This window comes from Lemur catta, chromosome 5 (assembly GCF_020740605.2).
Source record: "Lemur catta isolate mLemCat1 chromosome 5, mLemCat1.pri, whole genome shotgun sequence".
Classification (NCBI taxonomy): domain Eukaryota; kingdom Metazoa; phylum Chordata; class Mammalia; order Primates; family Lemuridae; genus Lemur; species Lemur catta.
Window position 1 is genome coordinate 64143758 of NC_059132.1, and position 72089 is coordinate 64215846.

Genomic DNA, 72089 nt, shown 5'->3' on the forward strand with positions numbered 1-72089 from the left:
CTTCAGCCTAGGCAACAAAGTGAGACTTTGTCTCAAAAAAGAAAAAAGAAAACAAAAACCACAAACATTTTTTGCCTTTAATGGTATAAAAATGTTTTCGATAATGTCATAATATTTTGTGTTGCTGTCATTTTTGGAGTTTCAGAGTAATGTAGGTAAAGCCATTTCATACAATCTTATAATAGATTCTTCTGTATGTGTGGAAGATCAGTGAATTTCTCAGTAATTCTCTCCCAAGAAAAAGCCCAAGCCCCCAACAGTGGATGTTCCCTTAAATAAGACTCTTTGCTTGCGGTCAACTCTTTCTCATTAGTGTTAGTACAATTTTAAATCAGTAGTCCTCTTATCTTTGGGGAATACATTCTAAGCCCCCCAGTGGATGCCTGAGACCAAAGATATTACCAAATTCTATATATACTGTTTTTTTTCTAAACATCCATACCTATGATAAAGTTTCACTTATAAAATAGGCACAGGAAGTGATTAATGACAATCACTAATAATGAACTAGAACAATTATAACAATATACTATAATAAAAGTTATGTGAATATCTCCCCAAATATCTTATTATTATTTTCAGACCACAGTTCACCATGGGCAACTGAAACCATACAAAGGGAAAATGCAGATAAGAGGAGAATACTGTATCCTTTGTCTTCTGGGCGACTTGGGTTGGAGTACCTGACATGGGTGTAGAAGAGTCATATTTGTCTTAGGCTTATAGCAATCTAGGTTGATCCAAGAAAGAGAGCTTTTTTTGTTTGTATTGTGTGATCTTTCAATCCAGTTCATAGATATTGGTCTGTTGTTGGGTTATATGCAAGTGATGGCCTTCTGATGAAAATTCAACATTCCAGCATCACAAGAATTCCTTGCTGCTCATTCTTCTACAGTCTTCATGGACTGCCTGGTTTTGCTTCATAGTTGTAGCAGGGAATCTAGTATTGTGGAATTGTGATATTGACTGTGGCCAAAATCCTGTTCAATTGTGCTCAACACAAAGAAATAAACTGCTCAGTCCTTACAGAAGGCAATTCGGCAGGACCTATCAACATTGCAAATGCATATATCCCTTGATGTGGATTTCCATAAGAATGCAAAGCATGCCTGCACATGTAACAAATAATGATATTCAAATTATTAACTGCAGCATTATTTGTAATAGAAAGATTAGGAAAAGGTTGTTTATTCTCACAATACAATTTTGTTAAATTATGGCACATCTACAAAATGAAATTGTATAATATAGTTAAAAGAACATAACAAGGATTTTTATGTACTTATTTGTGCAGATCTATAAAGATATTGTTAGGTAAAAAAAGCAAGATGCAGAACAAATTGTCTAGAATGCTACTGGGGGGGGGATGGGATGGGAGAGAATATATATTTGTATTAGATTGTATGTGCACTTAAAAAAATCTCCGGAAAGAAAGCAGAAAATTCACGACAATAGAGACCTGTTCACAGCCTGATTCTGGCCCTTTGGGGATCAGCCTAAATTAGCTGCAGGGCTTCTTAAGGGATGTGAAAGAAATTTCTCACCCTGGCACCTTCTCTGTGGATTATATGGGCCAAATCCACAGAAGTGAAACAACAGAAACTTCCTCCTTCAAGTCTAAGAATTCAATTTTCAATATTGGTGATTTTTTCAGTCAGGGAGCTTGTCTCTTTTCATAGGTACAAGGTGGGAAAGGACTTTTTCCCTTATTTTTCAAAAACATGTAAGAATGAGCTCAGGCATTCTCTATACCAAGTTTTCTCTGCTCATGCAAAGTTTTTGTTTTTGCTCTTTAGTTTCATTGTTAAAGCAAGTAACTTACAAACATTTGGTTGGAGAGTTTATTGAAAAAACAAGTGAGATGTGACAGGTGGATTATGGAAGCAGGTATAGAAAGAGAAAACTGCTTTGTTACAGTGAAACTTTGACAATGCTGGTTTAGCACACATAAGTTTAAAACAGAAAAGAAATGATTAATAGTTTCTTAGTTACTAATCAGTTCAGTAGATTAGTGCATCATACTAATAATGCAGATATTAAGGCCAGGATCTAATTTTTTTAAAACCCTTGACAGCCTCTAATTATTGGTCCACGTATTCACATGAGATTGCCACTTACCTGTTTCGTGAAAATTTCTCTCTGTGCTTAGGGGTAAAGGTCAGACAATAGAATGTCCAATTCCCCAGGAGGCTCAAAGCGGAGCCCTGTTTCCCTCTTAGAAATCCCTGAAGAAACTTTTTCTGTGGAAAACCCACACATCTGGCTCTCAACATTTCAAGGAAGCCAATCTTACCTACGCGGCACAGGTGGGATCCTGCACCATGGGCTCCTATCGGCTTGACACCATCCAGGCCCCAGAGAATGGAGGACAGGGCAGAGCTTTAGTGGAGGGAGAGGGGACTACAGTATGCTAGAGTGCAGCAAGGTGGCTCAAGACAAAGGAGGGAGGACGTGACTCCCTTCACCTTAGGTGCCTGAGGACATACAGATTGTATCTGGCTCAAATGGAGATTCTCTGAAATGACGTTAAAAGACAGCACCATGTTTCCGCCTGGTTTCGAACCAGGGACTTTTCGCGTGTTAGGCGAACGTGATAACCACTACACTACGGAAACAGCTGATGCCTACTCCCCAGGGGCAGCTATACCTGGGACACTTTCTACTTTTTTTGTTGTTGTTAGTAGTCCTTTTTATCTTTCCGACTTTCCACTTATTAACATATAAAGTACCACATCTGATAGTTGGTATTTGCCTAACACAAATTAGTACCAAATTTATATTTACCAAATATATTTACCAGAATGCCCAAACTATTTAAATAGTAAAAGAAAAAACTGGAAACTTCCCAAGTACCCATCAACACGGCCGTTCCCAAGCCCCGGGCGGCGGCCTGATACCGGTCCGTGGCCTGTTATGAACCAGGCCGCGAGTTATCTCCAGAGCTCCCTACCCCACCCCATTCCCTCCATTCGTGGAAAAATTATCTTCCATGAAACTTTAGGAACCCAGTGGCACAGCAAGAGGTGAGCTGCGGGCGAGCTCGCGTCACCGCCTGAGCTCCTACTCCCAACCCCACCCCACCCGCACCCTCACCCCCGGTGGAAAAATTGTCTTCCATGAAACCGGCCAAAAAGGTTGGGGACCACTGACAACAGATTCATTAATAAATTCACATGAAATAATTTATTTCATGTGAATTTATGGATGAAACTTACAGACATGTTGATGTTTGCCAAAAAAAAAAACCACGCACAAAAAAGGATATACTCTGTGGCTCCATCGATTTAAATTTGATTTAAATTACAAATTCCCCTCTGTTGTTAGAAGTCACAATAGTTGTTCCCTCTGGGGAGAGTGGGTAGGGACTGGAAAAGAAATGGGGATGCTCTCTGGTTTTCTGGGTGTGTGTATTTTGCATAGAATGATCAGGATAAATATTTGTGTGTGTGTGAGAGAGACAGAGAGAAAGGGAGGGAGGCAGTGAAGGCGGGAAAGAAAGACTAATTTGTTGAAGAAGGATTTGGCTTATGCAATTGTGGGCTTGGCTAGTGAGTGTCAAGGTAATCCACAGGACAGGCTGTCTGAAAAGGCGGGCAATATATTAATAGAATCAATATATTAATAGAAAATCAAGAAAGCCAAAAGTTTGTTCTTTGAAAAGTCCAGCAACATTGACAAACATTTAGCTAGGCTGACTAAGGAAAAGAAAAGAAAGAAAACTCCAATTACTAAAATTAGAAATGAGTGGGGACATTACTACCAATTTTACAGAAATATAAAGGATTATAAGAGAATACTAACAACAATTATATGCCAGCAAATTGGCTGATTTAGATGAAATGGAAAAACTCCTAGAACCACAATCTACTAAGACTGAATCATGAAGAATTAGAAATCTGAATAAACCTGTTAGTAGTAAGGATATTGAAGCAGCAATCAAAAACTTGTCAAGAAAAGAAGCCCTGAACCAAATGGCCTCACTGGTGAATTCCACCAAACTTTTAATGAATAATTATGCAATAAGGATTAAGTACACACTCTTCCACAAAACTGAACAGGAGGGAACAATTTCTAACTCATTCTATGAGGCCAGCGTTACTCTGATACCAAAACCAGACAAAGCTATTACAAGAAAAGAAAGCTACAAACCAATATCTCTTATGAATATTGGCACAAAATTCCTCAACAAAATACCAGCAAACTGAATTTAGCAACATATTAAAAGGATGATACACATATGATTCAGCACATAAAAAATCAGTTAATGTAATATACACCACATTAACAGAATGAAAGAAAAAAACCACATAATCATTTGAATTGATGTAAAAATGCATTTGACAACCTTCAACATTCTTTCATGATAAAAACACTTAATAAACTAGAAATAGAAGGAAACTTCCTCAACCTGATGAAGGCCATTTATGAAAATAGTCAATAGTGAAAGACTGAAAGTTTTTTTCTCTAAGACTAGGAACAAGACATGGATGCCTACTTTCACCATTCTACTTAGCATAATATTGGCAGTTCTACTAATAGCAACATCAAAAAAGCAAGGAAAAAAAGTTAAAAGGCATCCAAATTGGAAAGGAAGAGGTAAAATTATCTCTGTCACAGATGACATGATCTTATGTGAGGAAAATACTGAAGATTCTATAAAAGAAAAGTTACAGCTAATAAGCAAATTCACCCAAATTGAAAGATACAAAACTCATTTGTGTCTCTATACCCTATCAATAAACAACCTGAAAAGAAAATTTAAAAAAAAATCCATATACAATAGCATCAATAAGAAAAAAATTCTTAGGAATAAACTTAATCAGGGAGAAAGAATACTTATAGATTAAAAACTATAAAATGTAACTGAAAGAAATTAAAGATGACACCAATAAATGAAAAGACATCAGTGTTCAGGTACATATATTTAATACTACCCAAAGCTATCTACAGATTCAGTGAAAACCCTATCAAAAAATCTCAATGATTTTTTTTACAGAAATAGAAAAATCTATCTTAAAATTCATATTGAATCTCAAGGGATCCTAAATAGCCAAATTATTCTTGAAAAAGAACAAACTTAGAGGCTACATACTGCCTGATCTCAAAATTTACTATAATGCTATAGTAATCAAAACATTATGGTACTGGCATAAGGACAGACATATAGACCAATGGAATAGAACAGAGAGCCCAGAAGTAAACTCTTCCATATGCAGTCAATTGGCAAGGGTGTCAAGATCATTCAAATGGAGAAAGGACAGACTTTTCAATAAATGGTGCTGAGAAAACTGGATTCATGCAAAACAATGAACTTGGATTCTCACCTTATAACACATATAAAAAATAACTCAAAGTGGATCAAAGACCTAACTATAAGAGCTAAAACTATAAAACTCCTAGAGGAAAATATTGAGGGAAATCTTTATGACGTTGAATTTACCAATGATTTCTTGGATATCACACCAAAAGCACAGACAACAACAACAAAAATAGATGAATCAGACTTAAATTAAAAACTTTTGTATGTCTGAGGCACTGTCAAGGGAATGAAAAGACAACTCGTGGGATGGAAAAAAATATTTATAAAGCATATATCTGATAAAGGATTAATATTCAGAATATATAAAGAACTTCTACAACTCAAAAATAAAAACCCAATTCAAACTGGACAAAGCACTTGAATAGACATTATTTCATAGAAGATATACAAATAACCAATAAGCACATGAGAAAATGTGCAACTATTAGAAAAATGCAAATCAAAGCCACAATGAGATACCATTTCAGATTCCTTAGGATGGCTATTAGAAAAAAGAAAGAAAGAAAATGAAAAGCCAAACAAATATCAAGGAGCATATGAAAAATTAACATCCTTGTGCATTGTTGGTGGGAATATAAAATGGTATAGCCACCGTGGAAAATAGTATGGCAGTTCCTCAAAAAATTAAACATATTGCCATATGATCTAGCAATTCCATTTCTAAGTGTTTACCCAAAAGAATTGAAAGCAGGGGCTCAAATAGATACTTGTCTGCCAGTATCCATGGGAGCATTATTCACAATAGTCAAAAGATGGATTCAACATACAATGGAATATTTTTCAGCCTTAGAAAGGAATGAAATTCTGATACATGCTACAACATGAATGAACCTGGAGAATATTATGGTAAGTGAAATAAGCCAAACAGGACAAATATTGTATGATCCACTTGTATTAGATACACAGAAAAGTAAAATTCATGGAGACAGAGAGTGATTAACAATGGCTGAAGGGTCAGGGAGGGAGTGTTGTTTATTGGGTACAGAGTTTCGGTTTGGAATGTCAAAAGGTTCTGCAAGTAGATAATGGTGATGATTCCACAATGTGAATGTACTTAATTTTATTGAAATTTATGCTTAAAAATTATTGAAATGGAAAATTTTATATTATGTATATTTTACTACTATAAAAAATGCCATGGGGAAAATATACATAAGGATCTAAAGTATATGGTCTAGAAAAGTAAAAGGTATAGAAAAATATGAAACACAAAGGCTAACCATAAAAAAAGTTGGTGTGGCTAGATTAACCTAAAATTATATAGAATTTAATAAATGGGGTATTAACATAGAAACATTTTATAACAATAAAAGAGAGGCATTCAGAGTGATGAGACATTTTATAAAAGATACAAAACAATTCTAAATGTGTATGCATCTAATAACATAGTTTCCAAATATATAAATCAAAAATGACATGCAAATTTATGTTCACACAAAAATATGTACACAATTGTTCATAGTAACATTATCTATGATGTCAAAACATTGTAAACTACAAAAATGTCTTTCAATAGGTAAATGGCTAAATAAACTGTGGTATATCCATACCATGGAATACTACTCAGCAGTAAAAAGGCAGGCAGTATTAATACTACCAATTGTGGGAATGTCAAGAGCACTAGGCTATGAAAAAGGCCCATTTTAAAAGGTCAACTACTGTATGATTCTATCTGTATAACATCCCCAAAATGAAAAAAGTCGTAAGAGATTAAGAACACATTAGTAGTTGTCAAAGAGAGAGGGGAGTGGGTATGAAGATGGAAGAAGAAGCAACCAAAGGGAGATTTTTGTGGTGATGGAATTGTTCTGTATCTAGTCTCTAGCAACAGTTACACAAATCTACACATGTAATGAAAATGACCTAGAACTATACATATTCATTGTAGCAATGTCAAATTCCTGGGTTTGATAGTATACTTTAGTTATATAAGATGTAACCATTGGGGAAACTGGGTTAAGGGTACAGGGGACTTCTCTCGACTTTCTTTGTAACTTCTTGTAAATTTATGATTATTTCAAAATTAAAAATTAATAAAATCTGATGGAACTAAAAATAGAGAAATCCACACTTGTGGCTGGAGGTTTTAACATACTCCCTTCAGTAATAGAACAAGCAGGTAAATAATACAATCAGTAAGGATATAAAAGATTTTAACTATATTCTTAACTAAACAACTTGACCTCTTAGATTTGTATAAGACACAATACCAAACAACTGCCAAATACACTTTTAAGTGCACATAGAAAATTCAAAAGAAGTGGACAATTAAGAAAACCTCTCTAAATATTAAAGGACCAAAGTGATAAAATGTTATCTAATCAATATACAATTAAAGTAGAAATCAGTAACAAAAAGAAATGAGAATATCTCCAAATGTTGAGAGATTAACATCACATTCCTAAATAACTCATGGGTCAAAGACAAATTACAAGGAAAATTAGAACTAGTTTGAACTAAAAAATAATGAAGTACAACATATCTAAATTTGTGGATAGCTGCTAAAACAGTTTTTAGAAAGACAATTGTAGATTTAAATGCATATATTATATGATTCAGCATGTAAGAAGCTAGAAATGGCCTCTCTATCTTAAAAACAAGTAAAAAGCTCAACCAAAAAATCAACAACTCCTCTTAGATCTGTCAGAGAAGTGAAGTCACAGGGCAAACCACTTCTCCCAAAAGTGGAGAGACAGGCAAATTCAGAGAATCACAACTTAGCAGAGCAGAAACCCAGAGAGAAGCCTCCTTATGAACCAGTTTTGGAGTAGGGAAACCTGAATTGTAATTAATTAATTGCTAGAGGCTTTCTGGGGACCAGTATGAGAGAAAAAAATCTCCAGGATCCACTTATCTGGGCCCCTCGATTTTGTGAATTTGAACTCAGGAGCTCAACCTGGTTCTCAAAGTGAATATGAGAGAAAAACCCCTCTGTTTCTGGTAGCGGAGAGGAAAAAGAATGTTTTTGAAATATGCCAGCGCATTCTGTTTTTCTTGACAAGGTCTTCCCTCAGGAGAAACTATTTAACCAGAGCCTAATCTGCTGGAGTTTTATCAGAGCCTGAATGACTTGAGGAAAGGGAAATAACCAACTCCAGCCTACTCTATCTGTCCAGTCCCACCTAAAAGGGGGAAAAAACCTGAGAAGTATGTTTCAAGTTCACAATCTAGAAGCATAGGGTCACTAAAATACTGAGACATACTCATAGGACTATAGAACACTTTTCTTTTCCGTACACCTTACCACCACATTACTAAAGGCCTATTGGCAGTAGTCCTTTTTATCCAGTACAGCATGTTCGGCCATGAAGAAGAAGAAAAAAAAATAACAAGACATACTAAAAGGCAAAATACACAGTTTGAAGAGAGAGAACCAGACTCAGATATAGCAAGTACGTTGGAATTATCAGACCAGGATTTTGAAACAGCTATGCTTAATAAGCTAAGGGCTCTAATGGGTAAAGGAGACAGCATTCAAGAAGAAATGGGCAATGTAAGCAGAGAGATGGACTTTCTAAGAAGAACTAAAAAGAAATACTAGAGATTAAAAAAAAAATCAAGGGGATGAAAAGGCAAGCCACAGACTGAGAAGATACTTGCAAGGGACATATAAGATAAAGTACTGCTATTCAAAATATACAAAGAACTCTTAAAACTCAGCAGTAAGAACACAACCCAATAAAAAAATGGGGCAAAGACTTTAACAGTCACCTCATCAAAGAAGTTATGCAGATGGCAAATAAGCATTTGGAATGATGTTCCACATCATATGCTCAGGGAAATGCAAATTAAAAACAGTGAGATACCACTGCACACCCATTAGAATGCCCAAAATCGAGAACACTGACAACACCAAATGCTGGAAAAGATGTGGAGCAACAGTAACTCTCATTCATTGCTTGTGGGAATGCAAAATGGTACAGCCTCTTTAGAAGACAATTTGGCAGTTTCTTTAAAAGTTAAACATATTTTTATCATGTGATTCAACAATTGCACTCCTTGATATTTACCCAATGAATCTGAAACTTTATGTCCACAAAAGACCTGCATATCAATGTTTATCACAGCTTTATTGATAAGTTTCAAAACTTGGAAGCAACTAAGATGTTTTTAAATAGGTGAATGGATAAACAAACTGTGGTATATCCATACAATGAAATATTATTCAGTAATAAAAAGAAATGAGCTATAAAGCCATGAAAAGACATGGAAAAACCTTACATGCATATTGTTAAGTGAAAGAAGATAATCTGAAGGCCTATATACTGTATGATTCCAACTATTTGACATTCTGGAAAAGGTTATACAGACATTAAAAAAGATGGATGGTTGACAGGGGGTTGGGAAAGATGAAGTATGAATAGGTAGGGCAGTGAAATTATTTTATGCGATGCATGAGGCTGTAGTGGTGAATATGTGACATTATGCATTTGTGAAAATCCATAGACCTGTACAACATGGAGTGAACCCTAATGTAAACTACTGACTTTAGCTAGCATCAGTATTGTATTACTATTGTATAAATATTGGTTCACTCATTGTAACAAACATACCACATTAATGCAAGATGTTAATAATGTTAATAAGAATATCTTGTGCACTAATGCAAGAGAGGGAAGGGGTTATATGGGAATTCCATACTTTATGCACAATTTTCATGTAAATGTAAAAATGCTCTAAAAATAAAGTTTATTTAAAAAGGCAAACATGGGGGTAACATAATTGTACATAATCTTTGCTGTTTAAAAGTGGAAAGACTTTGTTATCTTAAATATTCAAAGAATTAGAAAAAGAGATAGTCCTAGTAGTTAAATTCTGCCATTTTGGGAGATAATGAACTGAATTATTACCACAATGGCACAGCATGGGGGCTTTTTTAAGGGGTTGAAGGTTGGATTTAGAGTTACCCATAATACCAAGGTTAAACAAAAGCCGGCAACAAAACCAAATCAAAGGATCACTCAAACAGAATCAAAATTGAATCTTTAGTGTGCTACCACAGATAAATGTCTAGAACTCAGAGATCGGGAGCTGGACTTGCTGTGGGATCCAGAAGTTGCCAGTCAGGGAAGGACCACAACAAGCTTGAAAGGATTCAGTGCCTGGGTGGGAAAGACAAGTGTCTGAAGTGGGCTTTTACTCCTAAGTGACTCATGACACCAAAACGTCAAAGACAAAACGGGGTAAGTGAGGAGGTTGATTTTATTCAGGCTATTGCCATCAGGAAAGCACTCCAGATCTGAAGATCAGAGTGTCTCTTGTGGGGTGGTTTGCCTTAGAATTTTATAATAGAGAGGGGTAGACAAGTTACAGGTGAGGTTATTTACATTTGGAATTACTTGCAATCAGGAGACAGATGACAATTTGACAGATGAATAAGAAATGCTTATCTCTGTATCTTGCTAATTTTAAGGACATTGCAGAAAACAGTTAACATAGCTGGCCTGAGACTGCTACCCTTAGAAAAACCTGCTTGCAAGATTGGCCCTTGGCTGACATCTGGGAACTTATCTGAGGAGGGTTCCCACCATTTCCCAAATGATATGAGCAGCTCTCTGTGCCCAAACTGTTTGTGTAAATGATAGTTTATGCTCTGGACACCTGCTTTCTTTTTGAAAGTCTGGAGTTCTGGTACATGCTAGGCAGAATGTGCCTGTGTGATCAGTCCCCAGTAAATATCTTGGGCGCTGAGTTTAATCAACTCTCCTGATGAATTTTTCACGTGTTGTCACAATTTATGGCTGGGAATTAAGCACATTCTATGTGATTTGCCTGTGGTTTGCTGTGCACTTTGGCCCATGTTCAGTTTCCCTTTGCTGAATTTGCTTTGTATCCTTTTGCTTTAACAAATCATAGTTGTGAGGATGACTATATGCTGAATCCTGTGTGTCCTTCTAGCCAACCATTGAACCTAGGAGTAGTCTTTGAGACCCACAAAACAGGGACACACAGTTTTACTTTTAGCTAATCATTCATGAAACAAAGAATGGGAAGTTGCCTAGGAGCTAAAGGGGAAAGATTTGTGTGTGGCCTTATCAGCAGGTTCAGGCAAAAGAGAAAAGGTTTGTATTGGGCTTTGTTAATAACTAAGTAGTACAAAGTTTTACCTTATGTAGGAGGTAAGATTTGTTGACTTCAAATATGTCGTGCATTTTTTGATATGGGATATGCTAAATTATTATTCTTTCAATTACCCAAATAATGGATACCTTCTTAATATAAATATTTTATACAATACAAAGAAAACACCAAAAATATCTCCCCCTCCCCCACAATGTCACACTTTTTCTCAGAAATAATCACTATTCCTAGACTGGAGTCTTTAGTTTGTATCATAGAGAATTTGATAAAACCAAATTTATAGTCTTCAGTAAATATTACACATGTGCCTAATTCTTAATTTTTTAAATATTTATGCAAGCCTTCATAGACTCTCTAGATTTTTTAAAAGCCATCTTCTTGAAATTAAATTAATATTTTGTATCATTCCAAATGGTTTTGAGTCCCCTTTCAGACCTTAATTATTAGACACTATTTAGATTAAATTAAATCAATCCCACTATATATGTATTTTCCTACTAACTTGCTTTCTCAAAATTTCTGTGACCAGGAATGAGAGAACCAGAATTTATGGGTGAAATTTTAAACTCCAACCAGGAGCATGTAGCAGATGTCGAATTTTAAAAAAAATGTTTAGTTTATTGTACTGTACTTAAGCATAATTAATTGAGCACCATGAGTAATGAGAAATCCCAGAGTCAGTTCCTATTCCACCATTTTACAACATTCTAATCTATGAACAGGAAGCATTCATTTTATATATAATAGCAAAGAGGTTAGTTCATTGCATTTTAGTTTTCAAATACCACATTTTTTTCTGTGTAAAACAGTGTAGGAAATTATTTTGTTAGGATCAGTGGGTTCCAGAAATATCCTTATCAAGTGTCTGAACTCTTTGTTAACAAAAACAAAGACTTTTGTGGTTAATGTGGGTAGCATACCGAGTTCTGCCTAATTCTTTTAAGATGAGGTCCTAAATTCCAGCTCTTCACATCTTTATCATCTCTAGTTTGTCCTTGTTTCTTGAATTTTCCTAAGCTTAACTTCTGCCTCTGAATAAAATTATGTAGGACATAGAATCCCAGTACTCCCCCCACAAAAAAGAAAGTTACGTGAATTAGAATTACAAAAATCCTATTTGTAAAGACATTGGAGTGTTATCGAAATAATGATGAGTATATGAATTGGAATTCCAGAGAATGGGGAATCCTGTGGTGAGCTGATAATCATTGGATTTTTGGTTTTATTTTGTAATATACTGAGATTGGCTTGGCTCATGTAGAAGGATTACTGGAAGAAAGAGCAAACCAGTAAGGACTTGGGTAAAGGGGCTGACATGACAGATTAGAAACTAGAGGAGCCCCAAGTAAGATTACTTTTCCTGATGAGACAGTTGGTAGATTTGGGGAGTATACATGGGACCTGGGGAGTTTGGCCCAAGGGTTCTAAAGATAGAATAAAATCTTACTTTTACTGTGTTGAAACACAAATTCCCAGTAGAGAAAGGTAGCTACCACATGTACACAGCTGGTCTCCCTTTCAAGTCATTTGCCTGATTTGAAGCGTGGGAGACTGGAGACTAAAAAGCTCAAAATATTTGAGGGACAGAACTGCGTTCCCTACATACTTCCAGAGCTGAAGAGACAGACATCTGGTAGGCTCTCAAAAAATAAAGTGCTCAGGAAAATTCAAGAAACAGGAACAAACTAAAGGTGATAAAGATGTGAAGATTTAAGCAGCATGATTAGCGAACCTGACCTAATTATCTAAAACAATACATAAAACAATGGCAGAATGTATGCTATTTACAAATGCACATGAAACATGTATCAAGATAGACCATATGTTGAGCCATAAATCAAATTTCAACAGATTTCCAAAGGTTTAAATTATGTAGACTATAATCTCATATCATAATGAAATTAAATTATAAAGCAATGAAAATAACTATCCAGAAAATCTCCAAATGTTTGGAAATTAGGCAGCAAACAGATTTCTAAGTAACGCTTAGTAAACAAATAAGTAATCAAATGGGAAATGAAAATATGTAGAACTGAATGATAATGAAATTATGACATTAAAAGTGGTGGGTGGGATGTTGTTAAAATAATGATGAGAGGAAAATTTATGTCTCTAAATGTGTATGTTAGAAAGAAAATCTTGAAAATCAAATATTTAACCTTCCATGTCAAGAAGCTAGATAAAGAAGAGCAAATTAATCCCAAGAAAGTAAAAGAAAGGAACTCCTAAAAATAAGAGCAGAAATCCATTAAAATGAAAGCAAATGTAAAATAGAAAAAATCAATAAAACAAAAAAGTTCTTTGAAAGATGAATAGAATTAATAAATTATGAGCAAACAATAAAAATGGAGAAAACATAAATTACCAATATTAGAACAAAAAAGATAAGATTATATTATTCACACCTTTATGGCAATGAAGTTAACAATTTAGATAAAATTTAGATGAAAAACACAATTTGTCATAGCTGACACAAGAAGAAATAGAAAATCTGATCTGTCTTATATTCATTCATTAAAGATATCGAATCTCTAATTTGACATTTTCCCACAAAGAAACTTTAGGTTCATATAGATTCACTAGTGAATTCTTCCAAATATTTAAGAAAGAGATAGTATAAATTGTATACGAAGTCTTCCAGATAATATGAAAAGAGAGAAAAATTCACAGCAGATTTGATGAAGTTAGTATGATACTGATATTAAAACCCGAGTAGGTCCATGCAAAGCTGGAAGCCTAAAACAAAAACAAAAATAAAAACAAACAAACAAAACCTGAGTATGACATTACAAAATAAGAAAACTACAGGTCAATATATTTCAGGAAAGTAGATGAAAAATCCTAAATAAGATATTAGCAAATGAAATCCAGTCACATATTTTAAGAATAACCTATTATGATGACATGGAGCTTATTCTATATATATAAGATTGGTTTAATACATACAAATTAGTATAGTTTACCACACTAAACACTAGAAAAGAAAAATTACATGTACATCTCAATAGATGCAGAAAATAATTTATTAAAGTTCAAACCCCATTTATAATGACAGTTCATGCAAACTAGGGAAAAAAAACATCTTCTTCAATTTAATAGAGGTTATCCAGAAAAAACCCTACATTAACCTTATACTCAATAGTGGAATATTGAAATCTTTTTTGTTGAGATTACGAACAAGACAGGGGTGTCCACTATCACAACCTCTATTTAACATTGTGCTGGAGGGTCTAAACAGCGGAATGAGGCAAGAAAAGAAAGAGTATAAAAACTAGAAAGAAAGAAGTAAAATCACCATTAACTACATATGACATGATTGTATACATAAAAATCCAAATTATCAAAAAGCAATTAGCATTAATAAGTATATTTAATAAATGTACAGTATATAAAGTAGATATACAGAAATAAATAGCATATCTCTACACTAGCAATAACAATTAGAAAATGAGATTTAAAAAGAAATACCATTTACAAAAATCAAATACAGAGAAGTTAATCTTTTCAGTTAATGCTTTTACACTGACAACTACCAAACATTGTTGAAAGAAATTAAAGAAGACCTAAAGGAATGAATAAATGATCCTGGCAAGAAGATTCAATCTTACTAATATATCAATTCTCCCCAAATTGACCTATAGATTCCATGCAACTACAAACAAAATACTAGCAGGGATTTTTTGAGGGGTGGCTAGAGATTGACAGTTAGTTCTAAAATTTATATTGAAACAGTAATTTTTAAAATTCCAGAATAGCCAAAGCAATCTGGAGTAAGAAAAATAATACTGAGGCCCATACATATATTCAAAAGGGAACATAGACTTAAATGTTAAAGTAAAACAATAAAACTTCTAGAGAAAAACAGAAGAGAATAGCTTTATGATCTTGGTTTAGGCAAATATTTCTGAAACAGTATACAGAAAGCACTAACCATAAAGATTGATAAATTATAAGCTGGAATTCATTAAAATTTAAAACTTCAAAGGATCTGAATAGACATTTCTCAAAAGAAGACATACAAATGGGTGACAGATACATGAAAAACTGCTCAACATTATTCATCAGAGAAATGCAGATCAAAACTACAATGAGATATCATCTCACCTCAGTTAAATGGCTTTTATCAAAAAGACAGGCAATAACAAATGCTGGCAAGGATGTGGAGAAAGAGGAACCCTTGTACACCGTTGGTGTGAATGTAAATTAGTGCAACCACTATGGAGAACAGTATGGAGGATCCTCAAAAAACTAAAAATAGAACTATCATATGATCCAGCAATCCTGGTTCTAGGCATATATCCAAAAGAAAGGAAATCAGTATATTAAAAAGATATCTGCACTCCCATGTTTATTGCAGCACTATTAACAATAGCCAATACAGAAAGACTAGAGAGCTTGAAAAAAAAACAAAACAATAGCCAAGATTCAGAATCAACCTAAGTGTCTATCAGTGGATGAATGGATAAAAAAAATTGTGGTACATACACACAATGCAATATTATATATCCACAAACAAAAATGAAATCCTACCATTTGAAACAACATGGATGGGACTGTAGGAAATTATGTTAAGTCAAATGAGCCAAGCACAGAAAGGCAAATCTAGCATGTTCTCATTCAGATGTGGAAGTTAAATATTAAAACAATTGGAGACAGAGAGTAGAATGATGATTACCAGAGGCTGGGAAGGGGGGGGTGGCGGATAAAGTGGGGATGATTAATGTGTGCAAAAATATAGTTAGACGGTTTGATCAAATGAACAATATTTGATAACACAACAAAGTGACTATAATCAACAGGTTAGGGTATACTTTAAAATAACTAAAAGTGGAATTGGAATGTTCCTAACACAAAGAAATAATAAATGCCAGAGGTGATGAAAAAAATTTTAAACTTCCAAGTACAAAATTAGGAGAGCTAAAGGCATTCCATAAACTGGAAGAAGATATTTGCAATACATATATCTGACAAAGGACTGTCTTCATAATATATAATGAACTCCTACAAATCAATAAAGAGAGACTGGCAACCAACCCAATTTATTTATTTATTTATTTTTAATTTTTTTGAAACAGAGTTTCACTCTATTGCCCAAGGTAGAGTCAGTGGTTAGATCATCACTAACTGCAGCTTCAACTCCTGGGCTCAAGTGATCCTCCTGCCTCAGCCTCCCAAGTAGCTGAAACTACAGGAACATGCCACCAACCTGGCTAATTTTTAAATTTTTTGTTGAGACAGGATCTCACTGTGTTGCCCAGACTGGCCTCAAATTCCTGGCCTCAAACAATCCTCCCTCCTCGCCCTGACAAACTGCTGGGATTACAGGCGTTGAGCCACAGCACCTTGCCCAATCCAATTTTTTAAATGAGAAAAAAAAAAAACATATGGAAAGGTATAAAATATCATTAATCATCAAAAATGCAAGTTAAAATCACAAAGAGCTATCACTACATCCTAGACCAAATGGCTAAAATGAAAATGACTGACAATATCAAATTCTGGCTAGACTGTGAAGCAACCAGAAGCCCATACATTGTTGTCAGTTCTATAAACTGGCATATTCATTTTGGAAAACTGTTTAGCAGTGTAAAATAAAGTTAAACATACATATTCCATGACCCAGCAATTCCATCTATCCATCTGTCTATGTATCTATCTATCTATCCATCCATCTATCTGATAAATGAATGATTATGTTCACCTAAATCCATGTACAAGAAGGTTCAGGGCAGTGCTTTTTATATTAACCCCAAACTGGAAACAGTTTAAATACATACCGATACTAGAATCAATAAGTAAATTGTGGTATATCTGTAAAATATAAGTCGATGAAAAGGAACAAAGTGCTTTTCCAGGTAAAAACATAGATGAATTTCAAAGACAATATTGAGCAAAAGAAGCCAGACATTAAAGTGAGATTCCATTTGAATCAATGTATATGAAGTAAAAAAAAAAAAAAAAGGCAATACTTACCTGAAAGAGTTCGGGACAGTGGTTAACTTTGGAAGGGTGCAAAATGAAAGGAGCATGAAAGAGCTAAAGATGTGTTACCAAACAGGAATGTAAACTTGTAAAGTTCATCAAGCTGTACACGTAAAATTTATGTACTTTATATAACTTACAGTACTTTAATAGAATAAAGCAGAAATGTCGAAAGAATAAAAGATAGTTGAGCGCCAAGTTAGAAATCATGCCAGATGGTGTCTTGAATTCTAGGAAGTCTCCCATTTCAGCAGGAAGCTTTGAACCACCAAAGCCTTATGCCTACCCAATTCATATCCTTAGGAATCACGTTTTCTTACTTTCTCTGAAATGCAACATCCGAAAAGGAAACGAGTAGGGTTAAGAGTATTTGAAAGGAACTAACAAAAGAGCAGAAGCAGACATTGGCTGAAATAGCTCAGTTGGGAGAGCGTTAGACTGAAGATCTAAAGGTCCCTGGTCCAATCCCGGGTTTCGGCAGGTGTTTCCTTACTATTTTGAACGAGTTGTTCATTTCTTGGCTGTGTAAACCGAAATATAGATCTAGTACCAAATGTCTGTCATTTGCAAATATTTAAGTACACAGTGCCATTTATATGGTAAAAGGCTACATATACTTACCCTTACCATGAAATAGGGTTTTGTAAATCTTTTCACAAAATACAATTCCACATCTACACACGTAAGTTCCTCTACAGCTTCCAGTAATTCCTTGAGGAAAAGAAATAAAATTTATTCACTGTCTTTTTTAGTGTGCACTTAGATGTTATTAAATGCATATATAAGAATTGGGGCAAAAGCACTTTCAACTCTCCATTTAACTTCCTCTGTTTCTGAATTCACTTAGAATTTGGTCTGATAAATCCTTACATTATTGTCATCACTTTGAATCTTATAAGAAGTTTTGCTTATTTCATACAGCATTTTAGTTGTTTTCTGTCAGTTCAGGGACAGTTCTTGTGTCTGGCTAGTCATTTTGCCGTGCAGAGAAGCAAGAGATGGCATCTTAAACATAAATCAAATTTAGTAGTATTAAGATTATATGTGATCACACACACACACACACACACACACACACACACACACACATCAAACACATATTTATTGTAAAATAAAATAAACCGAGCAAAGTTTCACCCGCCTGTAAATTTCGGCTGCTTGAGAAACAGATGCCCGAGGATCACTTGAGCTAAGGAGCTGGAGGCCAGCCGGGCCAATTTTGTGAGATCACGTCTGAAAAGAAGAAAGAAAGAAAGAAAGAAGAGAGAGAGAGAGAGAGAGAGAGAGAGAGAGAGAAAGAGAGAGAGAGAGAGAGAAAGAAAGAGAGAGAGAGAAAGAAAGAGAGAGAGAGAAAGAAAGAAAGAAGGAAGGAAGGAAGGAAGGAAGGAAGGAAGGAAGGAAGGAAGGAAGGAAGGAAGGAAGGGAAAGATCATTGTTAGTTAATATTGATATGATATTTGATATTTTTTTCCTTAGGCAGTTAGATAATTAAAATAATCTAGTCTGGAATATAACAAATATTTTGAAATTATCTTATAAGATACTTGTGGCAGATGTTCTGTTGTGCATTGGCAACAATGTAGGTGGCTATATTGAAAATATACTTGATTATGCATAGAATATTTTGGGGAAGATAAGAAAGTGAGAGCTTCGGTAGTCTCTAAGGAGGATATGGGGGTAGTTGGGATCTGAGATCAATAGAGATTTGTTTATTCTATACCATTGTGTACTGTTAAGGAAGGACGAAAGAGTTTTTACTGAGCTCTTCTTTTGGTCTGGAATTACTGCTAATAACGTAAACACGCAATATTTCATTTAAGGCAGGGTAAAGAATAATACGGTTTGGGGATCTGGGTCCTTCACTCTACCAGAAAACACAATTGAAAGTGGGAGTGGCTTGAGGAGAATAAATCTAAATCTTAGGCTTTACTAGCAGGAAATGTGCTGATTTTTCTAGTCTGGTGGAAGATTCCCCTCCACAGTGCTTGGTTTTGTTCACAAAAGGAAGAGTCAGTGCTCAGGCGTGTCCTGTTGAAGAGGACATAAACCTCAGGGCAGAGTTCAGGAAAGTCAGGGAGATTAGTCACCCTTCTGTCCGAAGGAGGAAAAAAGGTAATCCTTTCGGTATGGAAGTCACATAAAACAAGTTCATTCTCTCGCGATGGCTTGATATGTGGACATTAGGGGTCTATAAACACCTGTCGGAAAGTGCAAGAGGATCCTCAAAAGCTAGAATGCAGTTCTGTGAAGAGGACATGTGTCTGCAGAAGCCGTAGTAGATAATTTCCATTTATGTGTTTTGAACAATTAGAAGCCTTAGCTCTTGAAATCTAGGATAAGAGTTCTTTAAGACCAGAAGAATAAAACATCGAAGCACCTGTTGGTACCGCAGTTCGGCAATCGTTGAATACTTTTAGCGTACACTAGAATCCCAACACTTCTTCCTCGCGCCAGCGTCAGATTTAGAATCAACAAAATCATTACTTGTTGATTCATTTAACTGTTAAGTTTATTAGGTGTCAGTCAGCATGCAAATTCGCAAAACACAAAAGAAATAATATAACCCCAGGTACACGTAAACGGAGATTTCCCGAGGCTGCAGGAGATTCCTTTCAAGTTGCCTCCACGTGATAAAACCAATAGCCTGACCAAGGACCAAGAAGCACGTCTCACATCCTGGCCTCCCCAACCTGGTGTTTGAATGCTGCGATTCGCAAGATGGAATTTGAGAGACACAGCACGTGCTATTAAATGAGAATGTTAATAAGTAGCCGAGCGGCACCGTAATTTTGCCCTTCTGCAAACCACTGTATCTCTGTTCTACCACCCTCAAAAAACATACCATATTTACTGTGTAACTCCAGTATTGCTGGGCTGCCCCATTTCCAACCCTGGATATCATCGCCTTACATGTCAATGCTTATGTTTTCAACTCCAGAGACGCTGAGAAGACGCGGCTCCTTTTCTCAACGCCACTTGCCTTCCTTTCGGCTCCGTTGTCCTGAACGAATTTGAAAATAATAAGTCATTAAGCTACAAGTCATTAAAGAGAAGTTTGCAATTTGCCATCCAGTACATGGACATACCTCTAAAAATGGGAGGCTCCCTTCACTCACAATTGAAAATCCTATTACAGTGCTTTCTCTATAGATAAGCTAGATTTAGCCTCTGTCAAAAGTTCTTCGTGGATTTTCTAGTCTAAATTCAGAGTTAAAATAGTTTAGATTCCTTCGTTAAAGTCTGTGAATATGGCTTAAAGGTCTCTTTTGAGGGCGATAAAGGGGGAAAATAGAAATTTCCTTTATTTTTATATAGACAAATACCAAATTGTTAGTGAACTTACTCAGTATTTTCTTTAAAAGCCCCATTTTCCCATGTGGCTGGCTAGTTCAGTTGGTTAGAGCATGGTGCTAATAACTCCAAGGTTGCGGGTTCGATCCCTGTACGGGCCATTGTGTGTCCCATTTTGGCAACTGTTACTTAAATGGATACTTCTAATTTGAGAAATGGAAGTTTCCAACTCAAACCGCCCTCAGTCCCAAAGTTCGTACTTTCTCTGCCTCCTTATCAGGTGGAAAGGCTTTTTTACTTTCATTTCTCTTTGTCTTTTCAAAATAAAAAGTAATACGCAAGTGTTAAAACAATTTATTGAAGACAATAGTGTGGGAGCAAGGTTAATGCATTTTAGGAAAGATGGAATTAAGAGGAGGTAGGAAATTTGACTGCTAACTTTTTAGTGAAACTTCAGGAGACATAATTTTGGCACTTTAAACCAGTTTCAGTAGAGAAAGTGAAGCAGACTCGGCGTGGCCAGTGACTTAGCTGGTGAGCGCGAGGTGCTAATGGCAGCAAGACACGGGGTTTGTTTCCCGTAACGTTTGTGCTTCGTTCTTTTTTGTTATCCCAGGTAATTTCGAAGGCAAATAAATGTCTGCTCCATGTGAGGTTGCCACTTGTCTTTCACATAAAATCTCTCCCCTTACATGTAAAGAAAGAGCAGGGAAGTGAATGTAAGGATCGCCAGTTCTTTGTCTCTTAACAGCCCTATAGACCCGGCCTGCCAGGCGTGTGGTTTCATTCGTTTGACCACAGCGCCCCTGACAGCGCACACTGGTAACTTCAGTAAACTTATCTGCGATGCAGAGCGAGGATCCAGGTTACACATTCGGAAGTCGATTCGCATACTAAGATGCTCTTTTGATTTAGTCTGAAGAATTTTTCCCCACTTGGCAATAATTGCCTCTCCGCCTCTCTCTCTCTCCACGATGCCTCGTGGCTGAGAAAGGAGGCCGGTCTGTTCAAAGAGACATCGACAAAGCTGCCAATTCCCACGTCTTCTTTACATACTCAATTTCTAGGATGTTTACATTTTTTTTTTTCTTTTCAAGGGATCCCTGTCCGTTCTCCTGTTTCCTGAGAGCGGGTTTCTCAGCTCCTGTCACTCTCTCGAAGATGGCGGGGCCGAGGGATAAGGATAGGGACCCGGAGGTGGAGAAGAGGGCGGAGCAAGAGTGCGGGATGGAATAGAGGTCTCCCAGCTTCAGGTTTGGGCTGTCTAGGGGGCCCAACTGAGGCAAAGAGCTGCTTGCATCCTGCATTTCCACAGCTGTGCTTGTCTTGGCCCAACATTTCTTCAGGAGATGTCCCTTTTCTTTTGACAGTAGCCATGCCCAGGGAAAGAGTTGTGAGAGAGAGAGACGCCATGAGTGAGAACTACTGATGAAGATACGGGTTGAAAAAAATATTCTGTTTATTTTTCTTTAAAGCTTCTTTGATTTTACAGCCTTCCTTCTAATGAACTTTTTCAGCCAGCTCCCTCCTCAAGTTGAGGGGGAGATGAAGGGTAGAACGAAGAAAATTTTATGCGACGGCCCCTTTTATGCTTCTGAAGTCTTTCTCAGTCTCAAATCTCTGCGCCAGAGAAGGCGAACAATCAATTCTAGGAAAATATATACGAAGGCTTATTTCAGCACGACTTTGAGAAGGTACTCAGAAAGAAAAAACAGAGAGTAGAGCGAGCCAGCCAGGAGTCGAACCTAGAATCTTCTGATCCGTAGTCAGACGCGTTATCCATTGCGCCACTGGCCCACCCATGGGCAAGTAACCTAGGTATTAATATTTTCATTACTGTGCTTATTACACTGTTGTGGCCAGAAAAAATGATTATTTATGCAGGGAATAGAACAAAAAACCACACTGATTCTAGGAAAGCATTATTTATATTGTGGTTTGCATCATATACATTCGGATAAAATATCTTTATTGCAAACAATGACCAATTTTTATCTCGAGACATTATTTACGTGATTAAGATGAATGTTCTTCCTTCAAAGCAATAGTTGCGTGTATATCTTCTCTTTTGTACCTAGTTTTGAGCTCTTCATTACTTTTTTCAGGCCAATCATCTTCCCTCACCTGAATTTCATTTTTTATATACTTACATTGGGCACTGATGATGTATGTGGATCAGTAATAAACAATCCATATTATTTTAAATTTAGATAGTGCAAAAAATAAAGTGTTTTGAAATGCATTTCTGGAGGCATTAATCATAGTCTTTCCCTCTTCTCGTCCAAAAAGGAAAACAAAGAGTGATTACTCACTATGGAGAAATTTATTGTAAAATGGTACTATATAAGTCAGCAAAGCAGATAAAGGCATGCAACACAAAAAAACGTAATAATGAGTCAAGAATTCAATAGATGTATACATTTTTACGAATAGCATTTGACGTACAAAATTAGAGACTAGGAACTTTATTAACAAACAAACTGGCTTCAAATATGGTTAGCTGTTTAAAGTAGGCAAAATAGCTGAAAATGCAGAACTGTTTTATAAGAGAGGGACTTTTCTGTTAAGGAGATGAAATTTCGTACGGCTTTGAAAAGGCAATTTGAAGCCAAAATGTATCTTTTTGCGCCTACATTTCCTCGTTTGTGTAAAGCGCTTTGAAGAGCAACTAACACATATGATGGGTTATTATCATCCTAAATTTTTTGGTTCCCACCTGCCTGTGATGCCAGGACAAACACTAAAGATTGCTGCCTGAGAAAGCTTCAAGCTGTCTGCCATTCAGTCTGAAAGAGAACTTGTATTCCCAATATTTGTAGTTCCTCCTGTCTCTCCTTACAGTTGTGATTAGAGGTTCTCACAGATTTAACAACCAGTATTTTTACCCAGTGTTCCGTGTGGACAGTTGGTATGCGGGGGACTCGACTGAATTTGGAATTGACTATCTGCGGTTCACGGATGCCCACGCAATTAAAGCAACTTGCCAGGACACTCATGAAAAATTCAAGATATATGTTGAAGTTGCTGTTCAGTAGGTTTCTTTCTGTTCTGGCACAGCGATTCGCGAAACCTGCAAACCGGACAGAAAACCTCAGACGCTGTGAGCAGGACTTGAACCTGCGCGGGGAGTCCCCATTGGATTTCGGGTCCAACGCCTTAACCACTCGGCCATCACAGCCGCTGGTTGAACTCCGTGCTTTAGACTAAAGGCAAACATAGATTGTTTGCTATGCAGTATAGAAGAGAGAGGACCATGTTTCACCCCATAGGACGCTTCGGAGAAAGGATCTCTTCAACAGTCGATGCTCAACCTCATGTACCTCACGTAATGTGTTTGGTCTTCCTGCTGTACGCCAGGCGCTGTACTAGACACTGTGGATACAATGGTGGCCAAAAAAACAAAAAACAAAAAACAAACAACCAAAAAAGGCATGGTTCCTTCTACAATTAAAGTCAGAATGTGGTGGAAGATAAATCCATTGTTTCCATCTGGAGGTGTTAAAAGTATTAGCTAAATATAATAACCATAGCATCGTGGACAATCACTTGAGAGAGTGTCCCTGTTTGGTAAGCTTCCTCTGCAGCAGGCTAGTTCCAGCTTACCAGCTGCTTGGAGTCCCTTCTTCCCAGGTAGACAAGTGAAGATGTGAATGACAAGTGGTCTCCAGTCAAGTGAATGTTATAGCACCTTCCTTCATCTCCAAGAGTCTTTTCTTCAATTCCCTCTTTAATCCTGAGCCATATGGTGGCTCTTTGAGATTCTGCCGTTCTGTTCATAAGTGGCCTCGTTAGGGCCTTTCTGCCTCTCTCCTTAAGATTCCCAGAGCAGGTTATTGCCTCCATCTTTGTCACTTTTTGTATACTTGTTTCTCCATTTCAACCAGGAGCTCCTGGGAAACATGATAATGTCTTCATTTTTACTTACTCTCTGGCTTTCTATACATTGGAAACTTGTTTGGTGCTTAGTAGCTGCTTTTGTTGCTTGCATAATTAACTCTTGCTTAGACAAATCTCTGTGGACTCAATTATCTGTTCCCTGTTCCTCATTCACTTTTACATCTTTTCTTCCCTCTTACCCAGCATATATTAGAAGCACACCATTGCTGCGCTCTTAACTCCCCTGCCTCTCTCACTTCGTACTCCTTCGGGAAAGCTACAACCGGGGCAGCTGAACATGGGTAGAGAAAAACACACAATCAGTTGACAGCTCTTACCTTAAATTCATGACAGTGAGTCTCAAGTAGGTCCTCCAGGCTGCCAGGCAATTGAACCATAAGGCATGAGATTAGTCCACCCGGACTCCTACTGTTCTAAATCACTATTTCACACCTTCTCTCATCCCAAAACTCCAACACTTCCTCTCCAGTCCTCATATTCAACTGATGGCTTTGCTTCCTACTTCACTGAGAAAATTAAAGCAATCAAAAGAGACCTTCCACAAACATCTACCATCACATCTATTCACCTACCAGCCTCTATAGGACTGTCAGTGATTCTATATTCTCTTGACTAGGTCACCAATGATCTCCACATGGCTAAAATCCTTTCCCAGTCCTCATCTTACTTTGTATAGCAGCAGATTTTAATACATTCTCCTTCTTACAACACTTTCTTCAATTGACATTAAGGTAAAAATTCTCCTGGTTGTCTTCCACTTAGTGATATGCATTTAAGTTTTTTCCATGTCTTTTCATGTTTTCATAGCTCATTTCTTTTTAAGCACTGAATAATATTCCACTGTCCAGATGAACCATAACTTATTTATCCATTCGGCTACTGAAGGACATATTGGTTGCTTCCAACTTTTGACAATTATAAATAAAGCTATGTGCAGGTTTTTGTGTAGACATGTTTTCAGCTCCTTTGGATAGATGTCAAGGCATGCAGTTGCTGAATAGTATGGTAAAAGTATGTTTGGTTTTGTAAGAAACCACCAAACTGTCTTCTAAAGTGGCTGTACCATTCCTACCAGCAATGAAAGAGAGTCCCTGTTACTTCACATCTTCACTGGCATTTGGTGTTGTCACTGTTCTGGTTCTCGGCCATTCTAATGGGTATATAGTGGTATCTCATTGTTGTTTTAGTACAAACATTTAATTAAAAAAACAATGCATTTCTCTGATGACATATGATGGGGAACATCTTTTCATATGCTTATTTGCCATCTGTATATCTTCTTTACTTTGGCTCATTTTTTAATTGGGTTCCTTGTGTTCTTACTGTTGACTTTTAAGAGGTCTTTGTACATTTTGAATAACACTTCTTTATTAGATGTGTCTTTTGCAAATTATTTTCTTTAGTCTGTGGCTTGTCTTCTTATTCTCTTGACACGGTCTTTAGCAGAGCAGAAATTTTAAGTTTTAATAAGTTTATTAATTACTTTTTTCATGGATTGTGCCTTTGGTGTTGTATCTAGAATGTCATTGCTATACCCATGGTCATCTAGGTTTCCTCCTGTTATTTTCTAGGAGTTTTATAGTTTTGCATTTTACATTTAGGTCTATGATCCATTTTAAGTTAATTTTTGTGAATGATGCGAGGTCCATGTCTAAATTCACTTTTTTGCAATGTGGATGTCTAGTTGTTCCAGCACTATTTGTTGAAAAGACTGTCTTTGCTCCATTGTATTGCCTTTGCTCCTTCATCAATGATCAGTTGATGACTATATGTGAATCCATTTCTAGGCTCTCCATTCTGTTCTACTGATCTATTCATCTATTTTTTTACTCATTGTCTTCCCACTTCCATTTCTTTTTAGCCTTCTTTGCTGGTTCTTCCTGCTCTCCTCCATCCTTCTATCAGGATTTCTCAGAGCTTAGTCTTTGATCTCCTTCTCTTCTATATTTGTACCCATCACCCAGTTAATGTCACCTAGTCTCATAGTTTAAGTAACATGTGTCTGCTGAAAACTCACTACTTTGTATTTTTAGCCTGAATTTATTCCTTAAATTCCAGACTAGCATATCCAACTTCCTGCTTAACATCTCAAATTGTGTATTTTAAAATAGACATTTCAAACTTGATATGTTAAACCAATTCCTGAGTTTCCCAAAGAAAACCTACTCTGATCCCAAGCTTGTGTATTTCAGATAATGGCAATTTCAACTTTTCAGACTGTGAAAGCTGCAGATACAGGCATGAAATCACTTTTGTCAGGCCCACACAAAATAGGGATGGGAAGGTCCAAAGGAGAAGAGGCTCATGTTTACATGTCTGAGATAAGAGCTATTTCCAAGGACTTTCTAAAAACTCTTTCCCATCCTTCACACATCTGATGCTTTGATAAGGTTTATTACTAGACATTCTTAAGGACTGCAGTAATTTGGAAGAACATTTGCCCAGTAACGTCATCCCCACCATAGAATTGACAACTTTGGCTTTGAATCTCTGAACTAATGAACTGGCTCTAAGCAAGTTCTGTAAATCCCTTTTGTTTGCTAATAAAAGCTCTCCTTATCCTTCTATCATGGAATGCACTACTGGCTTACCATTTCATGTATTCTGGAATATAATCCTTTTTTCTATTTCCTCAGTAAACCTGACATATTTAGAGATCTTTTCTCTAGTGTCTTTTATTATTTTTTTACTTGACAAGACATTTAGGTAAAAAATTTTGGCAACATTCTTAACTCCAATGATTCTCTCATTCTACGTAAATGAGAACATTTTCTCATTCATTCAACATTTTCTGTATTCAGATCTGACAAACTTCTCATCAACTTAACTGCTATCATCCTAGTCCAAGAGACCTTCATCGCTAACATGGAATATTGCAAAAATCTCTTAACAGAATTCTCTTCTTCCATGCTTTCCAGTTCTACAAAATATTCTACGCTACATAGTCAGAGAGATCCTTTTGAACCACTTTGTACCACTTTGTCGTACAGATTTACTCAGAAGTCAACATCTCCTCATTTCGTCAGAGTAAATGTCAAAATCCTCATTGAACCTACAGGGTTGTCCATGGTCTCACTTCTCCAGCTGCACTCCTTTCTCACTCTGCTGCACTTGCCATTGGCCTTCTTGTACTTCCTCATATATTTCAGGCACATCGTTGCCTCAGGACCATTGCACTGACAGTTCCCTCTGCAAGAAATACTATTGCTTGAATATATGTATGACACAGTCCCTTATCTACTTCAGGTTTTTTCTCAAATATCACCTTATCAACAAAACACACCCTGAACATTATACATAAAACTATAAACTCCCTTTATTTCATCAGTTTTCCTCCTCGTTCTTTGCTTTATTTTTCACCATATCGTTTGTGATCATTTTTCAAACACACTATATAACTTATTTATTTTGTATATTGTCTATCTCCCTTTGTGAATACAAACTTTACTAGGGCAGGGATTTTTGTTTACTTCTAGATTCCTAGTACCTAGAAGAGAGTCTGGCATACAGTTGATAATAAATATTTGTTGAAATTATATGAAATGGATTTCATTATTCCATTTTGCAGATAAAGATATGAGGTCAAGATCATTGAGTTTCACAACATAATAAAACCAGGTATTCAGATTTCCTGACTAGAGATTTTTCTACTCTTTCAGGGATGCCTTGGGGGGAGGGAGGTTGAAGGGGAGGGCAAGGAGGCAAAGTTGGCTGAAGTGCAAAAGGAGAGAGGGCTGTAGAGGAAGTAGGATGTTCTTGCTACCAAATCAAATAGATTCCACCAAAAAAACTGACTAGAAATTTTTTGATGTCCACATTCCAGAGCAGCAATACGTTTAATTTGCCTTAGGGAGCATTGCCTGGACATCATACCCATTCTCTAATATGAAAAACTTTGACCCTCCTTTTGTTCTGAAATATGCATTTCCCTATTTTCTCCAGGGGAGCAGTACCAATAACAAGCATGATGTTTGTGAGAGTTATCTCTGGTTACCCTCAATGTCCTCAGTCTCTTGATACTGGGCTTTCTCTGCCTCTTCCTACAGTATTGAAATCAACTTTTGTATTGTATGCTAAGTTTCACTCTCTTTAATATCAATGTCTTTCTGTAGAACCTTTCTTCTTTCAGAAAACTGTAACAGTGAGGAACGCTTCAACCTCAGACACACATGGATACAAATACTGGCTCCAAATTCTACAATTTGTGTGAACTTCAGCAAATTATTTATGTTATTTAACCTCTCCACTACTCAGCTTCTACATTTATAAAACAAGTAAATGATTGTAAATGGCAATAGCATCCACCCCTTAGGCTTGTTTTGCTAGTTTACATAAGAAAATTCATTACATACTTGGTTTAATAGCTGGTAGTAAATGGTAGCTATTACTAGTATTCTAGTCATTTCTTTCCCATTATTGGTTTCAACAAAATGATGTGGAAATTGCAAGGATCAAGGCTTTGGGAATTTGAAAAAATATATACCCATATCCAATAGGATATTAAGGAATGAGCAAGTACGTACTGTAAAGCCAGGAATATCCAGGTTTGAACCATAACTCACATAGTAGCTCTACACTTAGGCAAGATAGGTGATCACTACAAGCCTTAGTGTCTCAACTTAAAATTAGGAAACTAACACTTTCCTCAGGTAATCATGGCAAGGGTCCAGTCTTACATTGTGTTAACCATTGAGTGCCTATAATGCAGTAGGTATCGTGCAAGGCAGTGTGGATTCGTTGATGAGCAAGAACAGACACTGCTCCTGCCCTCATGCAACTTACATTCCAGAAAGACAGACATTAATCTAGTTATTACACTGATAAATGTAAAATGTGCAGGCAAACAGAGGTCCTGGTGCTATGAAGAATATGAGACTTTCACTTTGGGAGTTTAAGGAAGCCTTTCGGAAACAAATAATAGTTTGAGATCTAATCACGAGCAAGAGATAACCAGGCAAAGGCAAGCGCAAGGCTTTTCAGCTTTCGGCTGGAGGGTACCTCATAATGCACAGCCCAGTGGTGAGAGAGAGATTGTACGGACAGACTGCAAGAGAGTGAGCTGTGACTTGCGGGTGAAGTATTTAAGGGTTGAATATGCAGGGCATTTCAGACTGTTATATATAATGAGTGGTGTAGAAGATAACATCTATAAAATGTGTAGTATACATCAGACTCTTTAAAGGCTAGTTTCTGCCTCGTCTTCCCTTTATCCTGTCAAAATACCCAGAATGTGAGATCTAGTGTGACTTAACCTATAAGGAAATCAGTTAAATTGCCTCCAATAAGTTTGTGAGAATTCATATTATCAGAAGGATCTTGAGAGTTCTCTAAGTTCACTGGGGATGAGGGGTGAGGTGATCTTGGCAAATTCTGAGCTCTGGCTCCCCATTCGGAGATCCCAGTCTCTGCCACCTCCGGTGGTCACTTAGTGCAGGCGTGGGTGTTAATTGAGTTTACCACTAGACTAGAAGGCAAAACGATAAAATAATTTCCCTGAATGTGAGTTAGGAAAGCGGAAGCACTCTTCTTCTAGTGTATGTCTATTCCAGAAGAAAAACTGTCTTCCTAAAATTCATGATTTTTAGCAAAATATGTGATGAAACACGAACAAGTCGCTAACTTTTAAACTCTTTACTCTTTTCCTTCCTTATTTCCGAGAAACCCCGCAAACGGCTCTAACACTAAACTGATTGCAGAGATGGTCAGGTTCCCTGCTTTCACTCTGGTCTGCGCCGCTGGGAGCCCCACTTGAGCAGAGTCCTGGGAGACCGTCGCGTTGATGGCTCAAGGAGGCGCCCGCGGCGAGCGAGCCCGGGTGTCCGCCGGGTGCCCGCAGAGGCGCTCACCGCGTTTCCCCCGCGGCAGGAACGCACTCGTTTCCCAGAGTCTGACAGCAAGTCCGCTGAGAATCAAGTCCCAGAGGGTCTTCCTGGGGATGGTGGGAACCAGGGAGGAAAGGCGGTCACGAAATCAAGGTAAGGGTCTCCTATGTCCCATCCAGATATCCAGGAATATCTTCTTGTGTCTCCCGCCACCCTTCTCCACTCACAACTTTTCCTTCCTGTCCTCGCCTGAGGATTTCCAGAAATATTGTGTGGTACTAAAAGTAATAATAGCACTACTAATAATAATTGCCAGTGACGTCTGCTATCCTTTAACTCTGCGGTCCCCAACCCCCGGGCTGCAGACCGGTGCCGGTCCGTGACCTGTCCGGGACCGGGTCGCAGAGCTCCGCCGCCGTCCCTTCGCCGTCCGTGGAAAATGGTCTTCCACGAAACTTAAAAAACGCGGAGAGGGGAGGCGCGCACAGCAGGAGGTGAGCGGCGGGTGAGCGAGCGGAGCTTCGTCTATATTTACAGCCTCTCCCAGCGATGGCTGGTATCATGGCCTGAGCTCCCCCCAACACACACCCCGTCCGTGGAAAAACTGTCTTCCGTGAAACCGGTCCCTGGTGTCAAAAAGGTTGGGAACCGCTGGGTGACGCTCGGTGGCGGTAAATCAAAAAGGTTGGGGACCGCTGCTTTAACTGACACGCGGTGGCGGTCCCTGCTGAATTTCAAGTCAGAGCTCTTTTCATTCTTCGATGTTCTCGAGAAAGTCACTTTGCGGAAAACCCTCACGTCTTGCTCTCAGAATTCCGAAGAAGCCAGTCTCACCAGTGTGGCATAGGCCGAGTCCTGGGCGGCGGGCGACTCCTGAGATTGACACCTCTCGGGGCTCTGAAGCCCAGAAAAGGGAAAAAGATAGGGAGGGGACATGCGAGGGTGAGAGAAGCAACATAATTAAGTGTCAACCTGTTGTTCCCGCCCGGTTTCGAACCGGGGACCTTTCGCGTGTTAGGCGAACGTGATAACCACTACACTACGGAAACCAGATGCTGGAGATTCCCTCCCTCTGCAGATAGAGGTAAATATTACTTGATTTCCTAGGTTTAAAAATTTTCAATTTGTCTTTTCCTTGTAGAGAATTTTTTGGTTGTACTGCTGCTGTTTCTCTCACATTTTCCATTTATTGAAATCAACAATATCACATACCGGTGATGCGTATTTACCAGCAGAAATACATTAACCAAATATATCTATTATAATGTTCAGAGAGTCTAGAACAGCCTGTTCAAATAGCAAAAAAAAAAAGGAAACTACTCCGGTGCCCATCAAGGAAGACTTCCTAGACAAAATGACACTAGATCTAAGACTTGGTAGATAAAAAGAAGTATGACAATTGCAGAGAGGTTAGCAAGGGAGATTTTTGTCATTAGGAACTGGATGGAGTGGTTGTGGTCTTTGGGAGGAAATCCAGAGATTTGAAGCAGGGCACAGAAAGAAATCAGATTAAATGGAAATATTTGGGCTGGATCAGAGAAGAAGGAATGTGTCCTCTAAAGACAGAAAGTTATATTTTAGTCTGAATGTGATGAGAGATGTAGACTAACCTTTAATTTTTAGAATGTAGATGTCATCCAGTGAAGAGGGGTTTTTTCTTTTTTAAATCAGGGTGTAACTTACATACATTAAAATACACAAATCTTCAGTGTACTGATCAAGGAACAAAATATACGTGACATCAGCTCAGATTCAATTGCTTCAGCAAATGCCAACCAAGTTTATGTTGAAATGGTTGAAACCAAAAATAAAGGAAAAAATCTTAAAAGCAGCTGGAAAGAAAAATATTACGTTTTAGGTTAAACAAAAGTTAAATTGAATAATAGGTATTAATTCAAAGGAAGGCAGAAAAGGAGGAACAAAGAACTTGGATAAAAAAGAAAATAAATAAAATAACAACAGACTTAAATCCAATCATAAACAATTGCATTCAATGTAAATGAAATAAACAATTAAAACGCAGAGATTGTCAGCCTAGCTAGTGAAATAGTCAATTGTATCTTACTTATAGGAAACACACTTTAAAAATAAGAACACAGACAGGTTAAAAGTAAAGCAGTGGGGAAAGAGGTATCATGAAAACACCAACCATTAGAAAGCTGGTGTGAATATCAATGTCAGAAAGAGTAGACGTCGAAGTAAAAAGTAAGACCAAAGATAAGAGGAATGTTACATAATGATAAACTGTTAAATTCATGAGGAAGAGATATTAATTCTTATGTGAAGCAAATTAAGAAAACTAAAAGAAGAAAATAGAAAAATCTCGATTGTGGTTGGCAATTTTAAAGACACCTCTGACTGATGAGAAACTGAAAGAAAAGAGGGAAAAAGAAGTAAGAATATAGAAAACTTGAACTGTGACTATTATCCAATTAATTTTACCTACCTATAAGACACCATACCTGAATACTGCAGAATATACATTATTTTCAAGTGCACACAGAAAATTCACTGAAGTTAGGCCATAAAGCAAATTTCAATAAGTTTTAAATAATTAAAGTCATTTTTAAAATATGGTTTCTGAGGACAACAGAATTAAAGTAGAAGTCAATAACAAAAAGGTAACTAGAAAATTCCCAAATGTTGGAAAACATAAGCACTGCACTTCTACATAAGCCCCACGTTAAAGAAAAAGTACAATGGAAACGAGAGAATATTTTGCACTAAAAGAATGAAAATACAACATGAAACTACAACAGTTCTTGGAGGGAAATTTATAGGTTTAAATGTATATGTTAGTAAGAGAAGAAGGGTTTAAGACTAGAAAGTTTTAAGAAAGAAATATTTTGTATTTTAAGTCAGAGTTTCTTTGCTCTATTAAGAATGAATATAGACCACCAATCCTGGAGACAGGGAGAGCAAAAGTAGGTTGTTGTAGATTGTGGTGAAGAAGAGGTATTGAGGGCCCAAATAGGGACCAACAGAGGGCAAGGATGCCTCACATATATTTTTCTTTTTTTTTAATTTTTTTCTTTTTTTTAATTTGTTTATATTTTTCCTCATGTTACCTTGTCTAAGAGACACCCTATATATGTGGAAGGTAAAATCAGCAGGACTTTGTCATGATTTGATGGTGGGGTAAATGTACGACAGTAGTTAAATTTAACCCCAGTTTCTAACAGGATTGTTGATGAGTTTAGTTTGTGGCGTGCTAGTGGTACCTGTATGAAATCCATGTGGAAGTGGAAATACAAGTTTGAAGCTTGGGAGAGACTTCATTTAGACATGGATATTTTGGAATGATCAGCTCCAGGCAGGCAGCCAAGCCCCCTACAGTGAACAAAGAAATTCTGAGAGATGCAGGAACAATTTACTCCAGAGACTCCACAATCAAGTCAAGATATAAATGTCAGTCCTGGAAAGCACCAAGGTACTTGAGATTTTTCCAAGTGTGATCATGGTTTAGGTGCGAGGGTCAGAGAACTTAAAACTTAACAATCTGTGAGTGTTGTACACTCCTAAGTTTGGTGTGCTGCTTGTGTGGAATTGTAGACAAAGCCTCAGCATCAAATAGTCCTAACGAAGAGAAGAAATACTATAGCAGATAACAAAAGCAGTTGATTCCAGAAGATCTCAGCTGAATCTGCAGAGTAACAATGTTTGGAAGTCATTGTCTGTGGTGTAATTGTTATCACATTAGCTTCATATGACTAAAGTTCCCTGGTTGGACACCAGGTGAAAACACCTCTCAGGACAATTTCTCTTCCAGAACATTTTCCATCATTATCATGCCTTACCTTTCACCTTTTTAGAAACATCCAAATCAATTCACTAAAGTTTATTCAGTGCCCAATGTTGGAAATTAACAACTGGACATGAAGAAGGAAAAACAATATAGGTAGCCTAAGACAACACCAGCCTTTTATGATCCTTAAGATCATAAAAGAGGAGCTGCCCATTTGGGGAATCCCAGGCCAAGTGACATTTGGCCCTTGAGATGGAGGCTCTGTTTGAATAAAGAATACGTATCTTAGGTCAGGAAAGAAATTGTATTTGAATCAGAGGGAGGTCCTTTTAGCAAAGATACAAATGTGAATGTCCAATTCTTTTTTAAAAATTGTTTTATAATTTAGCACTTTTAAGAACTCAACTCTAATACGGGAGCATAAATATCACTACATTAGATTCAATACCACTTTAAGAGGTCTTTTAAAACATCAGTGTTCTGATACATTTGCACTCTCACCTGCTTAACAAAGAAGTAATAATCAATCTGTTGGGCCAGTATGTATGGTAAGGAGTAAGAAGCTTTTAGAAATGCAATCCATTGCTTATAGAATTTTGTGCATATTACTAAGGATGGGGGAGTGGGCATTTGTACAAACTGACATATAATTTGAAGATATAGCTTAGAACACCAAAAGAAACACAATGGATAAAACAGAAACACTTCGCTCCTCAGGGTTTAATGTCTTTTTTTTTTTTTTTTTAGAACTTTAATGTAAAAGTCTGCCTAGAAAAGACTCTAAAACTTCAGGTCTCAACATGCATTTTTCATTTGTCTTCAGGCTATTGTTAGATATCTTATCAATTTTGTCACTAATGATTCTACTATTAACATGACATTACAGTCTCCTCTTTTCAAAAATTTTGGTGATGTCCTGAGTCCAGAGTCATTCAAAGAGGGGGAACAGCTATTACAGTACTCAATTTAATGTTTAAATTAGACTTCTTGGGCCGGGCGTGGTGGCTCATGCCTGTAATCCTAGCACTCTGGGAGGCTGAGGTGGGTGGATCGTTTGAGCTCAGGAGTTGGAGACCAGCCTGAGCAAGAGCGAGACCCAGTCTCTGATAAAAATAGAAAGAAATTATATGGACAACTAAAAATATATACAGGAAAAATTAGCCAGGCATGGTGGTGCATGCCTGTAGTCCCAGCTACTCAGGAGGCTGAGGCAGGAAGATCGCTTGAGCCCAGGAGTTTGAGGTTGCTGTGAGCTAGGCTGATGCCACGGCACTCTAGCCTGGGCAACAGAGTGAGACTCTGTCTCAGAAAAATAAAATAAAATAAATTAGACTTCTTAGCCATTTCTTTTTATTATTATTATTATTATTATTATTTACCTTCCTTTAAAATAGGACTAAGCAAAAATGCAAAGGGAAGCCACAGGTTTACTAGGAGGTGTAGAAAGTAGCTGGGAAAGTGTAAAGGTAGAGGATTTAAACTCTCCACCACTGACTATAGGTCAGTGTCTTCATTGTTCTCCAAAGCTAATTGATACTGACTTCCACACATTGCTTTAAAATTAGAAAAGCCATTAGCTATTTAACGATCCCCTATGAAAACGTTATTGAGTGCCAACTCTATTCCAGGTGCTTTGAGGGTTCTGAGGTTGCAAAACACTTAAATCTCTCCCAGTAATCAGGCACATCCAAAGAATATATGAAAGGGTCTATTTCTAAAGCTGTTGATTCTGCATCACTTGATCTCAAATGATAGGACAAATGAGCAAGCCTCACTATGCTAGACTACTTACCCACTGCTGATCTTATGATGTTACGACAATTATTCTAAGCCTTACATGTTTTCTGGCATGTATTGGAAATCCTTTTCACGAATTTGTTCCATTTTCCACTTCTGTCCAAGTATCCCAATTTTCCAGCAAAGCTTAAGGCCTGAGTATTAGAAGATTAATCTGTTGTAAATTCAAGTTGATTCCTTTTTAACCAGTGATGTTACTTGCTACCATGTGAAATTACAAAAAACGTGAAAGGTGTCCAAACAGAGGCCCCGCTGGGATTTGAACCCAGGATCTCCTGTTTACTAGACAGGCGCTTTAACCAGCTAAGCCACAGAGCCAGTCCTACAATGTGGTTTAGCTATATATTATTTAGATATAATTTCACACTTTTATAAATTGCAACAATCCTAGTAATTATCTTTTTCAGGTAATTTGAAAACAAGCAAACAAAAATAGACATCTGGGCCTCAGTCAAAACCAAAGAACTTTCTATTGGAAGGGTGAATACAGGGATGGATTCAAATGACTATCTCCCATGGGAAACTGTCCCAACATGGCTGCCACTAGACTCGCTGTAAGCTGTAGTTGCCACGCAGGGACCTTTGTTGAACCCAAAGGAAAAATGAATTGACTTTTTATTAACCATCATTTTGTTTTAATCACATCTTCCCTCTTCTCTATTAGCATGGAGAAGTAGGGGTTACTGGTCAAAGATTAGCACGTCTGACACATTGTTGCTGTAAGAAAAGAACTGTGAGGATGTGTGGTGTATCTATCAGATGCCCCCTCCTAGGTGGTGGCACTCATTTCTCAGCTATGAGAATGTTGACTATACCAATGGCTCACAGATGAGTCTCTCTCCCAGAACTACCTTTACAGGAAGGACGCTTCTTGCTCCAATTAACACCCTACCCCAGGAGCAGCTCAAATTCAATCATTGGATGGAGGAATACATAGGTCGGCCCTTTCCACCTACCCACCATAATAAGGACATTTCTGAAGGGCCTGTCCAGACTCAAATACTCCTTTGAGATGGGCTGGGGCCTCTGTTGCAACTGTGTTGAATTCAGCTTCTGCCTTTTCTCAGTGCTGCCCTCTTCTCCTTCTCACAGGTGTTGATTTTGAAAGCATTCCCAATAAACTGTCTCCACACAAATCTCCATCTCAGTGTCTGTTTCCTAGGCAACTGACCTATGACAAAAAACAAGTGACTAATGCCTACTTTGGTCTCTTGAGGTCAAAGTAAGTCTAAATACGGCCCAGTCTTTCAGAGATCATTTACCATAGCAAGTGCCCTAGTAGAACAATAACGGTAATGATAATAATAATAAAATTCTGTGCTGAAAACTTTCAGAATTTTCACCACACAAGATAAAATATCTACTGGTTAATTAAAAAGACGTACAAAGTTAGTGAAAGGTGCTAAAGGCCACGGGAAATAATTTATGGTTTATGATATTAAATAATTATAATCTATGATATTAAAAAAATAATTTATGATATTCAATGAATTAAAATGAAAAGTTAGAAAATAAATGGCAAATTTGGCTAGTCAAAGGATATGATTCCCATTTCTAGGAAAAAAACGTGAATATCAAACGTTATATACTAGTACTGCATATCTAAAGAAGACCAAATAATGTATAGATATATATGCATGCATATACGTCTCAGTGGAGGGAGAAAACATAATCAGGGCATTTAACATGTACATAGGCCAATCAACTTTTGAAAATATTACTTCCCCTAACTAATAGAAAGAGTCATGGTAGGAGGAGGGGAGAAGTAGAATCTTGCTAAGAAAGCAGGGGGTAAATCAGGAATTAGCTACTCTACTTGCCCCTCCCTGGGTTGACACCTGCCAGCAGGTGGATCAGGCCCCTCCAGGAGCGGCACACCTCGCAGTCTGAGTTGTCACACTCTGGCCTCGGTTCCTCCACCCCTTTCAGATCCCGGGATTTCTCTCCCGTGAAGATAACGGTCCTGACTTCGGACATGCCCTAGATTTACATTTCCTATTATTGATTTGGGGGCCCAGGTTCTGCCCAGAGACGGGGCGGGGTCAGATGCTCACGACAGGCAATCCCCACCGTCCCTTCGGACCCTCAGACTTCAGCTCTCGCTCGGGCGCCACCAACTATCTATCCGGTGACCGGCACTGCAGATTTAAGTCTGTGACTTTCTCGCTCGCAGAGGCGCAGGTCCGGGCCGCGCAGCTGAGAATTCAGGGTCCTGGCAACGGCGAAACCACCCCGAAACCAGGCTGTGAGAGGGTGTAGTTCCGGGTCTTGAAGCCTTCGGGAAGAGCCAACCTGCCTAGAATGGCCTCCAGGAACGGAGAAAAATCGGCACCCTTCGCGCGGGAGCGTGGTCTTTTGAGCCCTGCAACGGCTTCGTGGTCGGTTCCCCGATTCGCTCACCTCGATCTCAGGCTTGGAGCAGCTTCAGGTTCGTCTCGGGCCTACCCCGGGTAGGAGGCAGGAAGCCCTGCTTGGGGACGTTGACCTGAATCTTCTCGGATCAGAATCGGCAGTTTAAGAAAGACTTTCCCCAAAAGAAGCTAGGTTTGTCAAAAGTAAATATGGAGCCCCTCCCATCCCCTGTCTAGGTGGGGGGAAGGTGGGAAAGAAAATGAATGAAATTGTTTCTTAGGATAAATTTTGGTAAAGCAATGCTGTTTGAGAATAATTTACTATTCGGAAGGGAAAATGCCAAAGTGCCGTGGCCGGTTGGCTCAGTTGGTTAGAGCGTGGTGCTAATAACGCCAAGGTCGCGGGTTCGATCACCGTAGGGGCCAGGACTACAGGGCGTATTTTGTTCCAAAAGGGAGAGTATCCCGCATCGCCACTTAGCCTAGTTGTTTTTCGCCAGGCTTAACGTGCTGAAAAAGAGTGAGCCAGAAATGACCATTCTATCGAACTGCTTTTCCATCTTCCGGTGGTCGAACCCGTTCAACTGATCTTGAGAGGTTCGTCCCGGCTCTCTCTCGCTCTCCACTCACAGAACAGGGCATTGGAGACCTGACAACTCAGAAGCACAACCGTCTTGGCTTCTGTTGTTCCAGTGTGGGAAGTTATTTCTTGGAGTAAAATACTGAATTATTTGATTACTTCTTCCGAAAACAAGTTGTAAAACCACCTACCTTTAATATAACTCACTCTAGCTCATTCTGCTTTCTCCGGTTCAGTCTAAGAGAAAACAAGATAAAGTGAGAAAAAAAATTTTTTTCAAAACATTAGTAATAAGAATAACAAAGACCTTTGTTTTGTATACTCTGAACACATCCCAACATGAAAAGAATACATGATTTTAAAAATATTTTTCTACTTAAGGATTTTTGCATAAATAATACATTCATGTGACTCAAAAAGTAGAAAATTAAAAAAGATATATTAAAAATGTTTTGGTGGCCGGGTGCGGTGGCTCACGCCTGTAATCCTAGCACTCTGGGAGGCCGAGGCGGGAGGATCGTTTGAGCTCAGGAGTTCGAGACCAGCCTGAGCAAGAGCGAGACCCCGTGTCTCTACTAAACATAGAAAGAAATTATCTGGACAACTAAAAATAGCCGGGCATGGTGGCTCATGCCTGCAGTCCCAGCTACTCTGGAGGCTGAGGCAGGAGGATTGCTTGAGCCCAGGAGTTTGAGGTTGCTGTGAGCTAGGCTGACGCCACGGCACTCTAGCCCGGACAACAGAGTGAGACTCTGCCAAAAAAAAAAAAATTTTTTTTTAGGTACAACAGTTATCTTTAAATATAAAATATTGAAAAACAACAGCTGAATTATGGTATAACAAAGCTGGATTAACCTAAAAGAGTAGGTCCATTTTATTCTCACAACACCATATTCATTTCCAAGTTCAATTTATTTTCTTTTCTACCAGTCCTACGTAAAAATTAGTTGATTGTTTCACCTCAAACCTGACTTCCTCATTTGTTTATGCAAGGTATTGTCCATTACTATTTCCTGGGTTTATCTTAGCAATTTTTCATGTTGAATTTTTTCTAGCCTGGTCTCATTATCAACACCATTTATTGTATAACCCATCTCATCATTGATTTGAAATGCCAACTTTATTGCATACTGAACTCTGACTACTTTAAAGTTGAGAGAACCTATAGACTGGTGTCTAAACAGAAAAGAGCATGGACCTGGGAGCCCAAGGATCATCTATTCTAATTTGGGCTTTCCCATTGACTTACTGTGAATCTCAATTTCTTCATTAGTAAAATGGAGATATTAATTCCTAGTTCATAGGACAATGGTGAGGATTAAAATCAATATTGTTTAGAAAATATCTAACAATATATCTGACAAATAGTAAATTCTTAATGTGTTACTCCTCTTTCCCTTCAGTAGAAACATTCCCTTCTTTTAAGAGCCAACCTTAACAGAAACCCAGAAATCAGATATTGTCCTAATAGTTAAATTTCTTTTATGTTTTGAGAGCAAGATCTAACTTCCCACTTAGTGTTTCCGTGTTTTCGCTGGTGGGAGGAAAGAGCCCATCTCTGACCGCTTCAGTGTATCTTTCCAATCGGAATTCCAGGGTTTGAGAAAACTGTTTCTCCTGAAAGTCAAGCTTCATCCTTGACAAAAGTGAAGCTTTCTTTCTTTTCTTTTTCCTTTAACGGGGATGGGGCTGGGTGGAAGAAGAGCTAAAAGATTTCTGTCTTTGGTAAAGAAATTTCACACCAAAAAAATGCTGCTTGAGGTATTACAGAGTAAGCGGCGGTTCTGAGCGTTGATTGGTTGGCTAGGTTAGTAAGACTGTGGTGCTAAATGACTTTGAGATTGTGGGTTCCATTCCGCAGGTGAGGGCTAGGTCGCGTGCTCCCCACAATAACGACCTTTTCACGCCTAGATACAGACCTGAAATCACCGACACCATAAAGGGAAATTTGAATAAGTTCTTCCGCCCAGCTGTCTGCTGGTTTTATTCAATTTCTCTAATCACAGAAGAGCCTCATGATCAAGCAGTTTCAATCTACATGGTAATTTTGTTGTTGTTTTATGTTTTAAAACATTGTAACACACATATAAACATTTATAACATAGAAACATTAAAATGGAAAGATTTTCGAAGAATGTTAGATGGAATAGGAGTGGAAGGTGAGGGGAGTGAGCACTTTCCAGCCCATTAGGAATGGGACCCTCCCATGTACCCAACGGGAGCACATTGACAATACTTTGAAACGAAACAAAAGAAGATGAATACAAGTATATCTCCCCATTACCCACGCCACCCCCCAACCAGGAGTTTATAGTGTTTGAGTGAAATCCATATGTATGATGTATAATTGTAATTATAATTATGTAATATCTGATACCTAATTTAATAACAGCTACCATTTATTCATTAATTCAAAACATTTTTTTCAGCAGGCTGTGAGCCAGTCACTGTTTCTGACACTAGTGATGTAATACTAAACAGAATGTATGTTTCTTTCAGGAGTCCAGAGATATATAATTCACAGACTGTCAAAGGTCTATGGCACAAGAAAGGGTAAGAATGCTTCCCCTAGAGCAATGTCTATTCACTAAACATGTCTTGTTCCGCTACACCTAGAGTCCTCAGAATCACCACCCAAGGTAAATCTGATAGTGTAGTATGCACATTTGGTTCTGGCCTCCAGAAAATTCTGTGAACTTATACAAAATACCTTTTGATTTACACTAACTAGAGTGAATTCCATTTTCTGCAAATAAGAACAGTCAATAGTGATTAACATTGTCTCCTGCAGGTGTGATAAAGGTAGATAGTGGGAAAAAAGAAAGGCAAAAAAAAAAAATTAAGTTAAAAAAGTACATCAAAACTATGTAGGATCCATATTTGAAGCAAAGTAAAATTTAAAGGCATTTAGGCAATTGATAGAGTATAAGAGAAGATCTTGACAAGAACATTATAAATGACTCCCGACTTTTTGAATGGCTTACTGAACAATGAGACTTACCCCTCATAGATCAGCCTACAAACTTTCCTTCTTCATAGACCCTGACCTTGGTTACTCTTCTATTTGATTGACAAATATAATGTTTGTCTCTTTCCTTTCTTGTTTTATCACAGTCAAAATAATCTTTTCTCTTTCCCTGTTCCACTGGTTATCTCCCATGTTTCTCTTTTTGTAACTCTATGACTGTCCACGTTCCTCTGTTTTCTTTTTGCTTTACCACTCCATCTTAGTAGCATTATGTAATCTACCATGACTACACTGTCTTAGACAGACCTTCACTTCACATTCCTAGTTCTTCCCTATTGTCTTACTCTTTTATTCCTATAAATTTCTCACCCCACACTTCACACTGTTTATTTCCTCTTGTTTATTTTTTTCCCATAAATATTGCTATTTTTTTTTCTCGAATCTCAACACCCATCCCTTCTCCTGGGTTCTTACTTGACTGATAACCCTACCATATCGTGTGTGAAAGGGCTCCTAGTGCATGTTGTGTGTGGGAAGATAGAAAAGGTTGTTATCTTGTTATAGTGGACAATGACTATTTAAATGATGGGCTCTTCAGGTGGGAAAACAAGAAATAAGAATGTAGAATTTGTCACAAAGCAAGTAATGTCTACGAAAGTTGAACTACCTGGGGGATGTACCTAGCAGGTGAAATGAGAACGTTTCTCTGATGTGTGCTTGAGGACAGGCTGAGAGCTTTGATAGCCATTTAGTGAGGCACTGGGGAAATTCTTCAGGACAGAGATGGTAAGTTTACCTCAAACTCTGTCCTTAGTGAAAACTGACTGGGAAACAGATGATGATGAAGAAATTTCATCAGCATGATGGAAAGGCCTTCAGTGAGAAGGCAAGCATTACAGATAATCTAAAATGGAGTAGGTCATTATAATTTTTTTACAAGTAAACCCCAAAAGAGGGATTGAGAAGCAATTCCTCTGTACCAAACATACCTTGAACAAGGTGTAAAATGCAGAGTATGGGGAAGAATTAATTCCTTTTCTTGACAACAGAAAACAGTCTGAAGACATTGTGTAAGGCCAGCTACATGATTTGTGAAGCCTAGTGCAAAATGAAAATGCAGAGTTTGTTGTTCAAAAATTATTAACAGTTTCAAGATGGTGACAGCAGAGCATTGACCCAAATGTGAGGCTCTTCAGAGTGTAGGGTGCTGTGCAAGTGTGCAAGTTGCATGTCCATGAAGCCAGTTCAGACAATGTGTTTAGGGTGAAATAAAAATTCACATGGGTAACCCACACTTTAGTGCCTAGAGCCTGTTAAGCTCTTTGAAAATTAGAGATTGTCACTACCAGAATCATCAGTGTAGTTATTATTTTCTTAGGAGCCCTCTACCTTCACAATTCTCAGTGTTTTAGAACTGCTGGAATTTTAAAATCTCAATGAAGACACATGGATACTCCATCAAAAGAAACAAAATTGAGCGTAAAACCAAGCAGAGAAGAGTGAATTCATTGATGAGGACTTTCTACCTGTAATTAAGGATGCCTCAGCCACTCACACTTATTCCAAGACCAGTGTTACTGATTCTGGAAAAAAGTGACCTCTTCCCCTTGTTTCTGCTTATTTATTTTTCTAGAGCCCAGAAGCATAGGTGTGTTTCATGGCAGAGAAAAGTGAAGTGGAATTGTGTGTGACTAAGGGAGAAGCAGATAGGCAATCTTATACTTTGGCACCTAGATTATGCAGGTGCCTCTTGTCCATTATCTCCACTAATCTACACTACTGGGCTTCCTATTCTGCAGGGGTATTTTGTTGTGTATAATAAAGCTCCTTCCCCATCTGTGAAGTTTAAATTTTGATAAAAATCCTTTTTCCTCTAGAAGTGTTGTGACTGGTACTTTTTATTTATTTATTTATTTACTGTGTTATTGCAGCAGGTGTTACTGGTGAGAACAGAATCTCTGTGTTTAGTGGAGAGGTCTTCCCCACTGTGGTTATCTGTCATCTGATGTTACCAGAATCGCAGTAACCATGTGGCTCTACTATGTATGAATACCACTGCTGTGTGCATGGGGATCCTAGAGACCAAATTTAAATTGCCTGTCTGGCAGCTTATGATTAAGACTAGGGTGAAATATTGTTTGTTCCACTGAGAATATCTTACACAGATATTTGTTGGATAAAAGTGTTGATGAGATGATATTGTTTTTTAGGTACATCTGAAATAAATGTCTAGAATATTTAAAAAGCTACGGAAATGAGACAGAAACATTTTCATTAAGGGCAGCTTATAAAGGATGAGAGTGGTTTTCTCTTTAGGGACAAAGGAACTAATATTTATTAGGCATTTCCTATTTACCAGGCACTGCGACATCCAGTGTATGTTGGGAGGGTGGTGGTATATCTCCTCACAATTCCCTATAGAGTAGGGATTAGTACAATGAAGACATTATAGATTAGAGAGAGTAAGTGGCAAAGCCAGAATTGGAAAACAAGATTGGGCTCCAAGGTCCATGTACTTTTCCCTTTTAAAGGTCTTAGGTAGTAGGTAGACTGATTTGAATAGATCCAAACTGGCATTTTAGCTCTTGAGTCCTTGTTCTAAACTATTACAGCCCACTGCCTTCTAAGAGCAAGTTCGTCTTTTTACCAAGGAGTAACCACCTTCACAGGAATTCTCCTATCTATATAACCAAATTTATAGAATACTAATAAATAAACTGGAATGTTAATTATTCTAATTTCAACTGTTTTTACTTTTTTTTTTTATCACTAAGACTGAATATGGACTGTACATTATATGACTGCTGTCCCAGGTAAGGAACTCTGAGTAGCAGTATTGAACTACTAATGGAAGAGATTCTTTCTAAAGTTTTACTTTAAGCATTAATATTTCATAATTGACTTCATTTTTCTCCCAATTGTGCTGGATATGTCTTTGACATAAAGATCCAAAGGACTGATTTTTTTTCACTATTTCTAAATTTACTTTTTTCCCCTTTTTTATTCTAGAAGCATTATAGAGGATTATTGTCAAAAAACATTAAATATATGGCTGAGTATATATGTATATATTTTCCCCCCAAATCTCAAACATAAACACTGTTAAATACATTTTACTGTACATACACATGTATACACTTCTGGACATTTATATACATGTGCTGTGTGTGTACATTTTTAAAAAAGGTTGTCATTCTATAAAAACTTTTTGTACCTTGATTTTTTTAACTTAATGCTATTTTTTGAACATCTTTACTAAAAGATAATAAATAGCTAATTATTATATTTTGAATGTCAACAACTAAAAATAGCAAAAAATAGCAAAAAGTATTTTTTCCCTCATTAGACCAAAAAAAAAAAATTAAGGATGTCATTTTCTCGTCTTCTTTCCAGTTCCAATAAACCTACATTTGTTCTCATTCCCTTCTTTAGAGGTGCAATGAAAAAGAAGTTTACAGATTCTACCCCTGCCTGTTTGAATAAACTGATTTGAAAACAATTTCTTATTTTGTGCAGTATGCAAATTTGAAAGTGCTATTTGTAACCCAAGTACTGATAAAATACAACTACCCAAAATATATTTAAGCAAAAAAAGGAGCTTCAGAATAATGGGTAATTGTTTTACCTTTTGTGTGAAAACTTAGATAAAATAAGACTGTTCATATTTGCAAATATCATAAAGAAAATCAGAAAGGATGCATGAGAAACTAAGGTAGAAGTCGTGGTGGGAATCAAGGGAATAGGGGAAAGGAGGGGCCAAAGACTTTTTACTATGTATTTTCATAATTTCTCATTTTTGAACCATGTGAATATATTATTCATGCAAAAAAACACAATAAAAATATTGCATCTCTTTCTTTCATTGTTACTATGCTAAGGTTGGTGAAAAGTGTTCTTTCTTATTTCTAAACTTTGTTTTCTCTTTTGTTTTTTTTTTTTTTTTGAGACAGAGTCTCGCTTTGTCTCCCGGGCTAGAGTGAGTGCTGTGGCATCAGCCTAGCTCACAGCAACCTCAAACTCCTGGGCTCAAGCGATCCTCCTGCCTCAGCCTCCCGAGTAGCTGGGACTACAGGCATGCGCCACCATGCCCGGCTAATTTTTTCTATATAGATTTTTAGCTGTCCAAATCATTTCTTTCTATTTTTGGTAGAGACGGGGGTCTCACTCTTGCTCAGGCTGGTCTCGAACTCCTGACCTCGAGCGATCCACCCGCCTCGGCCTCCCAGAGTGCTAGGATTACAGGCGTGAGCCACTGCGCCCGGCCTGTTTTCTCTTTCTTTCTTTCTTTTTGTTTTTTTTTTTTGGAGACAGAGTCTCACTCTATCACCTGGCTAGAGTGCCGTGGCATCAGCCTAGCTCACAGCAACTTCAAACTTTTGCCTCAGCCTCTGGCCTCAGCCTCCCAAGTAGCTGGGACTACAGGCATGCACCACCATGCCTAGCTAATTATTTCTATTTTTAGTAGAGACGGGGTCTCACTCTTATTCAGGCTGGTCTTGGGCTCTGCCTGTTTTCTCTTACACTAAACTGTTGTGCTGGTTAATTTTATGTGCCAACTTGACTGGGCTACAGTGTGCCAAGTTATTCAGTCAAACATTATTCTGGGTGTTTCTGTGAGGGTATTTTTTGGATGAATTTAATAATTAAATCAATCGACTGAGTAAAGCAGATTGCTCTCCCTAGTATGTGTGGGCCTCATTCAATCTGTTGAAAGCCTGAATAGAAGAAAAGACTGACCTCCCAGGAAGAAGAGGGAATTCCTCCTGCCTAACTGCCTTTTGGCTGAGACATTGTTTTTTGTTGTTACTGTTGTTGTTTTCCTGCCTTTGGATTCAAACTGAAACATTGGCTCTTCCTAGATCTTGAGCCTGTTGGCCTTTGAACTGGAACTATACTATTGGCTCTTCTGGGTCTCCAGCTTGCTGACTGCAGATTTGGGGATTTTTTCAGTCTCATATATATATTATGAAACAGAACCAATATAATTTATGATCAGTTTCACCCCCTGATAATCTTCCTTATATAGTTATATGTATATATAAGTTCTATTTCTCTTTAAAAAGAAAAGCTACCTTTGCAGTCTCTTCCTCTGCACCAGAAAGCCTGGGAGGGTAGGGACTCATTTTTTTCCTCCCAGTACTGCATTCCTAGTATTTAGATGCATGCTGCAAAAAAATTAGTTTAAGGAATTAATTGGTAGCCATTGTTACATTATGTGTTAGATGTGAAATTAATATCTACAAGTATATGTCTATATACAAAAATTATACAGTTAGGGGACATATGCTTACATTAATCTAAACTATAATTATTAGTTTCCAAGCATGCTTTGAGAGGATATGTGTGAGAGTCAATAGCAGGACCCCAAGAAAGGGACAGGGAGAGCAAGGTGCTTAGATGGAGAATGGCTCCTAGAGACACTTGATACTCCACCTTAAACAGCTCAATTTTCTGCTATACCATTTCCGTCATAGTATTCTATATTCTTTGCTTAAAAAAAATAGAAATCTATGTTTTCTGTTACTGTATAACACGATATCACAATTTAGCAGCTTAAAACAATGCCAATGTATCTACTCATGGTTCTGTAGGTAAGAAGTCTAGGCACTGGGTGGGTGGAGTCTCTGCTTAGGATCTAGCAAGGCTAAAATCATTGGTTGGGCTGCATTCTTATCTGAATCTTGGGATCTTTTTCCAAACTCTTGTGGTTATGAGAATCCCTGTTTCCTTGCTGTCAGCTGGGTGCCCTCAGCAACTAGAGGCCACCTGCATGCCAGTGGCCCCTTCTATCTTCAAAATTATCAGCAGAGAATTTCCCCCACTTCAAACCCCTCAATTCCTCTCACATTTCCATTCCCTGACTCCAGGAAAAGCCTACTCTCTTTTAAGGGCTCACATGATTAGGCCAGACTCACTCCCGTGATTATTTCCCTTTCTTAAAGTCAACTGTGTTATCTAACATACCCTAATCATACTCACAGTTTAGGGCAGGGGCCCCCAACCTTTTTGGCACCAGTTTCATGGAAGGCAATTTTTCCATGGACGGGGGCGGAGGTGAGAGTGGGGAGATGATTTTGGGGTAATTCACGTGCATTACATTTATTACATTTGCAGCTGATCCCCAGCACTAGCATCACCACCTCAGCTCCATCTCAGATCATCAGGCATTAGATTCTCATGAAGAGTGCACAACCTAGATTCATCACGTGCACAGTTTACAGTAGGGCTCATGCTTCTATGAGAATCTAATGCTGGAGCTGATCTGACAGGAGGTGGAGCTTATATGGTGATGTGAGCTATGGGGAGCTGTGGTAAATACAGATGAAGCTTTGTAAATACAGATGAAGCTTTGCTGGCTCACCTGCCACTCACCTCCTGGTGTGCAGCCTGGTTCCTAACAGGCCACAGACCCATACCTCTCTGCCACTGGGGGTTGGGAGCCACAAGTCTAGGGTATTATACAGGCTTGTAATAGCAGGGGGAAGACATCTCAGGGGCCATCTTAGAATTCTGCCTACCTCAAGAAACAACAACAGAGGTTGGAGTTGAGTAGAAATTTTCAGCATGCCCAACGATTGGAGGAATCTAGTAAAACCAAATGCCAGATACAACAAATTCAAATGGGCATGAGGTGGTGATTTTAGGTCTGTACTTGACTCTCCCATGAGGAAAAATTACATAAGTTAACTTCCATAGGAATCAATCCCCAACGTTGATGTCATTAGCACTGCACTCTAAACAACTGAGCTAACTGACCACTAAGAGACTGCCATGGTTCTTTTCTTTATCAAATTTCAATTCAGGTAAAATCTATGTCATCTGGAGTCTCATTTCAAAACAAAACAAAACAAAAAACCCCCCACTCATCCTCTTTCTCTCTACTCCATCCATTGGAAAGAAACAAAAATAAGAAAACTCATCTTCAATAGGGATGAATCTTTCCTCTCCATGGAAACTCAGTCTTTTGGTCTTTCTCAAACACACTTATTCTGGCTGTGAAGATGCAAATAAACATTCTGGGGAGGTGTTTCCTTCCTTCTTTCCCCAAAGGCCAGCAACAAGCTTGAAGCTTTAAGGCAGTACGTGAAAATGACCCACTGTGCTGCCACTGGGATCAGAGAACTTTGAAGTGTGGAATCTTGGTGTTTGATCTCAAAATATATGAGCATAACTATCAGGACAATATTTATTCAACATAGAAGCAATTTAACTATCAGAACAGTGTCTGATTTCTGGGTTTCCCTGAAGGATGGCTCTAGAGGAAAGGTGTGAGTTTTTTCGAAAGGAAAAGGGTCTTGTTAATAGCTTATTATATATAGTGACAAAGATCACTTTTCAATTTGCCAGGCACTTTCTTAGATACCTTACATACATTTCTTTTAATCCTTACAACTGTCTTCCATGAAGTAGGGATTATCTCTATTTAACAAATGAAGACATCAAGGCTCAGAGAGTCAGTGGGAAAGCCAGAATTACAACATAATTGCTGATTTCCAAAGGCCACACCTTACCAAATCCTCTTAAAAGACACAAGGCTTCTGGTCCTCTGAATTTAAAAGGGAACAGAATTTGGTATGTTTGCGTTGCACTCAATGGAGGAAATATGAGTATTCAATAATGGTGTTGGGATTACTGGTAGTCTGCTGGAAATAGAATTGAATCTCTACCTCACATTCTACAACAGGGAAAGAATCAGATAGATGAAAGAATTAAATATAAAGAATGAACATCTTAGAGGAAATCATAGAGTTCTTTTGCTAAATGATCTAGTAATGGGGAAAGTCATTGTAAGGGAAATTCATTTGTATAGGCAATAGGTTTCTTAGGCCAAACTAAAATGATTGCTGGTGTGTCTTCAGCCAGCCTTCCGGGGAGGCATGAGTTAGCAAGGTTATGTAACCAAGGTGTTATCTCCCATGTGAACCCAAGCGATCACGCTTTCCCATGACACGTTGCCACTATTGTTCTGAGCCATATATGAACACTGGGCCATGCTTTCCTGGTTGCTGCATCCCCCTCCCCACGCCCCCCTACAATAAAGAACATCTCATCTACCTGCTGCCGCCTGTCTCTTCTTTCAACTTCCAGAAGCCTGCTCCTGTGCACTCACTAGACACAGAGCCACTCCCCACAGGCATATATAAGTTAGACATAAAACCTGAAGAAAAGCCTGCTGATTCTTTCACATAGATATTTGTTCTCTACGTATCCAAAGTCACCACAAAGTTCAAAGATGAATAACAGAGTCTAGTTACTAGACTAATTGGGACTCATAGCAAAACAAAGTTTCATTGACTCGTATTTAAAGAGCTCCTACAAATCATAAGAGAAAGACCTAACAACTAAGTAGAAAAATTAGCAAAGAATATTAATAAGCATGTCACAGAAACAAATACAGATGACTTTTAAACATATACGAAGGTGCTCCAGGACACTATAACCCTGGAAATACAAAATAAAACTCCACAAAGGGACTTTTTTTACATTTCAAACTGGAAAAAACAAAACAAACTCACTCTGCTGGGGAGGACTCAACTATGCTCACCAGAGTGTTTCAGAAACAGCCCTAGTGAAGAGTTGGGCTTTTCTGAGGTATAACCGTTTGGAAACAGATTTCGTGAGGGTGGTTCTCACTTCCTGGAGGGCTACAGAGAACTAGGGTTTTTTTCCTGGGGCTTTAAGGGCAAATACCACCCCAAGGTCAATTCCTCTTGGAATCGACAGGCCTGTAGTATTAATATCTCATCAGGCAGGCCATGGATGTGAGTGGTTTTTCCTTATGTTGGCAATCTGATAGGACTGTGGTAAAAAAATCATTCACACGCTATTGCCTATTGGCAATTTCTTTAGAATTGAAGACAAAAAACGGAGTGTTTACCACAAAGGGATAGAGAAACAGCTCAGTTATTACCCTATAATATGGGAAGGAACCGGGGGGAGAGGAAAATTTAACGTGCAACGTACCGAGAGTGGGGTTCGAACCCACGCGGGCACTAAGCCCATTGGATCTTAAGTCCAACGCCTTAACCACTCGGCCATCCCGGTGATGCAAGAAAACGATCTAAGTAATTATTTTTTATTAGAAACAACGCATCTGTGCTGAGCCTGAATTATTCCTGTCTTTATGGAATTGTACTGAAATATGAAAAGAATTATGGTAGAGAAAACACAGCATGCTTTCAGAAAGCACTTCTTCCGAGCCTCCTCACTTGATCACCCGTTATGTCAGAGGAATCTTTGTTTTTATTTCATTTGAAAAGAAAAACCATGGAGGGTGGGGAGCGCCGAGGGACATGTAGTAGAAACCACCGCACTTACACCACCTACTACCTCTATTTTCCCAAAGGTGCTGTCCCAATTTTTAATTCAGAGATCACCGTTTTACCTGATGAATTCAAACCTCCATTCCAGACGCAGCGCCGCATTGGAGGCATCAGGATTGGGGTCCAAGAGACATTACATTAAAACGAGTTCGTCCTGGCGTAAATTTGAAGATCCTTAGTGGACAGAAAGGCAGTTCAAATTCGTGACTTTGATTTTTTTTCCAATTTATTTTTTTTCTTTATTTTTTTTTAAATTTCAGAATATATGGGGGTACAAACAGTTTGGTTACATATAATGCCTTTGCCTCGCCCAAGGCAAAGCTTTGACTTTGATTTTAATGACAAAATGCCTTAACTGACAGTCCAAACTATCCCCAAGAGGAATATTGAGCTCGGTGTGGGCTACACAGAAAGACATTGCCCCAGAATTCAAAAGTGCTCACAGAAAAGCTCGCATTGTTGCTATAGAGAATCCAATCCTTGAGGCCAAAGTATCCCCCGGGAAGATTTAATACAAATGCAGATTCCAGAACCCCTCTCTCTATGATCCTGACTGAAGAGATTTAGAGTGGATCCAAGAATCATAATTTTACCAAGCATCCCCAGGTAATTTTAATTTCAATTGTCTGCTAAATGACCCTCCCAATTAAGTATGCTAAAGCTGTCATAGGGAATTTAAGAACCCATGAAAGAAGCTCCCAGAAGGGAAGTTTGGGGTCTGGAGGAGACAGAGCTGAAATCTGAAAGCAGGGTTGGAATATAATTAATTTATATAACAATACTGAACACTTACTATGTGACATGTCCCTTTGTTATTCAGGTGACCAGGGAAAGGACCACAATATGAGAGGATTGTGTCATCTGTAGCAGGCAAGCAAAAAGAGTCAGAGGACAGTCTCTCCAAAATCTCATCACTTGATGAAGAAGAGCCCGAACCTTATTTGGGATACTCAGGACTCACTGGGTCCACCACATCCAGATCTTTCTCTGCCTGATAAAGCCAAAGACAAGGAATGGCACCCTGGAGTTCTTTAGCTGTCTGGCTTTGGGTTCTGTTTCTGGCCCCATCAAGGTTCCATTTCTGGAAGAGGAGATATAATTTGAGAGATTCCTGCTTCTGCCAAGCACTGAAGGAAATTCAGGTCTCTCAGTGCTGGATCAGGAACTGGTTTGGGGATAGAGGCGGAGGGGATTGGAAGGTTCCACAAAAAGCACATCTGAGAAAGAATGCATCGTATATAGATAGATACAAAAGTTTTCAGAATATTCTATTATTGTTGCTCTAACACAAGCTACACAGTAGAATCAATCAGCTGTGAAGTTTTTTAAAAATACACTTATTTAGAGAGTTTAAATATCTACATGTGAAGATAAAAAAAAAAAACTGTTAGAAGTATATCAAAGGCTGGGCAGGGTGCCTCATGCCTGTAATCCTAGCACTTTGGGAGGCAGAGTCAGGAGGACTGCTTGAGGCCAGGAGTTTGAAGACCAGCTTGAGCAACATAGCAAGACCTCATTTCTGCAAAAAATAGAAAAATTAGCTAATGGCAAGCGCCAGTAGTCCCAACTACTTGGGGGCTGAGGCAGGAAAATATCTTGAGCCTAGGAGTTTGAGATTGCCGTGAGCTCTGATGACACCACTGCACTCTAGCCTGGGCAATAGAACAAAACCCTGTCTTGCAATAATTAATTAATTAATTAAAAGCACCTGAAGAAAAATATGCTTATATGCCAGGGCAGAGAACTTTTTAAAAACTTCAAAAGCAAAAACAATATGAAAAAAAGAGAGAAATATTTGCTTACATTGACATCAGGAATATAGCCACTGTGTTCCAGCTACTTGGGATACTCAGGCTGGAGGATCACCTGAGCCCAGGAGTTCAAGGCCAGCTTGACCAACATAACAAAACCCCATCTTTTAAAAAAATAAAATAAAAAATTTTTAAAAGGACATAGTAAAAATATAAATATAAAAATAATATAAATATAAAAATAATAGATAGATGTACTAATGGGAGGATATGTTTGAATTGTCCAAAAATGGCAAGGGCTTAATACATATATCGAGAAGCCATGAAAAATGCACAATCAGGACAGCAAGATCAAAAGGAAATGACCAAAGGATAGAACAATTAGAGGAGAGAAATATATATGGACTAACGAAGATTGTACAAAATCATTAGTAATCACAGAAATAAAAAGTAAAAAGAGATATCATTTTATTGCTATTACATTGGCAAAATTAAAAAGCTGAATAAAATCAATTATCGCAGGACTAGTGACATAAAAACCCTCATGTCCTCCTGGTGGAAATGTAAGTTGATGAAGCCATTCTGAAGTAGTTCTTATTCAAATTAAGGATATGCACATTCTATGATGGAACTATTCTGCTCCTAGGTATAAAACTTCTACACTATCCACTGCCACAAATCTTATACAAGTACAGAGTACACATGTGAGGCAGTTAATCAAAGCATTATTTGTGGTCTTTTGACATTGGAAAAAAATTTGATTTCTGTTATTGGAAAATGGATAGGCAAATTGTTGTAAATGCGTACTATGAAATATTAAGCAATTTCAATGTTAGGTCGGAGCCAAGAGGGAGACACTTGCATTCCATTCTTTTATCTCCCTAGGGGTCTGACAAAGGCTACTTGCCTAATATTCAAAAAGTAACAGAGTAGATGTACATGCAGCAACATGGATGGAACTTAAAATTAAAATGCTATTGAAAAATAACATTGAAAAAAATAGGTGGATTTCTCCTGCCTGCGAAAAATTCACTTCTATGAAAATTGTAAACAAGAGGGGAAGCATGTTGGATATAAGTGTGTGAAATAACTATTTTCAGACATTTGCCTGCTGTCAGTGCAGAGGAATCTTACAAATATTTTAGTTTATTGCCTTTTAGGCCTCAGCACAGTGAGGGGGAAGTCAGAAAGAGCTAGGTAGTGTCACTAAATTGAGGACACAAAGATTTCAGGGAGGCCAAAACAGAATTTGTGGAAGAGAATACCAGAAAGGAGAAAGCTGCAAAGAGAGCACTCCATAGTCTACAGACAGACCTTCTTGAATCTTTGGTGGAATGTTATATTCTCTGTATGAGTGGGGGTTTTAACTCCTTGAGGCCAGGGAAAGAACCACTAGAAAACCGTAGGAGGATCGATTCACGACATTCATAAAGCGTTGGGAATAGTCTCTGTTTTCACCATACTATTATAGTGAAGATAATTTACAGGCCATAGGAGGAGTGTCACAATGGTATAATCCTAGTATTGGAGCTAAATTGCCCCAACTAAGGCTGCTTTGGACCCGCATTAACAAAATTTGGAAGGAAGCCACAGATGGAAAGGAGGGAATATTAATATTATTTGAACCCGGGAGAAAAGGGATCCTTGTAATGAAATTGTAGAAAGTTTATAAATGCTATTTCCTGCAGTATCATGGAATGTAGAAACAGACCTATGAACTGAGTAATTTAGCTAAAGAGATTTCCAGACAGAATTGTAAAGGTGGGTTTCCTAGCATTTTCTTGCTGTTACAGTAAAATGTGAGATGAGAGAGATAAGTTAAACGGAGAACTTCTAAATATAAATGAGTCATAATTTGCTGGGTTAGAAAGGAATGCTATTTGTTATTCCCAGCTGCTCCAGATAGAAAATGATGCTACAATCAAGAAATGACTTTCAGGCAAAAATCAAATCCAGAGCACTATCAGAAAATGTGGGCTAAAAATAAAGCCAAGACTGTAATTGTAAATCCTTTGTTAAGAAAGCAGAATGACTTAAGGCGGTACTTAAACAGAAAAACAAGCCCCTAAGGATCTTAAAGACATATCTTATAGATCCTATTGATTAAACAAAGTTTTACAAATCTTAAGGCTGTGGCTCTACAGCAGCTTTACAGGAAGCCCAAGGTAGACAAAGGCTTATTTTCATGAGGTTTGTGAATGTGGCTTTTGTTTTAAAAGGGATTGGTAAACTTTGAAAGCCAGGTAGTAAATGGGCTTTTTGGGCCATTCAGTCTATATGGCAATTACACAAATCAGCTGTTGCAGGAAAGCTGCCACAGATAATACTAAATTAATGAATGTGGCTGTGTTCCAATAACACTTTATAAAAATAGGTACATGGTCACATTTGGCATATGGGCCATAGTTTGTGAACCCCAGTTTAAAGGAATAAACTACCATAGCTTTCATAAAATCACAAGTTTTAGAAGAAAAGTATAGTATTTGAACATTGACCGCTTACACTAAAAGGGATAAAGAACAGGACAAAATGAAGAGGACTTTGGACACTTCCTCCCTCCCTGCCACCGAGACTTCTATGGGAAGGAAGTAGGCTAAGAAGACAATTGAGCTGCAAGTAAAATAAATTTCTTAGTAAAAGAATGGATGAGTCAGAATGTGGAACAAGAGCCGAAAGGATGGAGCCAAGAACCTGGAGAAACAATCATTCCCGGACAGCATTACTGAGTGCTAATCAACACACTAGCATTGTGTGCCTTCTGTAGTCTAAAATTGCTGCAGATCAGTGTGCCTCCTGTTTTTGTTCTTTTTGAATGGGAGTGTGTACAGAAGTTATCCTATGCCTCCTCTGCCTGTATGTTGTGAGACAGGTAACATTTCTTAAGTACATAGAATGTTCAAAATAAGAAGAATCTTATTTGAGGACTTCTATGGAAGGAATTGCACCCAAGGAACCTCATCCACACCTTTACCTGATTTAGATAATGCCATCCCGGACATCAGGTTGATGTTTCAAAGGAGTCAGACTTGGTGGGAGTGAGCATATTTTGTATGTGGGAGAGGCAGAATCATTGGGGACTAAAAGTCAGAGAAAAATGTAAATAGAATCCAGGGTGTTTTTACTGGTATCACTCACCCACTGGATGAACAAATGAAATGAGGACTTATGAGAAGGCAGACTCACTGGTAGGCGTCAAAGATGTAATTATTCCCCAAACCAAGCAAGATCTCTACCTGGCTGCCAGAGTTTATGTGCTAGCAATATCCTTGACATTTAGAGCAGTTTCCTAAAGGAAAATGGTCTTCTCAATTTAAGACCTGTTCTTATTCTACAGTGAGAACATTTTTCTCTGTTTTTGACCAAGGCCCAGATTTAACTTCTTCTTGTATCCCAAAGGAATCACCAAAATAGAAGCCTTGACAAGCTGAAGTGTGAAATTTTATAAAATAATGCATTATCCATGAACACAGATGTAAGGCTTCGTGGCTTAGCTGGTTAAAGCGCCTGTCTAGTAAACATAAGATCCTGGGTTCAAATCCCAGCGAGGCTTTTTTTTTTTCCTTTCTAAATCCAGGCAAATTTTGTCAGTGGTTTGAGGACAAGTTGGGTTTATACCTAATGAAGCCACAGACCGTAAATCTTAATGTTTGAGGTACTTCATACAGGAGCATGGTGATGGGAGTTGGATATGTTACCAAATCTATGCTGAAGACCAATCATCTAGAGTTGAGCTATAATTTCCTACGTTTAAACTTTTGTAGCTACTTTCCATATTTCCTAAGAAACAGGTTCACATAACATTTTTGCTTTTAATACAAATCAAAAAGAAGGCAAGAAAAAAGACATAAGATATGCATATTGTATAAACTGAGCGCTGTGATAACTGTTCCTCCTTGCACGATTCTGAACTCTAGGATATCACTGAATATTTTGAAAAGTGAAGTAACGATGACATTTTAAGAGAATAAGAAGAATGATTAGTGATGAAACATACTAAGACAAAAACAAAAACAAAAGACCTAACAAGAGACTGGAGGCAACTGAGGCCTGAAGTCTTGAATCATTTCTTAGATTACAATAAAAGGGTGGAAAAAATTAATTAAGCCCTGAAATAAAGTTTCTATTTTAGCCCTTCTCTCTCTCTCTCTCTCTCTCTCTCTCTCTCTCTCTCTCTCTCTCTCTCTCTCTCTCCCTCTGTCTCTCTCTCTCTCTCTTCTACAGGACATGTCTTCAAAGTATTATATTCTACAAATGCCTTCCCTCATCCCTAGTATTGTGGACAACATTCCTTGTTGCTGTGGTGCTCTTAGTTTCTTGCTGCTCCCTGTAAGGAATGATTAAATTGGATGTTTGCTTCTTTCGTGAGCCTATTGGAGAAAAACCAGTCATAATGTGTGAATGCAATGCAAAATGAAAATGCTCCTTGTTAAAAAATTAAGAATTTCAAACCAGCAATAGCAGAATATTAAATCAAGTGCCTGGCCTTGTGCAGATGCTTAGGTCACATGACCCTGAAGCTGGTCCGGTTTGGGAGTGTAATTATTTGTCAAAAGACTAGATTTTAAAGATACCTTGAAATGAAATGAAATCTAAAGGGGTCAGTATCAATCACTGTTAGAAGGCTTGAGAACTTGATACCAAACAGGAAAATTAATCCTTACAGTTAAAGACTTTCTTCGTGTCTTCTCTCTAACTGGAATTATTTCTTGTCCAACTCAAGTTATTCTTTCCTCAAACAACTTCTTCCAGGTCCGATCACATGTCACTCCCACTGGGATCCTTAAACTTGGATGGGCATCTTCTCAGGAACCTGCCTCTTGCTGTCTTAAGGCTTCCGCGTGGTTTCATTGTCTCTAAATCCCATGTAGGAAGAGACCAACTTGGGTTCCTCAGTAACTGTTCAGTGGTGGTTGAGAAAGGGATCGATCTAAATCACAGAATGTAATTGTTAGGAGAGGGAGAAAAGCAGAGGCTAAGTATTTTTCCGCCCGGTTTCGAACCGGGGACCTTTCGCGTGTGAGGCGAACGTGATAACCACTACACTACGGAAACCCCTCCCTGTAGCTGGCTTTCCCTGGTAGGTCTAATGAAGATTTCGCTGTTTATTATTCTTCATTCCTCAAAGTTTGCTTTTTCTTTGTTCAGGCATGCTACTGAGTCAATGTCCATGATCGCATTTTTATTTTTAATTTTATTTTTTTTTCCAACCAAGCAAAGAGCACTGATACAATAGCATTTTAAAATTGATCCCAAACTAAAATCACGCCAAGCTTAGAAAGTATCTAACGCCCAGAAATTGTTAAGTGTTTAAGTCCTATGAGCCTTATACTAAAATCACGACCACAATAATAAAAGTCTCAAACATCTTGGCGCTAACCAGACTTGACGCCTACTTCTTGACGTGATAACAGAAGCACTGTAATTCGTTCCCTGCATCCCTCAGAATTCCTTCTCACCCTCTCAGCGTCATTATTGTTGCAAAGTTCTGCTGCGTTAACGTTAAAACTCTATGAAATATCTTTCTCCTGTATTCTTTATGAGTCTCTAGTTCCTTGATATCCGTTCTTCACGACTGTCCACGAACTTTGTAGGTTTGACTCTAAATCTTCGTCGCCGAGCTTGAAATTCAAAGCTTCGTTTCCCTTCGTAAATTCCACAAATATAAACCTTTCTTCTTTTCTTAAATATGCATTTATTTTTTATGGACTTTTTAAAAGAGGAATTTTAGGTTCACAACAAGGGACGGTACAGACATTTCCCATATACTCCCTGCTCCCACTCATGCATAACCCCACCCCTCCATTATCAACATCTCCCACCAGAGTGGTTACATTAGTTACAATTGATGACCTACATTGACATCTATCATCACCCAGAGACCATAGTATACATTAGGATTCACTTTTGGTGTTGTACATTCTATCAGTTTGCACAACTGTATAACGACATGTATCCACCATTATAGTATCATACAGAGTAGCTCCACTGCCCTAAAAATTCTGTTCATCCCGTGATCCGGTAAAGCCCTGATAACCACTGATCTTGTTATTGTCTCCATAGTTTGGTATTTCTAGAATGTCATGTAATTAGAATCATACAGTATGTAGCCTTTTCAGATTGGCTTCTTTCACTTAGTAATATGCATTTAAGTTTCCTCCATGTCTTTTCATGGCGTGACAGCTCATTTCTTTTTAATGCTGAAGAATATTTCATTGCCTGAATTTATCAGTTTATCCATTCACTTAAGGAAAGATATCTTGGTTGTTTCCAAGTTTTGACAATTATGAATAAAGGTGCTATAGACATCTGTATGCAGGTTTCTGTGTGGACATAATTTTTCAACTCTTTTTGGTAAACATCAAGGAGTATAATTGTATCATGTCAGAACAATATGTTTAGTTTTGTTAGAAACCATCAAACTGTCTTCAAAAGTAGCTGCATAATTTGTCATTCCACCAGCAATGAATGAGAGTTTTTGTTGGTCCACATCCTCACCAGAATTTGGCGGTGTCAGTGTTCTGGATTTTGGCCATTCTGATAGGTGTGTAGGGTATCTCATTGTTGTTTTAATTTGCATTTCCCAGATGATGTATGATGTGAAGCATCTTTTCATGTGTTTATTTGCCATCTTTATACCTTCTTTGGTGAGATGTCTGTTAAAGTCCTCAGCCATTTTTTAATAGAGTTGTTTGTGTTTTTACTGTTGAATTTTAAGAGTTTTTTGTTATATTTTGAACAATAGTACTTTATCTGATATGTCTTTTACCAATAAAGATATTTTCTCCTAGTCTGTGGCTTATCTTTTCATTCTCTTAATGTTACAGTGTTTTTGATTGCTAGCATTTCTTTTTGGTTCTTTCCTAGAATTTCCATCTCTTTGCTTATATTGCTCATGTGTTCTTGCATGCTGTTTACTTTTTCCATTACAGCCCTTAGCATCTTAATCATAGTTCTTTCAAATTCCTGGTCTAAGAATTCCAACATCCCTGCCACATTTGAGTCTGGTTCTAATGCTTGCTCTCTTCCTTCACACTATGTATTTTACCTTTTAGTATGTCTTGTTATTTTTTTCTTGATAGCTAGACATGATGTACTGGGTAAAAGAAACTGCTGTACATAGGCCTTTAATAATGTGGTGGTAAGGTGTGGGGGCAGGAACAGTATTCTGCACAAAGTCCTAGTAGTAAGTCTCAGTCTTTTAGTGACTTTCCACCTCTGGACTGTGAACTTCAAATGTGCTTCTTAAGCTAGAGTAAGCTGGCCTGGCATAGGTTATTTTCCTTTCCCCATGTCAGTCAGGCTCTGATAAAACTCCAGCAGGTTAGGCTTTGGTTAAATAGTTTCTCCTGAGGGCAGACCTTGTTAAGAAGAACAGAATGCTCTGGTGTACTTCAAAACCATTCCTTTTGCCCTCCCCTACCAGAAGCAGAAGGGATTTTTCTTCTATATTCACTGTGAGAACATAGTTGAGCTACTGAGGTAAAATTCATACAATTGTGGTGCCCAAAAGACTGGGTCCTGGAGTTTTTATCTCCAAAACTTGTCCATGCGGAGCCACTAACAATTTGATTAAAGTTCAGGTTTCCCTACTCTAGCACTGGTTCATGTGGAGGTTTCTACTCTCTGGGCTTCTGCTCTGGTAAGTTGTGATTCTCTGTATTTGCCCTCTCTGTCTCTCCAATTTTGGGAGCAGTGGTTTGCCTTGTGACCTCACTTGTTGGACAGATTTTTTTCAGTTTGTACAGCGTTTTACTTGTTTTTAGGACTGAGTGATGACTTCCAGCTACTTACATGCTGGACTGGGTAATATATGTATATACATCTATAATTTTCTCTCCAAGAACAGTTTTAGCAGCTATCCACAAATTTGGTTATGTTTTACTTTATCAATTTTAGTTCAAACTATTTTCTAATTTGCCTTGTAATTTGCCTTTGACCCATGGGTTATCTAGGAGTGTGATGTTAATTTCCCAGCATTTGGAAATAGTATCGTTTCCTTTTGTTGCTGATTTCTAGCTTAATTCTATAAGGATTAGAGAACACTTTATTATTTCAGTCCTTTAATATCTGGAGAGGTTTTTGTAATGGCTCACTTTCTGTGTAGAGGCTGTAACATTAAGAGAATGAAAAGATAAGCCACAGACTAGGAGAAAATATCTTTATTGGTAAAAGACATATCAGATAAAGTACTATTGTTCAAAATATAACAAAAAACTCTTAAAATTCAACAGTAAAAACACAAACAACTCTATTAAAAAATGGCTGAGGACTTTAACAGACATCTCACCAAAGAAGGTATAAAGATGGCAAATAAACACATGAAAAGATGCTTCACATCATACATCATCTGGGAAATGCAAATTAAAACAACAATGAGATACCCTACACACCTATCAGAATGGCCAAAATCCAGAACACTGACACCGCCAAATTCTGGTGAGGATGTGGACCAACAAAAACTCTCATTCATTGCTGGTGGAATGACAGGTGTATGCTTATAAACAGTGTGTACTCTGCAGTCGTTTGGTATTGTGTCTTACACAAGTCTAGTAGGCCAAGTTGTTTGGTTAAGACTGTAGTTAATATCTTTTACATACTTACTGATTGAATTATTTATCTTTGTTCTGTCTGTTAGTGACAGAAGTTACTGACCAGAAGTATGTTAAAACCTCCAGTTATGAGTGTGGATTTTTCTATTTTTAGTTTCATCAGGTTTTTTTAAACTTTCAATTTTGAAATAATTGTAGACTTATAAGAAGTTACAAAGAAAGTTACAAAGAGGTCTTCTGTGTCCTTAATCCAGTTTCCCCCAGTAAATACATCTTATATAACTATAATATCTAACCCAGGAATTTGATGTTGGTACATCTTGTATATAGTGCTAGGTCATTTTATTCTGTGGAGATTTGTGTAACTATCACTGGAAACTAGATACAAAATAATTCCATCACCAAAACCACCTTCCTCTAGTTGCTACCCCTTAGTCACACCCACTTCCCTCTCCCCTTGACAACTACTAATGTGTTCTTAATCTCTGATCTTTTTTCTTTCTGAGAATATTATATAAATAGACCCATATAGTAGATGACATTTTAAGATTGGCCTTTGGCTTTTTTGTTTGTTTGTTTGCTTTTGCAAATCAGGTAGCCCCCCCGAACCAGAATAAGTTCAGAGAGATTCGGAAGATTGGCTTTTTCGTAGCCTAATGCCCTTGAGATCTATCCAATTTGTTGTATAAATAGGTCCAGCCTTTTTACTGTTGAGTAGCATTCCATGGTATGGATGTACCACAGTTTATTTAACCATCCACCTATTACCTCAGCTCTTGGCAACTACTTTTTCTGTCTCTATAAATTTCACTATTCCAGGAATCATACATTTGTTCCTTTGGCTTATTTCACTTTGTGTAATGTCCTCAAGGTTCACTCATGTTATAATATGTTTCAGAATTTCACTCCTTTTTAAGGCTGAATAATATTCCAGTATATATACCACATTCTAGATGCTGATGGACACTTGGGTTGACTCTACTTTTGGTCTATTGTAAATCATACTTCTGTGAAACATTGGCAAACAATGTTTGAGCTCCTGCTATCAATTCTTTTGGATATGTACCTAGAAGTGGAATTGCTGAATGGTAGGGTAAAATCCTACATTTACGTTTTTGAGAACCTGCCAAACTGTTTTCTCCAGAGGTTGTACCATTTTACATTCCCACCAATAATGTACAAGCATGTTAATTTTCTACATCTTCCCTGACAATTGCTACTCTTTTTTTTTTTCTAGTAGCCATCCTAATAGGTCTGAAATGGTATCTTATTGTGGTTTTGATTTGCGTTTTCCTAATCGTTTGTGATGATGAGCATATTTTCATGTGCTTATTGGCCATTTTTATATCTTTGGAGAAATTTCTATTCAAGTCCTTTGATCATTTTTGAATTGGGTTGTTGTTATAGTTGTTGAATTGTTAAAGTTCTTTATATATTGTAGTTTTTTTTTTTTTTTTTGGAGACTGGTGTCTCACTCTGTTGCCCAGTCTGGTCTCAAACTTCTGGGCTCAAACAATCCTCTTGCCTCTGCTACCCAAGTAGCTGTGACTACAGGTGTGCACCGTGCCCTACCATATTTGTATATCAATCTTTTTTCAGACATATGATTTACAAATATTTTCTCCCATTCTATGTGTTGACTTTCCATTTCTTGATAGTGTCCTTTTATACACAAAAGGTATAAAATTTGATGAAGTCCAATTTATCTATTTTTCTCCTGTGTTGCCTGTTCTTTTGGTGTCATGTCCAAAAAGTCATTGCTCAATCTAATGTTGTAAAGATTTTGCTTTCTTTATTTTCTTTTCATAGTCTTTGGTTTTAGCACTTATATTTAGGTCATTGATGCATTTTGAGTTAATCTTTGTATGTCGTATAAGGTCAGCATCCAACTTTATTCTTTTGCATGTTGATATCTAGTTTTCCCAGCACCATCTATTGAAAAGGTTGTCCTTTCTCCATTGAATGGTCCTGATACCCTTGTCAAAAACTGATGGACCATATATGCAAAAAATTGTGGATTTTTTGTTTTTGTTTTGTTTTGTTTTTTTAGAGAGGAACATCTCACTATGTTGCCCAGGCCTGAAACTCGTGAGCTCAAGCAATCCTCCCACCTCAGCCTCCCCAGAAGCTGGGATTACAGGTGTGCACCACCATGACCAGCTATGTTGTTTTGATTGCTGTAGCTTTATAGTAAGTTTTGACATCAAGAAGTGTGGAGCCTCCAACTGTGCTGTCATTGTTGTTGTTGTTTTTCCAAGATTGTTTTGAGTATTCAGGGTCCCTTGAGATTCCACAGAAATTTCAGGATGGATTTTTCTATTTCTAGAAAAAATGTCATTGGGATTTTTGTAGAGAGTACATTAAATCTGTAGATAGGTTTAGGTAGTATTAACCACATTTAGTCTTCCAACGCATAAACACCAATTTCTTTCCATTTATAGATGTTTTCTTTAATTTTTTTCAGCAATGTTTTATAGTTTTCAGTATACACATCTTCATTCTCCTTGATGAAGTTTATGCCTAAGTATTTTGCAATAGCATTGTACTGTAAATGGAAATGTTTTCTTAATTTTCTTTTAGAATTTTTCACTGATAATGTATAGAAACACAATGGAGTTCTGAGTGATAATTGTATATTTTTCAATTTCGCTGAATTTGTTTATTAGCCGTAAACATTTGTCTCTGTGTGTGTGTGTGTGTGTGTGTGTGTGTGTAACCTTCAGGGTTTTCTGTATATAAAGGTCATGTCATCTGCAGTGATAATTTTACTTCTTCTTTTCTAATTTGGATGCCTTTTATTTCACTTTCTTGCCTACTTGCTCTTGTGAGAACTGCCAACACTATGCTGAATAGAGGAGTGAAAGTAGGCATCCATGTCTTTTTCCAACTTAGAGAAAAAGCTTTCAGTTTTCTCTGCTGGGTATGATGTTAGTTGTAGGTTGTTCATAAATGGCCTTTATCATATTGAGGAAGTTTCCTTCTATTTCTAGATTATTGAGTTTTCTTTTATCATGAAAGGGTGTGTGATTTCATCAAATGTTTTTTCTGTGTCAAAGGAGGTGATCATGTTTTTTTTCTTCCTTCTGTTAAAATGATATATATTGATTAATATTTGTATGATGAATCATCCTCATATTCCAGGAATAAATCCTACTTGGTCATGATGTATAATCCTTTTAAAGTATTGCAAAATTAAGTTGTTGAAAAATATTTTGTTGAAAAATTTTGCATCAGTATTCATAAGGAATATTGGTCTGAAGCTTTCTTTTCTTGTAATGTCTTTGTTAGGCTTTTGTATCTGAGCAATGTTAGCTTCATAAAATAAGTTAGAAAATATCTCCTCCTCTTTATTTTTTGAGAAATTGTGAGAAGGAAGTGCTTAATTATTCTTTAAATGTTCAGTGGAATTCACCAGTGAAGCCATCTGCTTCTGAGCTTTTCTTTGTTGGAATATTATTGATTACTACTTTGGCCTATTAAGATGCATATGTCTTCATGATTTAATTTTGGTAGATTGTGTGTTTCTAGGAGTTTGTCCATTTGTTTATCCAATTTGCTGGCAGATAATTATTCACAGCATTCTCTTACAATCCTTTTTATTTCTATAAATTTGGTAGTATTGTCACCATGTTCATTTCTAATTTAGTAATTTGAGTCTCCTCTTTTTTCTTAGTCAATCTAGCTAAATCTTTGTCAATTTCAGTGAACTTCTCAATGAACTAACTTTTAGTTTCATTGGTTTATCTATATTGTTTCCAGTCTGCCCTTCCTGATAGCCTGCCTTTTCTGACAACCTGCCCTGTGGATTTAGCACTTGCTAGCCAGGCCCATAATTGTATAATAAGATACTATAAAACAGGTATTCCACTTTACTTTGAAACTCTAAAAAAGACAGTTCCGTGATAAATATTATGAAATTGCACAAAATGTTGCTAGATCATTAAAGCAAAGAACTGTTTATTAATAGCAAAGAACTTATTAAACTTACATTTTCCCTTCACTCAAAATACCTTCCTTTCTTCTTCACCACAGTTTACTCATTATATTAGACATATCTCTAGGGTCACCTTCCCCTGGGATGTTTTCTCAATTCAGTATGAGTTAGATGTCCTTCCTCTGTTCTGACTTGTCATGAAAAAAATATTACACATATGAATTTCCCCATGGAATAAATATAAGATTTTATTTTTAAAGCTATAGGTCTAAGATTTTGCTGTACAAGTGTTAAGCGAGTATTTATTTCAGTACAGCCTTTTTGTCTGGTATCCAGCAACCTCACTTCTAAAAATGCCCCTCATGAAATTTTAGCTTATCATCATGTTGGCTTCACTGGGACTAGCTGTTGCAGCAATTTGAAGTAACAGAGAGTTGAGGCAACCTGCATGCAATCACCAGAATGAATAAGTACTGTAGTAGTTACCAACTTCGTGCTACACAAGAGTCACAACTAATGAAACAGATGCGTATGTTCCAAAATAGTTAGACTTTTCAATGTGAAGTAAAATTTAACTAACAAACAAAAAGCATGTGGGGATCTATGGCATAATATCAATGTTAAAATCATAGAGACACAGAAAAAAGCAGATAGGTAAGACAATAGCTGACTGCCTAAGGTCTGTGGAAATAGCAGGAAATTGTGTGAGAATCAGAAGAAGCTGAGTCAAGTGATCATAATATTACCCCTTGGAAGACAGTTGGGTACACCCTGTCCCCTGCCCTCCACTTGGCTTGCAAGATAACCAGTCACAGGTGGCCCCTTTGCCCCACCTCACTCATAGTCTCTTAGCATTTCCCTGCCCCAAAGTGCTGGAGGTCTTTAGGGCCTTCTCCCTTGGGATCCTGGTTTCTAAAAAGTCATTCTTTGTAATCAAGAGATGAATGAGCTTTTGTATCCTTGCTTCCAAGATGCCAAAAAAAAGGAACAAGGGACGTGCCAAAAAGGGATGCAGCCATGTGCCGCCTATTCACTGTGCTCAAGGGATCCTCCTGCCTCAGACTTCTGAGTAGCTAGGACTACAGGCATGCACCACCAGGTCTGGCTAATTTTTTTTTTATTCTTTATGGTTTGTGGAGATGGGGTCTTGCTATATTGCTCAGGAGTAGCTATGGTGTATTAAGTCATTTTATTACAGGGTTATCTCCTATCTTCAAGGCTTTTGCACATGCCATTTCCAATTCTTGGAAAATCCTTCTTTCCCCAGTCCATTCTTTAGACTCCAGGTCAATAAATACTTCTCTAAAGACTTTCCTAAAAGCTGTAAATGTGTGACACCAACATTACTCATAGCAAAATGTATCTTTTCTCCTAGCAATTTTTACATTAGTTTATATATCAATTTGATTAATGTTTTTCTCCCTCAGTGGAATATAATAAGTTCTATTAGGACAGGTACAGTGTCTGTTCTTGTTTACCAGTGAATTGCCACTGTCTATAACAGAGCCTAGTTTACAATAGGCTCTACTAGATAAATATTAGTGGAACGAATGGGTGACCCTTACTATAGTACTATTAGGTATGTATTCTTTAAGAGGAGGCCTTAAGGCTCAAGTAGGTTGGTTAACTTGCCCAAGCTGCAGAGCTTGTAAATAAGGGAATTATTATACAATTTAAATACATGGCAAGAGAATTTTATTCAAAATATATAAAGAACTCCTACAAATCATAAGAAAAAAAAAGATGGCCTAATAAAACAATGAAAAAAAGACCTGAACTGACAATGCATAAAACATCCAAATGGCAGTAAAAAATTGAAAATAATCTCGACTTTATTAGTCATCAAAGAAATGCAAATTGAAACCACAGTGGTATATCACTAGAATGACTAAAATGTAAAAGACAGAAAATACTAAGCATTTGCAAGGATGTGGAACAAAAAGAACTTTCATATGAAGGGACTTCAAAAAGTTCATGGAAAATGTACATGATAAAAAAAACTATGCATGAATTTCCAAATTTCTTTGCACTAAAATATGTTCTTGTTATAACATGTCTGAACAGGATCTAGTTTGAGGCACTAAGAAGGATAAGACATTAGTTTGAAAAGAGCCTATTACATTTATGTTTATTTCCCTATTTATATTCCCTACAGAATATATTTTATATATTTATATTCACTACAGAAGTGTATTCATATATTTGCCTAAAGCGAATGTTCTAAGTAGTACAATTTGTAATAAACTAACACTTGAAAATGTCCAAATACTGAAATTAAGAGGCCAGACAAAAAAGTACACATACTGTATGATTCTCTGTGTGTAAATTTAAGTGAGAGGCAAAACTATTCTTTGTTCTTAAAAGTCAGGATGGTGGTTACATTTTAGAAACAGCAGAAAACAATTAAAAGGAAGCCGCTTAAGGCAGATGTATCAATCTGCGTCCCTTCCAGAGGGAGACCACGCAGTAATTTGAGCAGGGAAAGTTTCTTATAGGGATTTATTAACTACATCATAGGATTGGAGTAAGGAAAGATTGGCTAGTAAGAAGTAAAGAGAACTCTAAAGAATATAGGACTAGGAACAGCTGCTGCCCCTAGGGCTGAGATAAATCACAAAACCAAGTATCCCTTCAGGACAAACTTTCATTTTCACATAAGAGAAGGAAGAGAAAGTGCTATGTATTTTTTGGTTGGTCCAAATCTCAACACACTTCTATATCCTTGTTCAAGTGCAGAATCCCTGGAGTAAGTTTAAGAGCTGACTTTCAAAAGCTGAGTTTCCTCTCTGCGCTTCAGCAGAAAAGAGCAGTGGATAGACTGTCCAGACTGTCCATTTCCCCCCGCTCGGCCCAACGCGGAGCCCTGTTCTTTTAAAGAAATCTCCGAGGAAACTCCCTGTGCGGAAACCCCGCAAGTCCTGCTCTCAGGATTCCAGGGTAGCTAGTCTCACCTGCGTGGTGCAGCCGGGTCCTGGGCCTCAGGTGGTTTTTCAGTATGACGCCCCACGCCACCCCGCCCCGGCGCCGCAGAGCGCGGGGACTCTGAGAGAGATCAGAACCCGAGGGAGCCAGGTGGCGGTTTGCTGGCGCAGAGAGCTGGGTGACAGGGAGTAGGGAGCATGAAGGTTCACGTGCTTAAGAAAACATAAAGATACCGTGCCGTGTGCTTGACATTACAAAGATTCTCTTTGGTTCAAACCGAGACTCTCAAAAGCAAAATTAAAAGTTGAGTGGGCAGAGGTAGGAAAAGCGAAGTCATTGTTTCCGCCCGGTTTCGAACCGGGGACCTTTCGCGTGTTAGGCGAACGTGATAACCACTACACTACGGAAACTAGCTGCCATAGGGTTTCTCCTTTCTTGTTTAATAGATTACTGCTGGATTCCGCAGGTAGGGGGGTTCCCCCCCCAGATAACTTTTCAGATTACAGTGAATTTCTCTCTTTCACACTTACTATTTATAATATAAAAACTCGATGACCTAATTTGAGGGACATTTGATAAACAATTATCTTGTACTTTTTTTGGTATAATGAAATATATTTCCTAGTAGTTAATTATAAAAATAAAAATGGGCATAGCATTGGCGTTCAAACAATTCGTGTTAAGATTCAGATATCTATGAACTAATTTTTAAACTAATTTATGTTATTTATTCTTCTCATTGTTTTATACGTTTACAAATACTGATTACTGCCATTGCATAATGACAGTAAGAAAAAGAAAGAAAAAAAATAAAAATACTGATTAGTTTTCAAATCTGTAATATATTTGTTTTAATGTTTATTTGTGACGAACTAATAATTTCAATGAGAATCCAGAGGAATTCTTATAAAAATTCGATCATTATGCTCTCCAGGACATAAATAAGTTAATAGTAATATGCATATTTATGTTTATTAGCAGAAGAATAGGGTAAAAATCATTTTTAAAAAACTAAGCATAAAAGAATATTACATTAGAAGATAAATCTGTACGAAATTCAAATTCAAGAAGGAAAAATCAACATTTCAATGTATAAAAAAACTTGATCTCATGTATATTTTTCTACATATGATGTTTATATGAATTTGTTCTCTTATAACCTGTTGGATATATTTTAAAATGATGCAGGAGTTTTATATTTAAATGCCAATAATTATAATATGAGGAAAATGGCATCTGATCTAAATAATTTAATTATAAAATATTATATGTCAAATTAAAAATGTGCCAGGGGTACTTTAAAAAAAAATAGTAGGTAGGTTAAAGAGCAAGATTTTGAAGAGTAAAAGGGCTAATGGCTCAGCCCTGGGCAAAATGAAGACAACTAAGTAGTGTTAATTCTTTAGCAGTTGATTTTATAGCAAAAAGCCTCGGAGCCCAATGTACAGACGCTACCCTCAGCTCAGACAGTCCAAAACAGGCCTTACGGGGATGCTTAGAGGCCCTTGAGGTTGTCACAGACTCCCACACCAGGGGCACAACAGCCGGTGTGGCTTCACACTTTTCCCCCTTAGAGCATCTTCCTCACTTCAGGAACAGTCTGACCCATTCGTCCAAACTGAGACAGTCTTGATTTGAGCTGAGCTGGATGTTGTTTCTGGGAAAAATGTTCAGTGGGGACAGCGACCTGTCCGGTTCCTTGAAAAGGCCCCAAAGGGTGAACGATATAAAATACACAACCACACACACACACATACGTGCATGCACGCACACACTCACACATACAGCCTTGAAAGTGCTCCATTCTGTTAGTGTTCCACTCTGTGGAGTTGTCAGCGCGCTGCACGGGTGAAACTTGGAAGCCTGTGGCGGCCAGATGCCTAGTTAGAGAGCACCGGGAGTCCAGGGCCCCTGAGCCCGGAGAGGTGGGTCCTATTGTGGTTCTGCAAAACATTGCCCCTTTGACAACTTCCCGAGCAGAAGAGACAGAGATCAAGTCCAGCTGGGTACCCAGTCCTTGGAGATCTTGGGAGTGTGGGCCAGCCGAGGATTAACAGAAAGATTGTACATCGGGTGTCCAGGTTAACCAACTCTGCCGGACGATCTCTGTTTAGGTCTGAGGCCTTGTAGTAAGTGGATCAACTTCCTCCACTTTCCTGCCACCACCCGCCTCTTTTTTCTCACAATTAAGAAGGACAATATAATAACATAGAACATTTCTCCGGAAGTGGCTAGCTAATGACTTAAACTGACTCCGGCGTAGTCCTCGGTGCTCTATTATAGAAGCGGAGCTCTTTTCGTTCTAGAAATCTTTGCGGACCTTTTTGCAAAAAACCTTTCAGTCCCACAGTCTGCATTCTGATGAAAGAACCGGATTCTCATCAGAGACCTGCTGACCAGGGAGACGCTTCCTCCTGTTGACAGCAGCTAGGGTCCTCTCGCAATCTGGCAAACCAAGCAGAAGGCGAAGAAACTGCACTGGGAAGGGAAGCATGCGGGTCTCAGTGTCTCCAGGATCCAGGTAACCTGATTTCAAGTCCAGGACAGCAGAGAAGACAAAAACGTACAGTTCTAATAAAAAAAAAAAAAATTCCTGCGGGGTTTCAAACCAAGGATCTTTCCTGTATTGATTGGGCAAATGTTATAACCACAACACCAGTGAAACTTGTCTTTGATCTGATGTCCCTTCTAAAGAATAGAAATCGACTTTTTCTAGATATCCCGGGTTCTATAACCTCAAAGCTGTCCCTCCTTCCAGGAAATTATCACAGTAGTAGTATGTTTCTTGCCCTTTCACTTTTGGTGCACTAAAATCAATAATCCAACTCCATCATTCATAGCATTTTCCCGTGAACCCATTTTTTTTTTTAATGTCAGGCAAGAAAACCTGAAGTAGATGGAGAAGTAAGAAGAGGAGGATTTGAGGCTGCCGCGGTGACTCACGCCTATAATATTAACACCCTGGGAGGCCGAGGTGGGAGGACCGCTTGAGCGCAGGAGTTGGAAAACTGAGCAAGAGCGAGACTGCATCTCGATTAAAAATAGAAAAAATTAGCTGGGTGTGGTGGCGCACGCCTGTAGTCCCAGTTATTCTGGAAGCTGAGGCAGGAGCATCGCTTGAGCCCAGGAGTTCAAGGTAGCGGTGAGCTATGATCGCGCCACCGCACTCTAATCTGGGTGACTGAGCAAGACTTTGTTTCAAAAAAAAAGGATTTTTTGTTAAAAAAAAAAAAACTCCACTATAGTGTCCTCATCTTGTGCACACAAATTGCTCTGATCTTTACCTTTCTGGTGTCAGAAAATGGTCCTTCAGGAACCAGGAACTGCAGGACTGAGCTCTGGCGACCATTTGCACTTGTTGCAGAGCAGGTACCGGATGTGACCCAGTAATGTCAAGCTGATTTCAGGATGAGATACACCGAGGGACTGTCACAGGGTTATGAGACCGGACTTTGTGTCACATACTTCCATCCTGGAATGTGACAGTTCCGTGCTATTTATTTGGTTTAGAAGAGGAGGATGAAAACTCTAGTTTATTTTTTTCTTTGTTCTCTCCCTTGTCACTGTCTTCCCTCTGTATGCTTTCCCTGCACAGCTAGAAACAAGCAAGCAATTCTTCCAGATTCCTCTTTATGACTTCACTTTGCAGATAAACACCACAGGCTGTACTTAGCGCAGAGATGGTGGTTAGGCTCCCAGACCAGTCGAGACAAAGTCCGCACTTAACTTTTTCCTCTACTTCAGTGTTCTTTCTTGCGTGTGTGCTGAGGATAGAG

The 72089-nt window shown here is 37.9% G+C and overlaps 11 non-coding genes across 11 annotated transcripts; 3 read left to right on the forward strand and 8 right to left on the reverse strand.

Annotated features, from left to right (window-relative positions):
* Window positions 1–2542: 2542 nt before the first annotated feature.
* TRNAV-AAC lies at window positions 2543–2615 on the reverse strand. The gene has a single exon. It is a non-coding gene; the product is annotated as a tRNA-Val (tRNA).
* A 15175-nt stretch (window positions 2616–17790) lies between these two features.
* TRNAF-GAA lies at window positions 17791–17863 on the forward strand. The gene has a single exon. It is a non-coding gene; the product is annotated as a tRNA-Phe (tRNA).
* Window positions 17864–22398: 4535 nt separating this feature from the next.
* On the reverse strand, window positions 22399–22471 carry TRNAR-ACG. Its single transcript has one exon. It is a non-coding gene; the product is annotated as a tRNA-Arg (tRNA).
* Window positions 22472–23770: 1299 nt separating this feature from the next.
* Window positions 23771–23852, reverse strand: TRNAS-CGA. The gene has a single exon. It is a non-coding gene; the product is annotated as a tRNA-Ser (tRNA).
* A 7517-nt stretch (window positions 23853–31369) lies between these two features.
* TRNAV-AAC lies at window positions 31370–31442 on the reverse strand. Its single transcript has one exon. It is a non-coding gene; the product is annotated as a tRNA-Val (tRNA).
* A 4737-nt stretch (window positions 31443–36179) lies between these two features.
* On the reverse strand, window positions 36180–36253 carry TRNAT-AGU. The gene has a single exon. It is a non-coding gene; the product is annotated as a tRNA-Thr (tRNA).
* Window positions 36254–38638: 2385 nt separating this feature from the next.
* Window positions 38639–38712, forward strand: TRNAI-AAU. The gene has a single exon. It is a non-coding gene; the product is annotated as a tRNA-Ile (tRNA).
* A 12083-nt stretch (window positions 38713–50795) lies between these two features.
* TRNAL-UAA lies at window positions 50796–50879 on the reverse strand. Its single transcript has one exon. It is a non-coding gene; the product is annotated as a tRNA-Leu (tRNA).
* Window positions 50880–56384: 5505 nt separating this feature from the next.
* On the forward strand, window positions 56385–56458 carry TRNAT-AGU. Its single transcript has one exon. It is a non-coding gene; the product is annotated as a tRNA-Thr (tRNA).
* A 1429-nt stretch (window positions 56459–57887) lies between these two features.
* Window positions 57888–57960, reverse strand: TRNAV-CAC. Its single transcript has one exon. It is a non-coding gene; the product is annotated as a tRNA-Val (tRNA).
* A 10690-nt stretch (window positions 57961–68650) lies between these two features.
* Window positions 68651–68723, reverse strand: TRNAV-AAC. The gene has a single exon. It is a non-coding gene; the product is annotated as a tRNA-Val (tRNA).
* Window positions 68724–72089: the final 3366 nt, after the last annotated feature.